At 34.7% G+C, this 72,089-nt stretch overlaps 1 protein-coding gene and 1 long non-coding RNA gene across 2 annotated transcripts; one reads left to right on the top strand and one right to left on the bottom strand.

The window, feature by feature from the left end:
• Positions 1–31,574: 31,574 nt before the first annotated feature.
• LOC133800742 (WEB family protein At2g38370-like) lies at positions 31,575–34,592 on the top strand. The gene is made up of 2 exons (XM_062238774.1): positions 31,575–32,288; positions 32,759–34,592. The coding sequence occupies exons 1-2, from the start codon at positions 31,998–32,000 to the stop codon at positions 34,268–34,270; spliced, it is 1,803 nt and encodes a 600-aa protein (XP_062094758.1). The 5' UTR covers positions 31,575–31,997; the 3' UTR covers positions 34,271–34,592.
• Positions 34,593–40,608: 6,016 nt separating this feature from the next.
• On the bottom strand, positions 40,609–53,812 carry LOC133802271 (uncharacterized). The gene is made up of 3 exons (XR_009877231.1): positions 53,637–53,812; positions 52,125–52,149; positions 40,609–41,021 (listed from the first exon to the last, which is right to left on the bottom strand). It is a non-coding gene; the product is annotated as an uncharacterized LOC133802271 (long non-coding RNA).
• Positions 53,813–72,089: the final 18,277 nt, after the last annotated feature.

Below are 72,089 nucleotides of genomic sequence, written 5' to 3'. Positions count from 1 at the left end.
TCTTATCTTGTGGACTATAAAACAGACCACCTCGAGTACCTTTAGGATAGCCAACAAAGAAGAAAACTTCATTTTGTGGCTCTAGATCTCCTTCATTTTTCCTAAGGACGTGAAGGGGACACCCCATATTCTATAATGACGCAAACTAGGTTCACGACCATTCCATAGTTCTAAATGTGTTTTGGAGATAGTTTTATATGGCATGAAAATTAAAATGTCACACGCGGTATGTATGACATGTCCCCAAAAACAGATTGGAAAGGTTGAATAATTAATCATGGACCAAACCATTTCCCTCAATGTGCGATTTCGACGCTCTGCAGCACCATTTTGTTGCAGAGTATTTAGGGTATGTTGATATAATATCCCAATTTCAGCTAAATGATCTTTGAACTGCATATCCATGTATTCTCCACGCCTATCAGATCGCAAGATCTTTAACATCTTACCTAACTAGTTTTGAGCCATTTCAAGGAATTCTTTAAGCTTCTCAAATGTCTTAGATTTCTTATGAATTAGGTAAAGACACGAGTATCTCGAGTAGTCGTCAATGAAAGTGAAAAAATTCTCATAACCACCCCTTGCTTGAACATTCAACGGTCCATAGACATTTGAATGAGCCATCCCTAATGGTTCTATGGCCATTTCTCCTTTTGCAGAGAATGGACGCTTGGTCATTTTATCCTTGAGACAAGATTCTCATACAAGTAGGTCACCCATTGTGAGTTCCCTCAAAGGCCCAACCTTTGTTAATCTTTTGATCTTATCATAGTTAATATGACCAAGTTGGAGATGTCAAAGATATGTCATGTTATTGTTATCGATCTTTTGTCATTTGGTGATCCTAGATTTAGCTACCTTAAATAACTCATTATTAAAAGCAGAGGGTTCAATAGGTCATAAAAGCTATAGCTTATTTTCCATACAACCAACATACAATTCACATCCATTTTATGAAATTGATATATTAAAACTTGTTAAAGTTACAACAAAATGTTGTTGATGTAATAAATAAACTGCAATTAAATTCTGACTAAAGTTTGGAATAAATAAACATTATTTAAAACTAAATATTTATTTTCCAAAAATTTAGACGAGCTTGTCCTCGTGCTTCAATGTTCACGAACGATCAATTTCCAGCTCTAAGCTTCAGCTCGCCTTTCTTTACTTGTGTCCAGTTGCTACATAGCTGCAGAGAAGTACATACATGGTTAATGGATCCAGAATCTATAATCCATACAAAATTAGCATCTTCCAAAACACATGCATCCAAGATAAAAGACTGAAAATTACCTTGGGTTCCTCTAGCTATGAGAGTATGGCAATCCTTTTTCGAATGCCCAGTCTCCTTACAGTGGAAACATGCTCATTTGGCTTTCTTAGCAGCGAGCTTTGCCCCAGCAGGTTTTGCAACACCTCCAACTGGTTTTGTAGTAGATGTGGTCTGCCCTTCTTGTTCTTTCTCTTATTCCTCTTGTTGCTCTTCAAAAATGAAGCTAAGTTAGCTTCTCCAGGAGTGGCCTCAGTAGCAGCAGTAGGCTTCTTATCATGTCCCTTACTCGGTCCACCATTGATACCTTCAAACATTTGAAGCTCGTTCACGAGTTGAGTCATTCCGTACTTCAATTTTTTTTAGTCAGTAGTTGGTGGTGAATGGAAGAAAACTGGGAACAAGACTATTCAAAATAAGCCCCACTTGAGTCTCTTATCTATTGTGGCTCCGTGAAATTCTTCCTCCTAAAAGTAGTTCGTCATCTTGATGAAGTGATCACGAACATGCATTCCTAGTGCCATCCTGGCATTAGCATACTTCTTTGTTGCCTCAAAACAATCTTGTCCATATTTGTGTTTGAACTTCTCCTGAAGCTGCTCCATGATGTCATAGGCAGTTTAGACATCCTCCAGCTTCATCCTCAGCGTGTATGACATGCTGGCTAGCATGTACGCATTGGCTTTGTTGTTGGCATCGAGTCAACGCTTGTTCTTCTCCCTTGATTCTTTTGAAGACAAATCACCAAGGACGTCAGGGAAAACTTCAGTCATAACAAACTTGCAGTTGTCGCCGATCAACACAATGTTGATGTTTGACTTCCATTTGGGGAAATCCCCTCCAATGAGAATTTCCTTGGAGAGAATGAAGATAATGAGATTCTTAATAGAGCTACAATTATCAATAAGTAGAAATCAATGTGTTATTTAACAAACATTTAATCACATAAACATTCAGAAATAGATCAAACATATAAAATATGCATGGATTTGTAAAATACTATAAAACACATATCTACTATTTCTAAGGTATTTTAACTAGCCATAAATACATGTATCTCAGTTGGCGATAATCACAAATTTACTTAGTTAAATAGAGAAAACATCACAATTAATATTAGTATAAGACTATTATTAATAACATTCCTATTCGATCAAAGTTATGAAATCCAATTGTTTCAAACTTTATGAGCTAAACCCACGATTTCGATTATTATAGACTTAGTTCTCATAGTCACTGTAAGGATGAGTCTACAAGGATTTGATCTATAACCATATATTTTAAGAAATTTAATCTTGTTAAAAGTCTAGTGAACACCATCCGTAGGGAGACGTATTCAAAGCACAATAAGGCCCCACTAAACTCAAATTGTTAAATTAACGGTGGACATCAAATTTCAAAATTAAAGCTCATTATTTTAATTTAGTATTTACCTTGTGAAATTTACAAAATTAGGTTTTTATATTATTTAAAATAATTGATAAACCTTAGTATAAAATTTGTTTAATTCTAAAATACTCATTTAAATCCAATTTAAATATTTAGAATTACTGTGTTACTAATCAATTAATTTTGGTTCAACTAGAATTAACCTAATACAATCAAGTCCAACTTAGGTATATGGGCCTTAACAATTTGGGCTTACATGGAGGAGAGCTGGGTCCAATATGTTATTTCCACTACAAGGCTCCCTAACTTCCATACATAACGCAAAAGACAGGAACTGAAACCTTCGTTTTATTGATCGTTGTTCAATTGATTAGGTTTAATCTAATAATGCAAAGCAAATGGATCTTCACAAGTGGAATCACCCACGAGAGATAAATTTAAACTTTGCATTTTTAATTGGGCCTAAATAAACTTATCAAGATTATGGCCGGTTTAATTTGACATTTTTCCCACTATCTAAAACAATGGGTCATCACTATAAGCCCATCATCTAAGCACAAATTTGCAAAAATGACAATTATAATGATGCATGACATGTTAATTAATTGGATGGGTCTAGCATATAATCTATATGACATGTTACTAATTTATGCATGTGCACATTTATTACCAAAATAAATGAATAGTAAAAAAATTAATCAATCAATTTCATGAAATTAATCAATTAATTAATCACAATTAATTTTAATTCAATCAATCTTCAAAATATTAATCAAATAAAAAATTAATTCAATTATTCCCATTTGAAAATATAATAATTTTTATTCTTTTTTTAGAAAAAAAAAGTCACAAAAAAAAGATATTTATTTGCACAAAAATATATCATTTATTAAGGAATTAAAGATACAAATCCAAAATAAATAATTTTTTATAATTGTCTCACATATATAAAAATATGTTAACTATGTATATCTCTTCTATATAATAAGTATGTAGATAACGAAAATTCTTGGTTTTATTAGTTTTTTTATTTTTTTCCGTTAACTTTAACGAAATATTCTTATATTTAATGATATATTGTAAACATTACTTAAAATTAAAGAAATAAATAATTAAACAAATTAAAATAGGATATTTTTGAGATATTTTGCAATGATAATTATTTAAAAATAATAAAACTATATCTTTTATAATTTAAATAAAATTTAATTAAACTTAAACTTAATATTATATTAAATATATAATATATAATCTTTTGTTGTCACTGCCAAATTCAAAAACTAGAACAAACATAGACTTAAACAAAAATAAAAAAATTAATTAATTGGAAAATGATATATTTAAGATATTTTATGATAATTTAAATAATTAAATCATATTTATTTAAAAATAATAAAGGCATACATCATTTTTTTATCTTATAAATTTGTGTGATGGTTTGTTTTTTATCAAGTGATTAGAGTTATTTTTCTTCATCAAATTCACCAAAGGACATTGCGAGATACATTAGAAACTAAAAATAGTTGATGCATGTATATTACTGTCTACGTACACTATGCATTTTTCTATTATTAATTTCTTTTTAAATATTATTGTATTTTATATATATATCATGTAGTCATGTAAATATATATATGCCAACGTTGTGTTTAGATGTCATATATGTAGAGATTATTGATATAAATATTTATATATACTATAGAATTATAATAAATTCTATTATATATATATGGGTGCACTCTTAATGGTTACTACCCATGGATAGTTACTTTAATATTAACCATTGGATTAAGATCAATGGTCCATATTTATAGTTGTTAATTAATATTTCTATAAATAAATTTTGATTTTTCAAATTTTTGGAAGGCTTACATGATGAAAAAAGTGTATTTATTATGAAAATATAATATTGTAAACTTTTCATTTTTCAAATACATGTCAATTTTTAAATATAGCTAGTGTCTCTCATTGATTGGACACAACATTAATTATGGCAAAAGAAAAATAACTAAATTCGAAATTAATGTAGAAAAAAAAATATTTACCTATTGGTGACTTGCTATACCAAGTCACTATGTTATCAAATCATCATAATTGTTAGTATCCATCTATGGGTAGTAACCATTGAGAAGTCTTCCATATATATATATATATATTTAAAAAAACAGTGAAACAGTTTTTATTAAAACTATAAACAATGTTTATAATTTTAAAACTAAATAAATGTACATTGCACATTACTTCTATCTAGTATATATATATATATATATTTCCCAAAAAAAAAATATGCCAAAAACATGCCGCCATAACGCATAGCCACTTTTTTTTTTACTTATACGTGAAAAGTATGCTTGCTCTATATATATAACTTAAGAAAAAATTAATAATAATACTTGAACATATATACATATATGGAAAACTTCTTAATGGTTATTACCATAAATGTTTACTATAAATCACAAATAAGTATTTTATGAAGAATGACTATAATGGTGATGAAAATAAATAAATAAAATATATAAAATCAATATTTTGAATTTTTTAGTTAATTAGACAATAAACATTAGTTGGAAAGATAATTGTCACATTAATTCCAAAAATGATTTTTTTTCTCATGGAATGGATTAAAGGAATGAATCAAGAATGACGAAAGAATGGAGAATGAACATTAAATAAGATTCTTTTTTTATTCTTTAATTAATAAATATGTGTCCGTCATGTCATCACGTAGTCCTTCCAAAAGTTTGAAAATATCAAAATTTATTTTTAGAAATATTAATTAACAATTATAAATATTGATCATTGATCTTAATCCAATGGTTAATATTAAAGTAATCATTCATGGGGTAGTAACCATTAAGAATGCCCCCATACATATATACATATTTTATAGGCTAAAAAATATTACCAAAATAAAAAATTATTTTTGTGCAATTTTCAAACTTTGATTTCATGTACTAAATTTATGAGTTTTATACAACAAAATAAAACTCACATAAACAATCATAAATATACAAAAATCATGAACAATATTCTTTTAGCATCATACATACATAAAACTTAAACATGCAAATAACAATTGTAACGTCCTGAATTTACTATTAAGGCTGAGTGCCTTGACTACTATGCCTGGAGGGCATAATGTTAGGAAAGTGTAATTTTCCTCAATGGAAATTGGTAAGAAAAATACAACTCTAGACAAAATATTACAAATAAATAATTATTAATTAAATAGTGTTACAACTCTATAACAAAATATACATATAAATATATAAAGAAGTAGAAGATAATAGAAATAGAAAATACAACTCTATGACAAAAAGATACAAATAAAAGAGTAAAAAAAGAATGATAGAAGAAGATGAAAAACAATACAATAAAAGAACAAGAACAGGAACAGGAACAGGAACAGAAACAGGAACAATGAACAAAAAACTCTCACTCACACAACCAAAGTGAAGAGTGTTGAGGATCACCAACTTGAACAAGGTTTGAAACCTTTGTCCAAAAGTTTATTTCCCCCTAACTCAAGCACTAAGGGATCTCTCACAGATTTTGGAAATGCTTTCTGGAATAATCAAGTCTCTAGGTGTTTTCTAGCCAAGTGCTCTAATGGATAGAAAATTTGTGTCTTACAAGTGAGCAATAGGCTCCTATTTATAGAGTTTAGAGATACCCTTTGAATTTCAAATTCCACCAACCCCATGGTTGTTACCAATGATTAATTGAATGCTTATGGAATTAAAAATGAGATTTAGGAGTTATTTGGGTTTTTGGAGTCGTTCAAAAAAGGTTGGAAAAAATTGAAAGAATTGGTCAGAAATTCACATGTGGCTGCGGCCAGGAACATCAATGGCCGTGGCCACTGCTCTCTATTCCCTAGGCCGCAGCACCAACATCCTGTGGCCGCGGCCACTGACCAATTTTAGCACACAAAAATGTGCTGTTTTTCCAAACGGTTCCAACACCCTCCCAATTGATTTTATAACCCCCAAAACACATTATTGGGGTTAAAATTATGTCTCTAACAACCATTTCACATATGGCTTTAAGAAATTCATCTCAATATTGTATAACAACAAATCTACACAATAATGGACAATATTTGGAAATTACAAATTTGTGACTGAATTTGTAACACCAAATATGTTACATATTTGGATATTTCACATATATCTAAATATTATAACTCTCTATTATATGTTACAATGTGTGACACTCTTTGTCACATTTATTTGATCTAAAACATTATGTTATAAAATAATATAACATTCCCCTATTAGATTAAATAGTTATCTATTGTAACACTTATTTAATCAATCACTATATTTTAAAATATAACATATCTCCCACTTGATTAAATAAAAACTCTCTCTTATAGGATTCACTGCATTGGTGCATAAAATAAAGTGTTTTTCAACTTGGACTTTACTATAGTGTAATTATCACAAAATTTGTCGAAAATTTGGTTGCACTAGGCATTGAACCAACTTTTCATGATAACAAATCGGTGATAACACACACACCTTTGTGATGTTCACTTGAGACCTCTATGTCTCGCTTTGCACCGTTAATGGTCATGTGCACTTTCCATTCATGGACGTTCTTGAGAATACTCCCAATTCTCATGAGAGGCGGCACCACCCCTAAGTCTATATAGGTAGAATTCTTACAGTATTTTGTTACAAAAAATACTTTTCTTCACAAGATTGAATTCTATTAAAAAAAACCACTTGGTTTTACCCCTCAACTTGGTAACTCACAAGTACTCAACATCTCAGATGCGACTTGTTTTGAGTACAACTAATATTCACTTAACTAACTTGTTGTTACCTATTGAACCTAACACTAGTTAAATAACTAGTGTTAAGATAGGTTACCATCAATCTTGAATCTCTTTAGGGAGTTTAAGTCCCATCCCTCGAGATGATGTAGCCACTAAATCCCTCGTTAATGGCTTAGTGAAAGGATCCGCCAGATTTTCACTTGTTCTCACATAGGATATTGAGATGACTCCACTTTGAATCAATTCTCTTACATGTCCATGTCTTAGACTGATGTGTCTAGACTTCCCATTATACACTATGTCGTATGATCTAGCCAATGTTGCTTGGCTATCACAATGTATCGATATAGTGGATACATTCTCTTTGATTAGGGGTATCTCATTTAATAGATCCCTTAAACATTTGGCCTCTTTGCTAGTAGCAGCTTGAGCTATAAACTCTGCTTCCATAGTGGAATGAAATATATAGGTTTGTTTCTTGGAACCCCAAGAAATTGCACCCCCACCAAGTGTAAATACTCAACCAGTTGTGGACAAGTTGTCCCCAAGATTGGATATACAACTTGCATCTGTATATCCTTCTAAGATTGAAGGAAATTTGGATTAGTGAAGGCTTAGCCCTTTGGTTTTCTTGAGATAACCTAGGACTCTTCCAATATCCTTCCAGTGATCCACACTTGGATTAGTTGTAAACCTACTAAGTTTACTCACCGCAAATGCTATATCAGCTCTAGTACATTGGGCAGTGTACATCAGACTCCCTATAGCACTTGCGTACTCCAATTGAGCCACCGCTCTTCCTTCATTCTTCTCTAGCTTTACACTATGATCGAATGGAGTATTGGCATTGTTAACCTTGAGATGGTTAAATTTGTTCAATACTTTCTCAACATAGTGGACTTGCCCTAATGCGAAACCCCCCACAATGTTTCTTTACTTTGATACCAAGTATGGTGTCAACTTCTCCAAGATCTTTCATCTTGAAGGTTGATAATGGAAACCTCTTCGTTTCTTCAATCCCTTTCATGCTATCACTTAGAATAAGCATGTCATCCACATATAAGCAAACAATGATTCCATATCCCTTACAAGTTTTGGAATACAAACACCTGTCTCCATTGTTATGTCTAAACCCATTAGACATGATGGTTTGATCAAATTTCTCATGCCATTGCTTAGGAGCTTGTTTCAATCCATATAAGGATTTTACAAGTCTACATACTTTATGTTCATATTTTGGTAGGACAAACACTTCGGGTTGTTCCATATAGACCTCCTCATTGAGGTCACCATTAAGGAATGTCATTTTTGACATCCATTTGATGAACATACAAGTTGTGTATAGAAGCTAAGGCGAACAAAATTCTTATAGAAGTTGTTCTTGCAACAGGCGCATAGGTATCGAAATAATCTATACCCTCTTTTTTCCTAAACCCTTTAGCTACTAATCTAGCTTTAAAGGTTTTGATAGTGCTGTCAGTGTGGTATTTTCTCCTAAATACCCACTTACACCCAATTGGCTTAGACCCTGGTGGGAGGTCTACCAATTCCCAAGTATTGTTGGAAAGAATGGAATCCATCTCATCATTGATGGCCTCTTTCCAAAATGAACTATCTCTTGATTGCATAGCTTCTTTATAAGTCTTAGGATCATCTTAAACTAGAAGTACAATATCAATTTTCCTAATGACTTCCTCTCTATTTCCTTCTACCATGTAGAATGAAATTCGTTGAGAATCTATCTCATCCACTACTAGAATTTTATCCTTTTTAAGCCTTTGAATTCTTCTAAGTTCAAAGGGTTGCTTTACATTCTTTCGAAAATTCTCCTCTTGAGAATCATTTTTAGATGTAGAAGCTTGAGAATTGTTCTCATATAACAAATTCTCCTTTAGAGATGTTGAAGCTTGAGAATTGTTGTCACATAACATGTTCTCAAAAAATTCAATTTCTCTAGATTAAATCACAATATTAGACTCTAAGTCTAATAGCCTATAAACTTTACTATTGTTGGCATAACCAACAAACGCACACTTTATGGCTCTTGAACCTAACTTTTTTCTATTAGGTTCATTTTTCTTACAATATGCAAGACACCCCCACACTTTGAAGTACCCTATGTTGGGTTTCCTTCCTTTCCATAACTAATATGGAGATATCTCATTTTTCTTCATCAGTATACGATTAAGAATGTGACAAGCAGTTAACAATGCTTCACCCCATAAGTTGAAGTTCAACTTAGAAAACACCAACATAGAATTTATCATCTCTAGATAAGTCCTATTTTTTCTTTCGGCAACATCATTGTGTTGTGGTGTATAAGGTGCGGTGCACTCATGATTTATACAATTTTCTTCACAAAATGTATTGAATTCATTAGAAAAGTACTCTCCTCCTCTATCACTTCTTAGCACCTTAATCTTTTTATTAAGTTGATTTTCAACTTCTAATTTATATACTTTAAAAGCATCAAAAGTTGCATCTTTATGCTTTAAAAGAAATACATAGGTATATCTACTAAAATCATCTATAAAAGTAAGAAAATATATTTTACCACCTCTAGTTAAAATACCATTTAATTCACAAAAATCACTGGATTAAATCTAGTAAATTAGATGATCTTTCAACACTAGGAAATGGTTTCTTAATCAATTTTTCCTTAACACATGTTTCATACTTACCATAGTTTTTAATATTGCATGCAATCATACCACATTTTACTACTCTTTTCATTGTTGAAAAACCTATGTGAGATAGTCTAAGATGCCACAAAAATAAAGAATCATACTCAACTATATAGGCGGATTCTGCATTTTTATTGATAACATTGAAAGTTACATCATTGGTGCACAACTTAACCAAACCTCACAAGAGTACCCATTTCCCAAAAATATATTTGATTTGGTAAGAATAAGTTTACCGGACTCAAAAACAGCTTTAATGACTGTAATGCCCCGGATTCCCTATTATGGTTAATGGCTGGATTAGTAGGCCGGGAGGGCCATAATTGTTTAATTACGCCATTAAATGTGTTTATGCATGTTTATGGGAATTATATTATAATATAATGTTAATTGTATGCATGTCGATGATATATGTTGAGACCACATTATGATGTGGGTTTGTTCGAGTTATTTGACATGAGACGATCGTAGAATATTGATTAGCGGTTTAGTCACAACAAGTTTAAGTGTCAGGATTTGGGTTGAGTCTCGGGGTGATTTTGATGATTAGAGCGTTACCGGGAGATAAAGGGTAACGGGATGTGAATTATTGGTATTTGAGAACATTGAGAATAGCGGGAATTGGAGAGCGTTAATTATGATTAACGAGTTAGGAGGGAAGTACCAAATATGCCCTTGGGAGTCTTTAGATACTATTAATTGACCTAGGGGTAAAATGGACATTTCACCCCTAGGATAGATATAACCTTTGACAACTGAAGAAAGTGGTGGAAAACAGAGTATGCAAAGGAGTTCTCTCGTACCTTCTTCTCTTCACTGTTCTTTGTGGTTTTTGAACCAATTTTGAGGATTCAAGCTTGGGAAGCAAGCCTTGGGAGTTTGGGAGTGTGTTCCACCATTGAAGACCATCATAAGCCGAGCCTTGGGTAAGTTTCTAACTATGGTTTTCTCTGGTTTTCCCTGTTCTGGTTTTATTTTGCAGTTGAGATTTCTAGGGTGAATTCATGGTTTTGTTGGGAGCTTTGGCTAGGGTTCCCATGCTTGTTATGTTTGGGGTGTGTTGGGAAGGTTTTTGGGTTCATTTGGCATCAATAATAGGATTTGGAAGCTTGGAAATCGAGTTAGAATCGAAAGAGTTGAAGAAGGTCGGTTCAGGGGAGATTGGGTCTGGAGGTAGCGCTACAGCGCCCACCTTAGGGCGCTATAGCGCTCCTCAGGAGGCTTTCTGGCACTTGGGTGGTTCTGAGTATAGCGCTGTGGCGCTAGGGGTTGAGCGCTGTAGTGCTACCCTGTTCCTTCTAAGTCCCGTTTTGAGTGTTTTTAAGGGTTTTTGACTTAGGGTTTCAATCCTTAAGGCCCGGGATCGAATCTACTCACCGTGTGGGCATGTTTCGAGGTCCCGAGGGTGGTGCTTAGGTTAAGAGCCTATTATTGTGGATTCTCATTAATTGAGGTTATAATTGGTTGTGATTAGGTAACCACTAAGGAACTAAAAGACTGATCATTCTCAGGGGTCGTCTTTATCGTATTTCTCACTCGAACCAGAGGTAAGAAAACAGTGTATGAATACAGTTGCACCCTGTACAGGTATATGACATGCATGGTTTGATATTGAAGCATGTTGGTTGATAAATGTGACGTGGATTGCATATTAAATGCTAATGAACGTTGATTACCCGTTTATGGCACTGACTAGTCAAGGACCGACTCTAAAGTCGATGATCACGCATTGAATGGTTCTATGGCATTAATGCGGGACCGAACCTAAGGTCGAAGAACTTATAAGCGCTTGCCTGGTCTATGACCAGATGCCTATAGCCAAGGTATATGACCCCGGTGACCGTTAGTCACGTGGCTAAGGGACGTTGTCCATAGCTTCGACTCTAGAGTCGAGAGGAAGGTTATGTTGGTGACTAATCACCATGCACCTGTCCTAATCAACTTATGAAAGAACCCCTTCTCAGTTAAGCCTTGGTGACCCTATCGTTGCTCATTATTGTGACTTTTGGCTATTGTCACCTATTTGTTGGACTGATAGTCCTGAATGGTTATTATGATCGTTATTGATATTATATCATGTCTTATTGTGTTTTCTTGCTGGGTCTTGGCTCATGGGTGCTATGTGGTGCAGGTAAAGGAAAGGAAAATCTTAATCAACCCTGAGTGGAGAGCTTGGGCGATGTGGTGTACATACTGGGCCGCTTGACCGCCACGGTCAAGGAGTTCTCAGAGGGACTAGGGGTTTACCCTATTTTTGTCGCTTAGGCCGGCGGGGATTGTAAATTTGGAACTGTAGCGACTCTTTTGTATTATGGACATCTTGTAAACATTTTAAAAAGGCTCATGAGCAGTTTGTTTACTTAATGAAATGTACCCTTTCCCTTTTACTGGCTTTTCACCTTAACCTGATATTAACATTTAGATCACGTTTTTAACCAAAGGACTCGGGTAGCGAGTCAAATTTCCGGTTCACCGTTCACCGTAACTGTTCTGGGGTAACCAGGACGTTACAATGACGGGCTTGCCAAGCAAATCACCACTTACCAAGTTTCTACTCATTTCGGGAACATAAAGTACATTCACTAATGTAACTTTCTTACCGGAGGTGAAAAATACTTCAATGATACATTTGCCAAGTACCTTGGATTTGCCATCATTGCCCATTTGAATCTCATGGTTGCCCTTTGACTCTTCAAAGGTCTTGAACAATGATTTGTCATAGGTGACATGGACGGTGGCACATGTATCATACCACCACCCTTTCACCTTGCCTTGGACCGCATTCACCTCACTAAGGGTAGCAACTATATTTTCCTCTTGAGTTGCGTTTACCTTAGGTCCTTATTGGTCTTTTCTATGCCTACACTCTCTAGCATAGTGACCATTTTTCCCACACACAAAGCAAGGACATTTCTTGCCCTTAAACTTGTTTGGGTTGGTTCTTGGACCCAAGGATGTCTCGTTACCCTTCTTACCTTTCCCTTTGTTTTTGGGATGTTTTGGTTGTGACGCCGCATTTGCTTTGGAAGTCTCTTCATTAGACCCCTCCACAAGTTTATCTCTACATATCGATTCCTCCTCAATTTGAATATGCTTTTGGATTTCCTCCAAAGAATAATCCTCATTTTTATGAAGGATTATTTTCCTGTAGCTCTTCCAAGTTGGTGGTAATTAGCCACTATAGCACCAACTTGAAAGGTCTCGGGAAGCTCAATCTTCAAAACTTTCAGTCTGTTAACAATTATTTGCAATTCATGTATTTGAGGAAGAATAGGTTTATCACCAAAAAACTTGAAATCAAAATATTGAGATATCAAAAACTTTTTGGTACCTTCCTCTTCCGCCTTGAATTTTGTCTCAAGTGCATCCCATATCTCCTTTGCTGATTTGGTCTCGATGTAGAGGTCATAGAGCCTATCGGAAAGGGCAATGAGGATATGATCCCGACAAAGGAAATTTTCCTCCTCCCTCTTCATTCTGTTCTCCACTTCCTCAGGAGTGTCCTTGTCGGATGCGTTGGGAAAGGTTCTAGAGTGGACTCTAGAATGTAGGCGATTTTGAGAGTGGTCAAAAGGAATCTCACCTTGTCTTGCCATCTAGTGAAATTGGACCCATCTAACCTCACTAGGTCTTGATTCATGATCTTGATAGTCTCACCTTCCTTTGAAACAAACAAAGGGTAAGCTTTTGAATGTTAGGAAAATGTAATTTGCCTCAATGGAAATTGGTAAGAAAAATACAACTCTAGACAAAATATTACAAATAAATAATTATTGATTAAATAGTGTTACAACTCTATAACAAAAGATACATGTAAACATATAAAGAAGTAGAAGAGAATATAAATAGAAAATACAACTCTATGACAAAAAGATACAAATAAATTAGAAGTAGTAGGATGAAAATTATATATGAGATTACAACTCTAAAACAAAATATACTAATAAAAGAGTAAATAGATAATAATAGAAGAAGATGAAAAGAAATAGAATAAAAGAACAGGAATAGGAACAGGAACATGAACAATGAACAAAGAACTCTCACTCACACAACCAAAGTGAAGAGTGTTGGGGATCACTAACTTGAACAAGGTTTGAAACCTTTGTCCAAAAGCTTATTTCCCCCTAACTCAAGCATTAAGGGATCTCTCACAGATTTTGGAAATGTTTTCTAGAATAATTAAGCATCTAGGTATTTTTCTAGCCAAGTGCTCTAATAGATAGAAAAGTTGTATCTTACAAGTGAGCAATAGGCTCCTATTTATAGAGTTTAGAGACACCCCTTGAATTTCAAATTCCACCAACCCCCATAGCTGTTACCAATGATTAATTGGATGTTTATGGAATTAAAAATGATATTTGGGAGTTATTTGGGCTTTTGGAGCCATTCAAAAAAGGTTGGAAAAAACTAAAAGAATTGGTCAGAAATTCACCTGTGGCCGCAGCCAGGAACACCAGTGGTCGCGGCCACTGCTCTCTGTTCCTCAGGCCGCGGCCACTGACTAATTTCAGCACATAAAAATGTAATGTTTTTCCAAACGGTTCCAACACCCTCCCAATTGATTTTGTAACCCCCAAAACACATTATTGGGGTTAAAATCATATCTATAACAGTCATTTCACATATGGATTTAAGAAATTCATCTCAATATTGTGTAACAAAAAATCTACACAATAATGGGCAATATTTAGAAGTTACAAATTTGTGAGTAAATTTGTAACACCAAATATGTTACATATTTGGATATTTCACATATATCTAAATATTATAACTCTCTATTATATGTTATAATATGTGACACTCTTTGTCACATTTATTTAATCTAAAACATTATATTATAAAATAATATAACACATAATTGGATTTATATATGTGTAATTAATCGAATAAATGTGTGACTACGTGACATACATGATTTATATGGTAATATGAATATATGTGCATGTTTATGTGTACTAAATATGCATGCGGGCCCGTTTTTATAAATTGGGGCATATTCGTAATATTTTACCTGTTGAGGATATATTTTTAATATATATGCATTATGAGTGGAACCACAGTATTGTGGGATATATTTGAGATGTAGGGTCCGAGGCGATCCTAGTGAGAGGATTAGCGGAATAGTCACAACGGGGTTAATACCCAGCTCGGGGTGAGCCTAGGGATATTTTGGGAAAACTAGTGAGTACTTAGGATATATCAGGTAACAGGTAGTTATTTGGTGATTACTTGGGTATGTCGAGATTGCTTGGGAATTTATAGTGTTATTTGAGGATTAGCGGGAAATGGGACACAAAGACGGTTTTGCCCTTAAGGGGCTTTGATGGGAGAGTTATAAGGCAGGGGTATAGTGGTCATTTGGCTAGGGGATAGACTTAATACCTTGGGAGCCTTTGGAAACCAAAACAAGAAAAAACACTCAGCTCAGCAAACACACTCACTCTCTCCCTCTCTCACGTTCCTCTCTTCCTCCCTTGGTGTGCCTTGGAGACCTTTAAAGTTTGGAAGCAAAAGCTTGGATTTGGTGAGCTTGGAAGGGATATAGAGCTGGGGATTGAATCAAGGGCCAGCCTAAAGTCATAATTTACTGTGGGGGTAAGTAAATTCCTCTGTTCTTATTGAATTTAAAGCTTGGTTTTGGTGTTCTTGTGTTTTGAACTTAAGGGTTGGATTTTAGGCTGTGATAATGTTTTGGCTTGACTTTTGAGGGTCCATATGTTGTCTATGATGTTTAAAAATGCTTGGGAGGTTCAATTCTGGCTTTAGTTTACTGTTGGGATGAATTTGGATGGGTTTAGCTTGGAAGAAATACAAGGGTAATGTTGGGAATTCTGGGTTTTGGGGCTCAAGTCGTGGCCCTATTCTTCAGGCGCCATGGCTCGTGTGCATAGAAGAGCTTGGCGGTTCTATGAAACCACCTAGGAGTCGCGACACAGGTTAAGGTGCGCCACGACCCATGTCCCCTAGGAGAGAGCCTCGGGGCTCTCTGACTTGTAGCGCGTCGTAGCCCTAGGGGGCTGGGTCGCGACTCAAATTAAATAAAATAGCCAAAACATGTTTTTAAGCTCGGGAACTCAAATCTAAAGGCTCGAGAAGGATTCTACTACCCGGTTAAGTAGAATTCAAGGTCCCGAAGGTTAGAATTACACCTTGAAACTTTTGAATAGTCTAAGTGATGGATGATTACCGTTATTGCTTGTGACTAGGTTATACCGCTAGGGCTCAAGGATAAGGATCGTGCTCGGGACTACCATACTCTAGCTGCTTGAGACTCGAGGTAAGAAAACTGCACCTGGGTTGTGAATGGGGCTTAGAGTCCTGTTAAGGAATATATTATGATTGTGAATATATCTGTATCTGAGAATATCTGGATAGGCATGCTTATATAGCTGCCTCTAATTGCTTGTTGTGCAATGTATATCTGTGATTATATTTGTTTTAAAGGTCGGCCTAAGGGCGCCGGGGACCGATAGTAAGCATGTGGAATGCAGCCTGGGCTAAGCGTGATGAGGTTAGCTATAAGACCAGAGGACTCGGCCTAAGGGCGCCGAGCCTGAACATTATACAATAAATAGAAGTGTTGTTTACACTTAACTAATTGTATTGGTTGATGAGCTTGGTTTATGTGTTTGATTGAGCTGAATATTACTGTTGAGCTTGTTGCGTATGTCATATTGTTGATTGGATTTATTGATTTAAGTGTACTGTTTATATACTGCTACTCAGTTGTGCATGTTAGTTTAAGTTTTCTTATTGAGCCTTGGCTCACGAGTGCTATATGGCACAGGTAAGGGAAAGGGAAAGTCGAACCAGCCATGAGTTGGAGAGCTTCAGGGGCGATGTGTACATATGCAGCCTACTCAACTGCCACAGCCGGGGTAGCCTAGGAGGAACTAGGGTTGAACCCTATTTTGCCGCTTAGGACGCCTAATTTGTATTCCCCTTGTCTGTTATTAGTCTATAACCGATTTTTGGGATCCCGTGTATAAACTTAATATTTTTAATGAAAAATAATCACTTTGTTGACCAAACTTTTTAACACCTAACCTTGACTTAGTCTTTATTTACACATTTAAGTCCAAATGACTCGTTTAGCGAGTTAAGCACTATTTTAAACACACAGAGTAACGGTCTTGGCTAACCAGGACATTTTTATTATGCTACCATCCAATTAACCTATCTAACATGTCAAAAAATCACATACATGTATATAAACATATAAACTAGCAACATGTCTCTAAAGCCAGTTGTAGGATCTCATTTATATAAGTCTATATGCATGCTCCCTATTGCATAAAATAACATACAATAGAAAACATAAATACATGTATAGAAGTGATTTTCATACAGATATTTGTAAATAGCACAATAGAGATTAGAGGACTTCCGAATACGCAGCAGAATAAGACTACACCATTTGGATTCCCTAACCTTTAATTTGTCTTTGTTGAATGCTATGTATTGCAAGAAATCCAAAACGCTTTGAAACAATACCACAATCTTCCAAGTCTTTCTCTAAAACAACCTAGTGTTTGTGTGGGAAAGTCTCAACGCATGAGAAGAGAATTTCTAGAGAGAAAACTAAGAGAAAGTGGGTGGCTAGATATAAAATATTAGGACTGAATATTTACCTTGTCAAATTTATTTGACGTAATGCATTCTATAACACTAGTATATATAGACAATTAGCTAGGACATAGAATATGTTCTAGTTTCTCATTTTATTTTAATTATTTAATAATTATAACTAATTAAATATTTGTCCAAAATAACCAATGATAATTTTAAAATTTATTTAATTCATTTTATTAATATTAATATCAATTTATCAATATTAACAAAATTGTCTCAATTGGCTATAATACTCTATTTTTTAGACTTTTCAATAAAATTCTCAAAGTTTCTTCTATTTTATCAATAAATAATTTAACATTATTTATTTTCATTACCTAGTCAATATAATATTATTATAATTAAATTAATTATTCAAGACTGCTAGGTTCATTTTGATAAGAGATGACATGGGGATCATAGATTCATGACACTACAATAAATTTGGCATTCACCTACCAACTATAAGGGTAGGTAAAAATAGCTTATTGGTAGGTAAATCCCTTTACCTACTAATTTCTACCAATAACGTATTGGTAGGTAAAGGTTAGTGGAGAGAGGTACCTTTACCTACGCTTGAGGTCTCAGTAGGTAAAATGAATGTTGACCCCACACAAATGACTTGGCACTGATGACTCATTGTGTGACATGGCATATGACGTGGACTGTGATTCGGCGAGCCACGTAGGATGACACAGGGCACATTCTTATTTGTCCACGTGGCAAGTATTGATTGGACCATATGTCACCCATTATTGTGCCACATGGCAAACAACTATTGGTTCATGTGGCACCCATCAAATTGACCACATGGCAAGCTATGGAACATGTTCATTGGGACACTGGGCTGCCATTGATTGTGCCACATGGCACACTCTAGTGTGACCACGTGGCATCCTTTGGTTGGGCCACATGGCACATGTTGAATGAGACATGTGGCGTTCGTTGATTATACCATTTGGCACCCATTAATTGGGCCAATGGCATTCACTTGTTAGGTCACATATCTTATGTTGATTGGGACACGTGGCACCCACTAATTGGGACACGTGCCCCATTGATTGGGACACATGGTGCCTGTTGATTGGGCCATATGGCACCCACTGGTTAGGCCACATATCGCCTATTGATTCATGAACTCAAGTTCCAATAAGTTACCGTGAGTTTATTTATAGCAAGTAATCTCACTACTTTATTAATTCCTCGTGACTCCACTATAGATTCGGAGTTACACTCTTGAATTCATAAAAAACACTTTACACCAAATGTAAGTACGTTATCCATTGTTATAACCATAATCGTCATTCAATTGTCTATAGATAATCTAATAATGAGACGGGTATAAATCACCATTTTACTCCTCAGTGGTATTTTATCCTTAACTCCCACTAATTTCCTTGTAAATGATATTTCTGTAAACTTAATTATAGAAATGAGTACTCTATCATTTAACATTTGAACCAAATTATAAGGATATCATTGTTTCACCTCTTAAACAGAAGCTATAGATTTCATGTCTATGATAAATACTCCCACTCAATTATACTACCAAATCTCCAATATGTAAGTATGAGCTAGCCCGTAGGGTAAGTGTAACGTCCTGGATAACCAAGACCGTTACACTGTGTATTTGAAATAGTGCAGGACTTGCTAATCAAGTCATTTGAGTAAAAATGTGATCCTAAAGTCAATATTCAAGTTAGGGTTAAAAGATTTTGATCGTAAACGGCTAATTTTCATCAAAATAGATGTTTGGTACATGGGATCCCAAAAACAGGGTTTTAAAGACAAATTTACAATTTTCAAAAGTTATATACAACCAGTGGCCACTCTAATGGCAAAATACAAGTTTCTAGCTTCTGTCCCTGTATTTCTCCTCGGTCGTGGCGGTCGAGCGACTGACTATGTACACTCCACCCCCAGAGCTCTCCAACTCATGGTTGATCCAATTTTCCTTTGCCTTTACCCGCACCATGTAGCACCCGTGAGCTAAGACCCAGCAAGAAAACCAAGAACATCAAACACATATAGCAATAAGAATATTTGATCATGTTTATCTCATTTAAACATAAAACAGGGTACGAATATTCAATTAATCAATGATAAGCACATAATCCCAAGTTCTCAAATAATCAGGGTTGGCACACTTAGGCCGAGCCCCTGCTGATCTAACTGGCCCCTGGCTCTCTTAGGTCGGGCCGCGCTCAATACGTTTACCGTTAACCCCGACTCCCTTAGGCCGGTCATTCTTGTATATCATATCAATTTTACAAACACATAGTACAAGCAATCAATAATTGGGAATCTCAGTCCCATACACAACCACACAAGGGTGCAGTTTTCTTACCTTGAATCCTAACTGAGAGACACAGAATGGTCCCAAGCATGATCCTCAGTCCTGAGCCTAGTCACAGTGGCCAATGGGCAATAATCAATTTCTAATCCAAATAAATACTTAGGAGACAAAAACTAGCCTCCGAGACCTCGATTTCTACTAAACGGGGTAGTAGATTTCGTCCAGAGCACTTAGGTTCGACCCCCCCCCCCCCCCCCCCGAGCCTTACCAATTCTAGAAACCAATCTAGGGCAAAAATCCCCTAGGCGAGTTGCGACCTGGCCCTAAGGGTCGCGACACGCCCCCAAGTCAGAGGCTAAACCTCCAAGCCTCAAGGGGAGGCGGACCGTGACTTGCCCCTAAGGGTTGCGACGCGCCTTTAAGTTAGAGAGCCCACCCAGGGTGTTCTAGGCTCGCGAGCCGCGGCGCGCCCCCTTGCACCCAGAATTTTTAGGCTTCCTCTACACTTTTCCCAGCCAAATTCCATAACTCAAAACTTAACAATTCTTCCAACTAAAACCAAGCTTATTTACGAGTTAAGGACCTTTAACCACATATTTTACACACCTAAACCTGAACAATTTTACTAAAGTCACTATCCCAATTCAGTAGACATTCACCACTCAACATCCAGCTTTATTCTACCATAACAACCAGAATCTCCCTAACATAACAAAAAAAAAAACCTTACCTCAATTGTTGTTGAATCCTCACAAGCTCCCTGCTTCTGCCAGCCTCAAGTTCCTAATTCTTAAGCTTCAAATTCAGCTTTTGCCCAGCTTAGCCTAACCCTTTCCCCTTCAATTCTTTCAGCTGCTCAAACTTTCATCACAAGAGAGAGAGTGGGGGAGAAATCGTGTAAGAGAAGATGGAGAGAGAGGGAGTGAATTTGGGGTCTTCCTAAGGTGTCTAGTGAATTCTGAGTATCCTAGGCCCTTAGCTGAATACATCCTTAACAAACACAATGACCAAAATGGCCCCTTGCATTTACTTAACCAATTAATTATTCTAAGGGTAAAATGGTCATTTCTCCTCAGTCCATGCTAATTCCTCAAGTGCTCCTAGTATTAATCAATTAATTCTGTCATCTCCAATTAATTACTAAATACTTATTCAATATCTACAAGTCCCAAAAATATTCTCTAAATTCCCAAAAATACCCTTATGCTCTCTCCGAGCCAGGTATTAAACCCCGTTGTGAATATTTCTCTCTTCCGCTCACTAGGACCGTCTCGAACCGTATACTACAAATGAATCCACATAATAATGTGGTCTCAACAATTTATCACGTATAATCACATTTATGCTCTCAATGGGCCAAAATTATAAATATGCCCTTATAAGCTATAAAGGGCCCATTGCATATCTAATACTCATAAATGCATATCACATACTAATATAATCATATTAATCATGCATGTCACATAATCATGCATTTAACCAATTAAACATACATATAAACCAATTATGCCATCACAGCACACTAATCAAGGCCCTAGGCCCTATTAGTAATTTTGGATCGTTACAGTAAGCTGGTAACGAACAAATCAAAATACTTGAATAATACAATTAACATAATATTAATCACTCAGAATTAAGATTGAATTGACATATGGTCAACGTTGTGATATGATTGGATTAGATCATTACGATACTTACCTATCTTATCAATAATCAATATCGGTCTAGTCTAATGTCAAAATACATTCGATCTTATTTATTTGGTCAATGTCCTAGATAGGACATCACACCAGATGTGTAAGTAGATCTTATCGTAGATTACTAAATTAGTAAAAGTTCAGTGTACTGATTTAATCTTAGGACAAAATATTTTTGAACATATAATTACAATTATAATCCACTCTGACCAAGTTACTATAATTATAATTATATACATATGTTCTAGATTTTATAAATATTTGTATTGATAATAATAAATTATGTAATAAAATATGTAAAGAACGTAATTTGATTGATTTTTACTATTTTATTAATAATGAATAAATTACATTAAAAAAAAGTGATTTTACAAGGGCATATAACGCTACTGATTTGTCATTGTAGCTTACCATAGAATTGTCCTAGATTTTGAATGTTTTACTATTGCATGAAGCTTGGATTTTTACTTTTTTTTTTTTTTAAAAAAAAAAAAGAGCAAATTGTGTTGTGTAATGTAATTAATATTTCATCTGGTGTGTCATCTGGATACCATTTATGACCTATCATCTCATACAACCCAACACATATACGACAATTAAAGCCATCAATTTCTTTTTGAGTAAAAAAATTCAAATTTATTAGAAAGTTGCACATGATATATAATTAATATGCACAGAAAATAGTCCACCCTCACGTCTCAACCTATTAACATCATCCAAACACAAGTATACATAATGCCAACATTTTACATTATATTGGTCTTGAAACCATAGTTTATTGACGTTTGTTTTGGTGAAGATGTCACAATCACTTATATATTGACTTAAATTACATATTAAACTTGTAATTTAATGCTCATTTAATTTATTGGTTTAGTTGTAGGGATAGTGCCCACATGCACATTAAAAACAGTGATAAAAAACTTAAAGAAGGTGGAAAAAAATACAAATATATAACACTTTTCTTTACATATAATTAATACATAAATATATATATATATATTTCCCATCTTTCGTTATCCCTTTATACAATCAACAATGACAACTTCGATTAATTTATTATTTTTTTTGTGAGATTTTAATGAAGATTTAGGTTCTTAATTTCTTGACAAATCGACGTGGATCAATAACCAAAGTTGCTTTTCTTATTAATTGTTTATAATATTAAATCAATTAATTAAATTTATGTTCATATATAGTTATAAATAAAGTGAATTAAATCCTAGAGATCTAACTTTTTATGTTTTTTTTCCTCATAATAAATAATTTTCCTACCAAGAAATGAAGATATGTTAGTGTGGCTTTCAAAAGGTAGTACACGCCAAAGAAACATGATGACTTATATTTTAATATTTATTATTTTTCAATTTTCAATTTTCTCATCATCTTTTTTTTTCTCTGTATATAAAAATTCAAAGAATTGGGTTTGTGTCATTTTCTTTCAACTTAATTGTGAGAAAGAAAGAAAGAAAAATCGAATAAGTGTAGGCCACAAGAATGAACATGTAATTGACACACATATTGTAATAATATGCATGGAAAACTTTAACGTAGAGTAGATGAGCAATTTCAATGGCCAAAATTTGGTTTGGAATCCAACTCTATTTTCTCTCTATATATATATACGTATAAGTTTCATTTTCATATCTCATTGTGTCTCAATAATGCGTATTATGCCTCCACCAGCCATGTGTTTGGTTGATGAAATTTCTTCGATGAAATGAGTTCATATTCTATTTGTTTTTGACACAAATCTAGCTAGTCTTAGAGTGATGGACTAAATTAATGCAACTTGGATCAAACATGTGATTAAATTTTAATGATGGAAGTGGAACCATGTTATATATGGCCCCTAGCTTCTTTTTCTTTTAATTTTGATATAAAAAAATTATTAATATTTCTCAATGGCTCCGCCCTTGCGTGTTCTAATGAGTGGGGTAAGAGTGAGCAAGAAAATCATCAATCTGATTAATTTTATATTACAAATAAGTAAAAAATGAAGAAAAAAAAATATTCTGTGAAGTGTAATCCATATGAAAATCTGAAATAGAACTACTGTTACTATGTTTTAATAGTTAGTTAAAAAGGTTGTTATATGTTAGTTGTTAGTTGAAGTCATAAGTTGGTTGGCTAAGTTTTGTAAAGCTATATAAGCTGTGCTATTAAGTCATTATAAATATGTATGTGAGATAGAGAAATATCTGAGACTAGAGATTGATAGAAAGATAGAGAGAAAAGCTGACCAAGATTCAAGAAGAAAGGTGCTACTTAACCATGGCATTCATGGTGGATTGACAAGCAAGAAGAAAGTCAGATTAGTGGTGTTCAGTTGTAACATTGCATAGCTTGAATTGGTGTTTGTAATCAATCTTTTGATAGTGGAGAAACTCCTTGAGGGAGAGCTGGATTAGGACTCACATTGAGATCCGAACCAGGATAAATTTCTTTGTCTTGTCTCTTTAATTTTTTCTCTGTTTTATAATTGATTTCATTTCTCGTTTAATCATATTGATTGTTTGAATTGCTGTGATATTGCTGTAGCAAAACTGAGTCTGTGTTGTAAGAAATCACAACAGTGGTACCAGAGCCAGGTTTCAGGGATTCAAGACTCAAGTTGCTACATAATCAAGAATCAAGAAAGGTTGTTCAATGGCCTCAACATCAACAAGATTTGATTTAGAGAGGTTTGATGGATCGGGGGATTTCAGTCTTTGGAGAGAAAAGATGATGGCAATCCTAATCTACCAAAAGTTAGATTGTGCATTAGAGGAAAAGATTGAAAAGACAGAAAAGGAACTTGATGCAACAAAGAAAAGTGAAACAGAAACAATCATGAAGCAAGCAAGATCAGCCATAATAATGAATCTTGCAGATAATGTATTGAGGCAAGTCATTGGAGAGAAAACAGCTTTGGGGATATGGAACAAGTTGCAGCAATTGTACATGGCTAAGTCGACAGCCACCAAAATATTCTTAAAAGGAAAATTCTATGGCTTCAAGATGAATGCCACCATCTCATTAGAGCAGAATTTGGATGACCTCAACAAGATTGTTTTATCTCTAACCAACATGGGAGAAACAATCAAAGAAGAAGACCAAGCTGTGATCATACTGAATGCTCTACCAGATCAGTTCAAAGAAATGAGAACTGTGATAATGTACAGCAGAGACACCCTCACCCTCGAAGATATCATGAGCACACTGAGATCAAGGGATGCAGAATTGAATTGGCAAAAGGCAGCAAGACAAGAAGCCAGAACTGAGGAGGCACTAACAATTCGAGGAAGACAACCAAGAAGAGGAAATTCAAGATTCAGAGACAACTCTAAACCAAGATACAATTCAAGAACAAGAGGGAATAGCAGATCAAAGTCTAGACCAAGAGAAACTCGAAAATGCCATCACTGTGGCAAAACAGGTCACCTAATTCGATACTGCTGGGAACTTAGAGACAAAAGAAAGCAGAATAAAGATGAGGAAGAAAAAGGAAGTGATTCTAATGCTGCAGTTGATGACAACTACAGCTCAGATGGTGATGTCTTTGTAGCCATAAAAGATCAGAAAGAATCTTCAGATCTTGGAGAGGCTTGTACCAGTTCAGATTACAAAGACAATGAGGAATGGATTTTGGATAGTGGTTGTACTTACCACATGAGTCCAAACAAAGACTGGTTTAGTGATTATACCAAGATTAATGGTGGAAAGGTCATGATGGGAAATGACCATAAATGTCAGGTCATTGGTATTGGTTCGATATCCATCAGAAGCTATGATGGCACCATTAAAACTCTTAGCAATGTTAGACACATTCCAGAGTTGAAAAGAAACTTAATATCACTTGGTACATTAGATGATGAAGGCTTAGAATACAGAACAGGAAAAGGCACAATGAGAGTCACTAAGGGATCACTACTGGTAATGAGGGGCATCAAAAGAAATGGGTTATATTTTCTAGATGGAAAAACCATAACTCCAGCACAAGCTGCAGCTGTTACTAAATGCAAAACAGACTCGAAAATGTGGCATGCAAGATTAGGCCACATAAGTGAGCAAGGACTGGTAGAGCTATCAAAACAAGGTTTGCTTCTAAACTATACACATGCTAACTTACCTTTCTGTGAGATCTGTGTGCAGGGAAAGCAACACAAGATTAAATTTTCCAGGAGCAACTATAGAGCTAAGCAAATTCTGGAATACCTACATGCTGACCTTTGGGGAGCTAGCAGGGTCAAAACTCCAGGTGGAAATCAATATTTTTTATCTGTTATAGATGACTATAGCAGAAAGGTATGGGTTTTCTTATTGAGACACAAAAATGAATGCCTTGAAAAGTTTAGAAACTGGAAAATATTTGTTGAAAACCAAACTGACAGAAAAGTTAAAACTTTAAGAACTGATAATGGGCTTGAGTTTGTTAATGAAGAATTCGACAAGCTGTGTATAGAAACAGGTATCAGGAGACATAGAACTGTTGCAAAGAATCCACAACAGAATGGAGTTGCAGAAAGAATGAATCGAACACTGCTTAACAAGGTTAGATGCATTTTACTAAATTCTGGTTTGCCAAAAAGATATTGGGGTGAAGCTTTGTATACTTCCTGTTATCTAATAAACAGAAGCCCAAGTAGAGTAATTGATCTTAAAACACCAGAAGAATTATGGAATAATAAACCTCCTTCATTAATGCATCTAAGGACATTTGGTTGTGCTGCATATGCTCATGTTGTAGGAGATAAATTAGACAAAAGATCTGTTAAGTGTGTCTTACTAGGATACCAAATTGGTGTCAAGGGATATAGACTGTTATCAACTGAAAATTACAAAGTAATAGTCAGTAGAGATGTTGTGTTTAATGAAAATGATTTCCCTTTTAAAAGAAATGAGAAAGGTATCTTGTCTGATGTTTCAGGTACAAATTCTCAAAGTGGAGTTCAGATTGAGGTGGAACCACTGCAGCATGCAAATTTAGATTCAAATGATCACACTGATGTAGATCAAGAAATTGAAGAAGAAGGTCAATCTGAGGACTTAGAAGGCTACCAGTTAGCAAGAGACAGAACAAGAAGGGAAATAAGACCTCCTGCCAGATATGGTGAAGCTGACATTATTGCTTATGCTTTTGCTATAGCAAAGGAATCAAAAGAAGCTGTGCCAAACAACTATCAGGAAGCTTTAAAATGCAGGCACTCAGTGAAGTGGAAATCAGCTATGAATGAAGAAATTGCCTCATTAAAGAAGAATGAAACATGGTCATTAGTCTTGAAACCAGAAAGGCAAAAGATTATTGGATGCAGATGGCTTTTCAGAGTTAAAGATGGTATAACAGAAGCTGAACCAAAAATTTACAAAGCCAGACTAGTTGCAAAGGGATTCAACCAAGTTGAAGGGGTGGACTACCAAGAAATATTCTCACCAGTTGTTAAAATGAAGACCATCAGAATGATGATTGCAATAGCTGTTCAATTGGATTGGGACATACAGCAAATGGATGTGAAAACAGCATTTTTGAATGGTAAACTTGAAGAAACAGTCTACATGGATCAGCCTGATGGATTCAAGGTGAAATCAAAGGAAGGAGAGCTGGTATGCCTATTGAAGAGATCTCTATATGGACTTAAACAGTCCCCAAGGCAATGGTATAAGAAAATCGATTCAGTAATCACTAAGTTTGGTTATGTCAGATCCAACTTTGACACTTGTCTATACTTCACAAATTTGAAGTCACAAGCTGCTACTTTCTTACTAATCTATGTCGATGATTTGTTAATCATGGGAAAGGATCAAAATCAGATAAACAAGCTCAAGCATGTTCTGAACAGTGAATTTGAAATGAAAGACATGGGGGCAGCAAGGAAAATACTTGGCATCGAAATTTTAAGAAACAGAAAAGAAAGAAGCCTGATGCTAACTCAGAGATCATACATTGAAAAGGTAATAAAGAAATTCAACATGCAAGGTGGAAAGGAAACTCAGATTCCCTTAGCTGGCCATTTTATTCTGTCTACAGAACAATCACCAAAGGATGATCAGTCAAAGAAGAAAATGGAAGAAATCCCTTATGCCAAAGCAATTGGCAGTGTTATGTATGCTATGATAAGCACCAGGCCAGACATTGCATATTCAGTAAGCATTCTGAGCAGGTTTATGTCAAACCCTGGTGAAGACCACTGGACAGGTTTAAAATGGCTATTGAGATATCTGAAGACAACTTCAGATTATGGTTTGAAATTCGAAAAGGGAGGAAATGATCTAAACTTAGAAGGATATGTAGATGCTGACTATGCCTCCAACAGAGACACCAGAAAGTCAATGACCAGTTACTGTTTTATGTTAAATTCATGTTGCATAAACTGGAAATCCCAGCAGCAACATGTTGTTGCTTTATCCACTACTGAAGCAGAATTCATGGCTATTACTGAAGCTTTCAAAGAAGCAACATGGATCAAGGGAATCTTACAAGAAATATGCATGCTGAAAGGAAGTGTTTGTGTTTTCTCAGATAGTCAGTCAGCAATTCATTTGAGTAAAAATCCTGTCTACCATGAAAGATCCAAACACATTGACATAAGGATGTTTTGGATTAGAGACAAGATAGAAGCTGGTGAAATCAATTTGGAAAAGGTGCCTACTGAAGAGAACCCTGCTGATGCAGGAACCAAAGTGCTGCCTGTGAGCAAGTTCAATCACTGTTTGGACTTGCTCAACCTTGGACCTGTTTGAGCAATCAGGTTCACTCCCTCAAGGACGAAGATACTTCTAATTTTCATGGATTAAGGTGGAATTTGTGAAGTGTAATCCATATGAAAATCTGAAATAGAACTACTGTTACTATGTTTTAATAGTTAGTTAAAAAGGTTGTTATATGTTAGTTGTTAGTTGAAGTCATAAGTTGGTTGGCTAAGTTTTGTAAAGCTATATAAGCTGTGCTATTAAGTCATTATAAATATGTATGTGAGATAGAGAAATATCTGAGACTAGAGATTGATAGAAAGATAGAGAGAAAAGCTGACCAAGATTCAAGAAGAAAGGTGCTACTTAACCATGGCATTCATGGTGGATTGACAAGCAAGAAGAAAGTCAGATTAGTGGTGTTCAGTTGTAACATTGCATAGCTTGAATTGGTGTTTGTAATCAATCTTTTGATAGTGGAGAAACTCCTTGAGGGAGAGCTGGATTAGGACTCACATTGAGATCCGAACCAGGATAAATTTCTTTGTCTTGTCTCTTTAATTTTTTCTCTGTTTTATAATTGATTTCATTTCTCGTTTAATCATATTGATTGTTTGAATTGCTGTGATATTGCTGTAGCAAAACTGAGTCTGTGTTGTAAGAAATCACAACATATTCAATTACTCAAACAACGTGAATTACTCTTTAAATGTAATTGTGATTGTAGTCAGGTTAGACAAATGATTTGGCTCGTCAATAAGACTTATTTTCAGTGAGATTTACTATTGATTAGTGAAAAGATTTTTATATATTAATGTTAAATATTTATTATAAAGTGAAAAGATATATAAGTGGGATTTGTTGAATTTCACAGGAAAAATAATTTTGAACCAAACTTTTTTATTCTTCTTCTTCTTCTCTTTTGCTATATATGTAGCGGTTGTTGGTTAGATAATTGAGTTTCCATTTGAGTTCAACTCTCCTAGTTAGTAGTGCTTGATTTATCCTAATCTTTTGTCTTGGTTGCATTTAATTTGGTGGGAGTAGCAACAAACAAATGTGCTTAGTTTAGTTGTTGCTCAAGTGATCGTTTTATCAAACCAGCAAAGTTAATAATCTTCAATGAGAAGTCTAATACTTTTAAAGTACTCAATTTAATTACGTCTCCATATTTTGTGATCTTACAATTTCGTGTGTATATATATTATTATATTGTTTTATATACATATTATGGTCTAAATAATTATTTTGTTACAGTTCTTTTCTGTTTTATTTTCATATTATGTGTTTTGCTTATTTATAGTTATATTAAGTTTATCTTACCTTTTACTTTTTATTTATAACTCAATGTATTTTATACAAGTATTATTCAAAACTTATTAATAACTTAGATATTGAATGAATTTATGCACACACAAAATAAATAAAAGTTAAATCAAATTACACTATAAATTGTATTGTATAATAATGTTTTGATTATTTGGGCATTTCATGAGATTTTAACAAAATTCTAAATTTTTATTTGTGATTTTTTTTGTTTTTTGGTTCACCTATAATTTTGTTCTAGAAAAAGCCAAGTGAGTTAACCAGACAAATTCATCTAATTTATTTTGTTTTATTGAAAAATATATGGACCAAAATAAAAATAAGAAGAAATTTATGAGTGAAAAGCTTATGATTCAATGCAAGCAAGCAATCAAAAGTGAGTAAGTGAGTGAGATTCAAATTAAATTTGATGGTTCGTTGCAACCTTACCGTACGTACTATTGTCTGCTCCATCAGAATAAACTTTCTTTTACAGCATAAGCAAAGCAAACAACGGTCATCTCATCTCAACTCAACTCATCATTTTTGGTTACATTTCAAGCCAAAAAAAAGAAACAAAAATGTATGACAACATATTATTCTTCTCTATTTTATTTTTATAGTAATTATTATTTATGTCATTGATGAAAAGAAGTCTTATTTGGGCCAATTGATTTGAAAAGAAACTTTTGCTTTATGGACAAGAGTCTTGTACTAAATAACACAAGTCTGATTAGGTTGGCCCAATGCTTATTATAAAATAATAAATAATAAAAATAAATAGTGAAAATTACGCTTAGTACCCAATTTAAGTTAATCTCTTTAACTTTTACCTATCTTTTAAAACTCTTTGATTAATACCCAAACTATTAATGACTCTACCTATTATACAGTAGTCTAGTGGAACTGACAGTGGAATATTATTTAAAGAGGGAAGTAAATGACACGACAAAGGCAAAGATTGAGATTTTTACATTGGACTTCTAGTAGTGTTTTAATGGTAACATGAGAAATGTGCTTAAAAAAGTGGGTAATATTCAACTAAATATTATTAGTAGCTATTTTTAGTTAACTAATCCTAAAACTGGGTATTTTTCAAATTATCCCTATAAAATGGGAAAATTAGATTCTATTAAGAAAGTTGGACCATTTTCCTTTTTTCTTATTTGGGTTTTGTATTTTTTGTGTGTTTTCATCACTATAACGGCCATACACAATCCATTTATTCTTAAGGACAATTTTAGTTTTAAATTAGTAAATAAAGAGAAGAAGAAGCTCCAAATCTCTTTTACTTTCATCATTGAGGACCCTCATTCATGAAAATATATGTTATCTTGTGCTTTGTGTAGTCCTATCTAGACAAGACAATACATGTCATTTTGGCTTAAAAACTAATTATTTTGACCTTAAAAAACCACCTCCCCTCTCTCTCTCATATGGTCCATTTTTTTTCTCTTAATGATCAATGAGTGACCAATCATGATTACTGAGTTTACCATTTATAAACATTAAAAATATGCATTTATTAGTACGAGAAGATTTCAAATCCAAAGCACAATAATAGTACAGTAACATAACACAGTAAAAACAAAAACAAATAAAAAATTGGCCATCTTCAAAGAGTAACTTTTTCGGTTTGTGTTAGGTTCCCAAGTCCCAACGGCCCAAACCCATGGACCACAACAGACTTTTTCATCATTACTCGGCCCTATAAGGCCCGTTGAAATGTTTCCGTTGAAACCCAAAAAAAACAAAATAATAAAATATACACGCGCGTAAATATATAAATATTAATTAATTATCATAAAATATATTGATTCTCCAAATCCAAAGTTCAAACTCTACACATATATAATACCATTTCATACTATGAGTCTATGATAGCTAAGCCAAACAGAGCCTTCTCTCTCTTTTTCATTTCCCCATTTTGGGCTCCGACTCAGTAGATAATTCTATAAATTTACCACTTTACCCTCCGCAAATTTCGACCGTTGATGAGGGTAGTTTCGGGAATTGGTGAAAATAAAGTATAAACCTCTCTCTCTCCATAGCCCAAACTCTGTTGAAAACCTGAAAAATGGGTTTGAGTGTACTCTGTTGTACGGTGTAGGAGTGTAGTGTATTACTCCATTTTAGCTTTGTGAATCGTTTATGGTGGTTTCGTTGGTGAAATTCTCCATTGTAGAGCACGGTAATTACGTGTGTTGTGTCTTGGTGTTTTGTTCTTTTTAGTTCGTGACTGTGTGAACGTGAAGCTCTTTTTTTTTTTTCCTTTTTTGATTTGGCTCCAATGGCGGAAACCCTAGATTCTGGATCTTGGGGGGTGTTGGGTGAAATAGTGGAAATGAATTCGAATGTAATGGAGCTCGATCAGAGGAATGGATTGCATGATTCGGGTTCGAAAATGAGCTTAGGCAGGAAGAGCAGTGCTGAGGCGGGTCAATGCGCGAATGTGGATAAGGGTTTGAGGAGGGCGGAGATCGATACTTCGGCTCCGTTTGAATCGGTCAAGGAGGCCGTAAGTCGTTTTGGCGGAATTGGTTACTGGAAACCCTCTCATTCTAAGCTCCCTCAACATCAGGTACCTTTCTCTCTCTCTCTCTCTCTCTCTCTCTCTCTCTCTCTCATGGAAGTAGTGGCCTTTAATGTGAAAAATATCAAATGGGGTTTGTATGTGTGAAGTTATTGCTATGTGTATTTATATAAATGTACATTTTAAACGTGTTTTTTTATCTTTCAAATTGAAAATTCTGAACTTGAATGTGAACTTCCTTTCTACCATTGATGAAAGTGGTTCCTATATTGAACACTGCAACATGGTATAGTGAGTAACATATTTGTCATGAGTTCCAAGGGTGTTCTATGTTTTTTGTTTCTGAGATGAACTAAGCATTAGACATTGTACACATGCTAATATTACTCTTCCTCTGACTCCATATTACACAAAAATATGTAGTTTTAAGTCAATACAGTTTGATAAAAAAAAAATTTGACTGAAACTATGTGTGCTCCTTAACATTACCTTACTTATATGTCTTCTGTTAATGGCAGCATGAGGTGGAAGAGCTTGATATAACTAAACTGGAGGAGCAGGCATTGCATTTGGAGAAAGATCTAATCATCAAAGAAAGGGAAACCTTGGATGTTTTAAAAGACCTGGAGAAGACTCGAATGAATATGGAAGAGTTGAAGCAAAAGCTACAGAAAGAAGCAGCTGAAGTCAATCTAGCCCTTCAGGCTAATGCTGTTGACAAGAATGTGAATCCAGATGTTAACGAAGCAGATAAGGAAAATCGTGGAAATGGGGGGAATATTTGCGCCTCTGTAGAAAGTGTAAACACCTGCCCTTCATCAGCCCCAGGTTTGATCTTAATGGAATTGAAACAGGCCAAGCTGAACCTTACCCGGACTACAACCGATCTTGCTGACATTCGATATTCTGTTGATACTTTTAACAAGAAGTTGGAGAAAGAAAGACTTGCACTTGAGAAAACACGTGAGAGGTTGACTCAGAATTCTTCGAAGATATCATCTCTTGAAGAAGAGCTAAACCAAACGAAAGTAAAGCTGCAATTGGTGAAGGATGCTGAAAATAGATGTGCTTCTGATAGCCCATCAGACATTTCAAAGGAGCTTCAACGCTTGAGTTTTGAAGTGGATCAGTTCAAACAAATGGGAGAAGCTGCGAGATCAGAGGTTTTGAGAGCTACTCAGGAGATTGAACAGACGAAAACTAAGATAAAAACAGCTGAAATTAGGTTGATTGCGGCCAGAAAAATGAAAGAGGCTGCTAGAGCGGCTGAGGCTGTTGCTCTTGCAGAGATTAAAGCTATGTCAAATCCTGATGGCTTGTCTGGAGATTTATCCCAAAATCAAGGAATTACCCTTACTTATGAAGAGTATTCGTCTCTAATCTGCAAAGCTCGAGATGCTGAAGAACTATCCAAAAAGAGAGTAGTAGAGGCCATGCATCAAGTTGATGATGCAAATATTTCGAAAATGGATATTTTGAAAAAGGTAGAGGAGGCAACTGAAGAAGTCAGAAGCAGTCAAAAGACACTAGAAGAAGCTCTGAGCAGAGTGGAGGCAGCAAACAGAGGGAAATTAGCAGTTGAAGAGGCTCTACGCAGATGGAGATCTGAACATGGGCACAGAAGACGCTCTTCAGTTCACAACTCTACCAAATTCAAGAACTCACATCCATCTCACCACCGAAGAGATTCACGTCTCCTCGATGTGAATGGACTACACATGGTTACTGATGGGTCAAAACCTGTTTTAAAGCCAACATTGTCAATTGGACAAATTCTAAGCAGGAAGCTGCTGCTGCCTGAAGAGCTTGAAATGTTGTCTGGAAAAGGTTCCGGAAAACCAAAGGTTTCATTGGGTCAAATGCTTGGTAAACAAAACGGTGATATACCCTTTTCTTTGAGACCTGAAAAGGAAAACTGTAACAAGCAGTTTTCTGGTAAGAGAAAGAAGTTTGGATTTGCTCGATTTTCACTACTCTTGACCAAACAAAGTAAGAAGAAGAAGATGTCTATGAACTTGAACTTGAGGTAATGCAGTGATGAATCCTTGTATCTACTACTCTTGACCAAACGAATCCTCTCTAAGATTGATCATATTATTCTCTATTCATTATAATCATAAGTTAATGTTGTTTTATTAATATCTGCTTACCGTTTTTCTATCCTGATTGTAAAAATGTTTGTGATATATATGTTATATATCTCATTTGCTTATAACATATTTAAAAGCTAATGTATTTTTTAAAATCTCTAAGCTTGTATTCGGAGTTGTTTCTTCTCTAAAGCTGATAAAATTTCTCAAGTTTGCGAGTACTGAGTGTAATGTGAATTAGTGGGATTTCTCATTATCTCAATTATACTCTTTTTATGCTAAACATTATGATGTCTCTCCACTCCATTATAATTAATGTTATCTTATGATTTAGTAACATTTCTCAATATCATAATGTTGTCGTGTGCCACTTTAAGTTAATTCTTTGAATATTACATGATCTTATTGACTTATTGACAATATTGATTATTTTTTACACATCGTAGTGCACAGTAAAATTCAAACATGTTCATTCAAAAACTAAGAATTTTGTGAAAGAAAAAAGCAATAAGTATTTAATTGCTACGGGCTTGATTGTTAAATGTTTTTTTTCCTCCTGGACTGAATTGCCAAGAAGCAAAAATTTGTGAGTATTTATGTTGAAATCCTATTAATAACTAAGAAATGCTCGCAATTCTGTTTTGTTTGGAAACCTGTTTTGCCCGAAATAGTAGTAGGTGTGGAGCCCAATTTTTGTAACTGGTGGTACTTTTTATAAAATGATGATTTAGCAAACAGCTTTGTCAAATGGATCACAGTGAGACATTCAAACTTGGTAGTCCGATCCTTATTTTTTGCGTAAGTCTACCAAACAGTGGTGTTTTGTTAGGATTAATTAAAATACAAAGTTTAAGTAAGTGGTCTTACACAAGCTAACATAGTGAATATATGAATTTCGACTTTTTTTTATAGGCATTTAAAAATTATTGTTTTTTGGTCCAGAGTGATACATTGAGGTATTAAGGATGCCCAAAAAGTTTATGAGCATTTGGAAGTGTTTAAAGTCACTTTTGAAAAGTTGAACCGCGTCGTCTCTTTGGAGGCGATACTAGCCTAAAACCTTAGGGTTTGGCAATTATAGAAGGTGACACATCGTCTGATGTGCCTGTGTAGACAGTGTTTTAAATTCCAAATTATGTATTCAAAAATTTTAATCTTATTGGTTGAACTTAATTACAGTGTCTATATTATAAAAGATTTCTCTTAGAGTTTTGATAGACTTGATTACTCTTTCAAATCTCTCTCTAGCTCTTAAGATCATAAGTTTTCTCCAAGAAATTCATAAAGAAAGTGTTTGTTGTGAATTTCAAGGCTTGTTCAATCCAATTTTCTCTCCTACTAGAGAAGGTCTCAAGCATCCATCAAAGACTAGGAAATAGATAATTTGAATGATGATACATCTCATGTATAAATCTTTGTTTTGATTCTTTCCATTAAAGGTTTCAAGTGGTGTTCTAATTAGGGTTTGAAGCTTGTAAGAAGAACAAGGAGTTTTGTTCTACAACTAGTGTAACACCCAACATTTTCATAATATATTTTTTTATATAAATCAGAGTTTTCTAGTTTACAAATTTAAGAAATAATAATGAAAAAATAGTGTTTAAAGCATGATTTTATGTTATTAACAAGATTAAAGAGAAAAAGAGACTTGAGTAGTCAAGTATTGGACCCTAATGGCACATAATTTTAATTGGGGATTTTTATAAAATTAAGAAAGTTTTGCCAAAGGGCTTATTTGAAAAGAATTTTAATATTTTGGGTCCAAATGTAATTTAAAAAAATGCATCAGCCTTATTTTACCTGTAGCTCTCTCTTTATCCTCAAAATTTTATTTTTCTTTCTCTCTCATTATCTTCCTCTCTCTTTCCTCTTTGGTGTGCTACTGTTGCCGATGACCATCAACCACTTTCCTGTTGCCACATGTCGACACGCGTCCGACCATAATGTGCATAATCCTCCGAACTATCGACCACGCGGGAATCTAGAACTCACTCACCGGTTAGGCAACTCAATCGGTCGATTTAAGTTCGGCCACCGCACGACTTCAAAGTTGCGATCCGGCCACCTCGAGCATCTGTTAGCTGATCTGTCACCACCATCGTGTTTATCGTGTTGTGGGCTTCAAAACCCAATAAATTTTTCACACATCTACTATATTTGGGTTGCGGGCCCACTACGAGTCACCGTGATCCACCGTAGACCGACAGTCAAAACTTAGTTTTAAGGTTCCAGAGTTCGTTTTGAGCTTCAGAAATCAACGTTTAACTCGTTTTGAAACCCCGAACATTGTAGTATAATTTCTTTAACCAATATATTGTAATTTAATTGTGATTGACTAGAGTAATTGTTATTATGTGGATCTATAATGTGTATATATATATACTTGATGCACTTAATATTTTTCTATAGTTATACTGATTATCTGGGATTATATGTATTTTTTATACAAATTTTGATTTTTGGGATTGTCCATTTTACAGCCATGTGCTGCCAAATTTTCTAGAAAACAATAGACATTTAATATATTGTAAAAAGAGATACTTTATTGATTTTATATAAATATGAAAATAATTATGAATAGTAAATTTTAATAATTTATTTTTATTATTTTGTTTGGTAAATCAAGAATATAATTTTTATATATGTAAAGTGTGATTTATGGTTAAACTATTATTTAACTGTTATTATTATGGTGTATTCATATTTCGGTTAATATTTTAATACTAAGATAATATAAAATATTGTTTTCATACAATTATTGATATTTGTAAGAACATTGAATTTTGTAGAAATTATATTTATTTTATCAATGTGAGATTTTATGGCTAATTAATAGTAATGCAAATATTTATATTATTATCATTACAATTTTATGTTAAAAATGTGATTTCTTTTAATAAAATGATTATTTGAAGAGTTTATATCTTTTTGGACCATGTGTTTTGTCCCATTCCCTGTTTGGACCTTGTGTTTTGACAAATTACTTTTTGGACCCTATGTTTTGTAAAATGGTTTAAATAGAACCCTAAACCCGATTTTGTTCAAAGTTTTCTCAACTGAAATTACAAATAATTTACCAAACTAACAATTCAGAACAAAAATAAAATCATTATTCTTAAAAATTGTATTGTTATATTCAATTTTTTCTTCATCAAAATTAAGTTTAGGGGTCTATTTGAACCTTTTACAAAATATAGGGTCCAAAAATGAATTTTATAAAACACAGGGTCCAAATAGGTAATCGAATAAAACACAAGGTCCAAAAAGGTATAAACCCTTATTTGAATATATTATTTTATGTTAAAAATACATACATTCAAATATATATAGTTATTGAGGTATTTTGTTATTATTGTTATAATAGATGTGATGTAGAAAAATTATTAGCATTATAATGATAATAATTATTATTATCAATTATGTGGTTTCTGGTATTGTTAATATATACTATCAATAGTGCATATTTACGATTTTGATAGAATTTAATAAATAATGTACCTTGAATATGATTTGTATGGATTGGATAGATTAACTCTTGGTGAGCAATTTTAAAATAAGCTAAGGATCTAAGGTAAGTAAATTTCACCTTTTATGCTTTAAGTGTGAGATGCCTGACTACATTAATTGTGTATGTCTGATGAGTTAAGTATGGGATGATGATGCATGTGATGAGTATGTGATGAATGGTTATATGAGTTATGTTAGGTATGAATATCATAATGGATTGTATGACATATAATAGATGAATTTCGTGATATGTGAAAGTTGTCTTAATTGGTTAAGTTTGTTATGAGTTATGTGCAAGTATATGTTCTCATGTTGATGAATATGTGGATTACCTTCTATGTTCATGATTTTGTTACCTGTTATGATATATGAAGCCTTTAAGATTTTAGACTGGAAACCTTAGATCTAAGTCATAGCTCTTCATTAAGGTATAACAACGCCACAAATCCAAAGCTCCATATATTACGACTAAAGATGTTTTGAGTTATATGAGATGTGATACAGTGCCTTGATTGAATACCATCAAACATGAATCATGAACATGAACATTGATATTTCAGCATCCACTACAAGAAAAAATAGTATTCATAACACTTAAAAACTGCTAACCAAGAGTATTGATAACGCTTCTGAAAACGCTAACATAGCACCTGTTATTAAAAGTCATGTGTTTTCTATAACAGTATTTGAATGTTATATTCGATGTTATCTTAAACTATTCAATAACACATTTTTAGTTGATATAATATTCAAATAATAACATTTAGTTAGAGTATTTGGTTATAAATTTGTCGTTTAATCTTATACTTTTTGCATTACACTTTTCAACTGTTACATTTGATTATTTTGATAGCATTTTTAATTAGTTATATTATATAATTCATAACAATTTGTTACGCTTATAATATGTTTCTAAATCATAACATATTAAGAGTCTAATAATAAAATTTTGTTATTTTAGTGTGGATAATATATTTTAAATTTTATTTTGATAAGTATACTTATAAGGTTTTTTTTTATTAAAAGATTTCCATTATTGTATTTTGATAAAAAAAAAATCAAAATTAATCATAAAATGTAATTCTCAATAGATTGATAAACCATAAGTATTACATTAAACAATAACTAATTCAAACCATGAATGTGTCTACTTCATGAGATCTTAGTTCTAACTTAAGTTTGAAAGCCTAACATAATAAAGTTTTATAATCTTGAACATTTTTTACTTAAAAAATGAAAAACAGAAACATTACAAGATACACAAAAGTAAACCATGCATAAAACTTGTTCCATCCTTCAATTCATCATCCTTTGTGCAATTGTCTTTGTTGTGAGTCCATTTGCTTAGCTACAATAAAATTTAAATAATTAATACTAACTAATCAACCTGCAAAATATTTACACTTAAACTTATCACAAGAAAATTTAAAAATATATACATATTTAAGGCAAGGAATACACAATTCATTTCAGGAAATGATAACACACAATATGATGTCTCTAAGTATCGGATAGTAATGGGTTGGTCACAAAATTACTGTCATCACGCTAATGGGATTTAGGGAAAGAAGAAAAAATAAAATAACTATTGTATTTATCTTTAATGACTAGGCAAACAAAGAAATTCTGTATATTCTGCCCAATGTGAAACTCTTAAAACGAAATGGTATCATGATAAAACACAACTAAATGATAAAACATAATGATAATAACAATTAACCACAACAATAATAAAATTTAGAAAGATTGTACCTTGGAGACAATCTTGAAAATAAAACAAAGTTCATGTCCAAGAAGCAATCTCTTCAGTAAAGCATTGGAAACTTCATGAACTGAATCAGATATCTTTTTGGAGCCCAAAAGTACAAACTGTCACACAATAACTCACAAAAACAAAGAGAGAAAGAAAACAAGAGATTATTACACAAATATCAAACAGATTCACAGATGCAACTAAATTTTTAAATATATATATAAATAGAGAAAAAATCTCTGGTTTTGTGTAAACTTTTGGTAATAATCTACATAAAATGAACAAAAAGACAGCAGGAAGTAATTGAGCCTAATAATCTTACAGTAAAACCAATTCAGGAAGAAAATCATTCCAACACTCTAATTTGGTGAAAAAATCATAGCATTTCAATTCCTATACTGATTCGATTTTGAGGCCATTCTCATGTACAAATGTCTCTTAAGTTTAAACATAGTTATCATTAAACAAATAAATAGAGAAAGCTTCTCTAGCTAGTAGCTACTAATCAACAATATCCAGATCAAAGGATATTATATTTACCAAGACTTTTATTTACTTAATTCAATAAAACTCATAAACGTTTGAAATCTGAATGTCTAAGAAAATAAGGGCATCAACCCAGTGAAAGAAAGAAAGCTTACTTTTGACATGCTCTACCAGGGCAGCTTGGTTCATGTTTTATGCGTTTCCCGGCTATGTTACTCCTATTCAATGCTCTGAGGAGCTGCATCAGCAGCTCGAACATTAGAATCTATACTTATAGTACTCCAGAAGGTATCTGTTAAGATTATAAATATAGATTATGCACAAGTATACATCATATAGATTATGCATTTTTAATACTAAGGAATTACATTAAGTTTTGTCTACAATGACGTTACAAATTAAAAGTGTGGTCTAAAGGAAAGCAAAAAGATGTCTACAATCACTTCCAAGATACCATAACCAGCACAAAACCAAACCAGAATTGGTACAAAACTAAGCCAACGTTACCACAAAACCCAGCCAAATCAATCATCAAAAATTAGATAAAGATATAAAATTTGACCTATAACTATAGTTAAACAACCCTTGTAGCACAAATGTATATACCTGCAAAATTAATAAACCCATTTAAGCTAAATCCATCACACAATAGCACAAATATTTTACTCATATGATTGTGAATAACTAGAACACTTGGAGAGCAAAAATAGCACAAAAAACAGAGCATCATAGATCAGATTTAAAACATACTCAAAAACTAAAAAAAAATATTAAGAATTTAAGCTTGTGCAAATTCACATACATGTGCTTGCCTTTGCCTTTGAGTGGCCAATCCTTGAGCAGAAGAGAGAGAATTGACCCTTTGAGCTTGGAGTGATGGTGATGCCCTGACATTTTGAATCAAATTTGGTTGCCAAATATTGAGAGATCCCTCCAATCCCACTACTGTGATAAGAAAAAAAAATACTATATTTAAAATATCATATGAAAAAAACTTATAAAAAAGGATGAGGGGGGAGGATTTCACAACTTAATCACCATGATTTATTTGTTGCACATTAGGGAATCGAATACTAACTTTATTTCATGGAAAAACAAAGCCATACTCATCAAATTCAAATATTAGATAGGACATTGCATAATAGAATAGTACCAATGAAAATGCACAAAGCATTCAGAAATATAATTAGATGCCAATTGTCTTAGGCTCCTAGTGTTTGGGAGATATCCCCTTTGTAGCTACCATTTTAGCTTTAGAGTTAAAAGACTTAAATAAAAAGAAATTTAGTAGTGCCATTTTTCAAAGGTTTAAAGCATTGTAAAATCCCGATTTTGAGGGATTTGTTTCTATTTTTAGTTTATTGGCATTTTTTTTTTTAGTCAAAATTAATATTGTATTTATTGATTAAATCCTGTTTATTGTGTAATATTCTCTGCTGTAATGTCTCTTTCCGTATATAGAATAAATCTGGAATTATCTTGGAAATTTTCTTGTCATTTATTCTTTTTGTCTCGGTTAGGAAAGTCTGGGTATTTTTGGTTCCAGCAGAATCCGGTTCTGTCTAAACAGGTGGATATTTACCCTATTTAGAATTATCTTGTGCATCAAGTAATCAATGGTGAATATTCATTATTTATGCTTTTGTTTCTCTATAAAAGCTTCTGACCTAGACGATTAGGTTATCACTTCAGAGATTGATTTCATATTTTGTTGAAGTGCCGTTTTCATGTGCAGAGAGCTTTTGTTCTAGAGCTCTTTGTGTTTTGTTTTCTGTTTTTCTTGCATATGTTTTGTTAACTGTTTTGCAGGTAAAACTCTCAAGGACACCTTGTTTAAGAGCTTCGGGAGAAGCTTGTAGTGTGAGTCACTCTTCGGGATGATTAGTGCACGGACCAGAAGTTGAAGGGAGTTCAAGTTTCTGAGTCATTTGGAAGTGTTATTAGGAAGTGTCAAATTGCTGGGATTGGGACAATTTAAAGAGGGAGTCTTTAAGATTGTATAAGTCAATTGGTGATTGTAATTTGAATAATTCTTATCTAATAAACTTCATTCTCTGGGCGTGGCCCCGTGGATTAGTAACAACCTGCAAAGGTTGTTGATACCACGTAAAAAGTCGTGCGTCCTTTATTTTTTCGTTTCTGATTAAGTAATTCTGTTTACACATATCATACATTTGTTTAAGCATTTCTGCAATCTGTTAAAACGTGTTTTTACATACATCCTTGGATTAATTTTTGAATTAACCAATTAATTTAATCCAAATAAGAGAATTTTAATTGGTATCAGAGCGGTTCACTAAACTCTTAGTGAGATCTTGTGGTTATTTTCCGTTTGATTTGATTTGTGTGAGATGTCTTTCTTTACAGAAGGTAGTTCGGTGTCTCGACCTCCATTGCTAAATGACTCAAACTATCCATATTGGAAAGTTAGGATGAGAGCCTTCATAAAAGCTCAAGATGAGAAAGCATGGAGAGTAATTTTGTCTGGATGGTCACCTCCTATTGAAAAAGGTGAAGATGGAAGCACAATTGTAAAGTCTGAACTTGTATGGGACACAGAAGAAGAAAAATTATCTAGCTATAATAATAAAGCTCTTCACGCCATATTCAATGGTGTTGGAGAAAGTTTTATAAAGCTTGTTTCCACTTGCACCTCTGCTAAAGAAGCCTGGACAATCCTTCAAACTCAATTTGAAGGAACAGCTGATGTCAAGAGATCTCGATTCATTATGCTTCAAACTAGGTTTGATGATCTCAGAATGTCTGATTCTGAGACTTTAACTGAATTCTATGAAAGACTTTCCGATATTGCTAATGAATATTTTTCCTTGGGTGAGAAACTTGATGATTCTGTTCTTGTTAGGAAAATTGTTAGAGTTCTACCTGACAGGTTTAATGTAAAGCTCACAGCAATGGAAGAGGCAAAAGATTTCAGCAACATGAAGGTGGAAGAGTTGATGGGATCACTACGAACTTTTGAGCTTAACCAAAAGATTCGTCAAAAGGACAAACCTAACCCATCAAAAGAAAAAGAAAAAATGATTGCTTTCAAAAGCACGGAGATGGAGACTCCTGATGAGGGAGATGGTGATAATGAAATGGCTTTGCTCTCAAAAAAATTTCAAAAATACATGAAAAAGATTGGGAATAGGCAAACCATTGGAAAGGCTCCTAGAGGTAATTTCTCTTACTCTAAACCCTCTTTCTCTAACAAAAAGGGTATTCAGTGCAGGGAATGTGAAGGCTTTGGGCACATCCAGGTTGAATGTGCAAACACTCTCAAAAAGAACAAGAAAGGTATGATCGTTACATGGAGTGACGAAGACTCGGATAACAGTGAAGAGGAAAAAGAGAACGTTGCATTCACAACCAGCGTTTCTGAGTCAACATTGAGAGAGGCCAAAATGGTGTGCCTAAACAATTGTACCAAAGGTGAAAGCTCGGATAATGATGAATTCGATCTAAATGATGAGTCTCTAGGAGAAGCATACAAAAAATTGTATGAATCATGGGAGAAATTGTGTTCTGAGAATCGATCATTGGTTAGTAAGAACAAAGAACTTTCTGCTGAGATTAAAATACTTGTTGATCAAAATGAATTGCTTGAAAATGATATTAATTCGAAAATTAATGAAATAAGCAAATTGACAAAAGATCTTGAGAATCTCAATAAGAATGTTAGAATGCTTAACCCTGGATCTACTGTTTTTGAGGAAATTCAGAATGCAGGTCAACAAGGGCACATAGGACTTGGAGCCTCAAGTTCTCAAAAAGTGCAAAAAACTGTGTTTGTTTCTGCAGAGTTATTGGCACCTGAAAGTTCTGCTCCCACAGGTATAGTGTCTGACTCAACAGAAAACAAACCTGTTGTTACAGAAAAAAGGTTCACTGGTCGTAAGAACAAAGGTAAGAATACTGTGTTTATTCCCACATGTCACTTCTGTGGGAGAAAGGGACATATTAGACCAAGATGTTTCACTCTCATGAATTTTGCTAAAAACAAATACTTTGAAAAATTGAATTATTTCAAAGAAAACATGAAAGTGAAAAGATCTAAATCAAAAAATGTTTGGATTGAAAAGACAAAATGTTTTGCTGGAATTTGTGATGATAGACTTCCTTCGTCTTACTTATGGTATTTTGACAGTGGTTGTTCTAGACATATGACAGGTAACAAGACAATTCTCACTGACATAAGACCTATGCATTGTGGATCAGTCACGTTTGGTAATGGTATTGAAGGTAATGTTCTTGGAATAGGTACTCTTGATTTTGATGGGTTACCTAGAATTAAAGGAATTTTACTTGTTGAAGGACTTAAGGCTAATCTCCTTAGCATTAGCCAAATTTGTGACCAAGGCTTCACGGTCAACTTTGATAAAGAAAATTGTGTTGTGGTAAATCAAGATGGTGAGGAAATTCTTGAAGGGTACAGGTCTAGAGACAATTGTTATACCATATTACCCTCTTTCATGTGTTATTCTGCCTTAGGTAACAATACTGATGTGTGGCATGCCAAACTTGGGCATATAAACTTTAAACTGTTGAAAAAGTTGTCTCATGCAGGGATTGTTCGTGGCTTACCTAGTTTGGGTAAGGAAACTGAAGGCAAGTGCAAAGAATGCCAACTTGGTAAGCAACTAAAAAGCACTCATAAAAGTGTCTCTGACATTAATACTTCGAAAGTGCTAGAGTTGCTTCACATGGATCTAATGGGTCCAATTCAAATTGAAAGCTTGAATGGTAAGAGGTATATATTTGTGTGTGTGGATGATTTTTCTAGATACACATGGGTTGAATTCTTAAGGGAAAAATCAGATACGTTTGATGCGTTTAAAACCTTGTGTACTAAGTTGCAGGTTGAAAAAGATTGCACAATTGGAAAAATTTTGCGCATACGTAGCGATCATGGGAAGGAGTTTGAGAACTCGGTCTATGATGAATTTTGTAAGGCTGCAGGTATAACTCATGAGTTCTCAGCTCCTAAAACGCCTCAACAGAATGGCGTAGTGGAAAGGAAGAATTGTACCCTGCAAGAAATGGCTAGGGTAATGTTGAATAGCAAGAAACTAACTAAGAGGCTATTGGCTGAAGCCATTAGTACTGCTTGCTATATCATAAATCGTGTCTTTCTTCGTCCAGGTACCTCTAAAACCTCATATGAAATTTGGAAAGGTAAAAAACCAAGTGTTGCTTATTTTCATGTGTTTGGATGTGCTTGTTACATTTTGAGGGATAGAGAACATCTGGGAAAATTTGATAACAAAAGTGATGAGGGTGTATTTCTTGGGTACTCCACTAATAGTAAGGCTTATCGTGTGTATAACATGAGAACCCAAACTGTTATGGAGTCAATTAATGTTGTTATTGATGATGTTCGAGATTTCTCTGAATTTTCTACAGAAGAAGAAATTGACAGGTTTGTGGACGAATCCGATGAGCAAGTTGACGGTGAACCTGTTCATGACCATGCTGTGGGAACCTCCGGAACATCTGTATCTACAGATCCTGAGTCTGATGACACAGATACTGAACAGACAGAAATAAGGTTTCCAGGTATTATATCTGATGAGATTCGAAAAGAACCTTCTAGCAGAGTCAAACTAAACCATCCATCAGATTTAATTCTGGGGGATCCTAAAGACAGCATGGTGACACGAAAGAGGTTTAGTAATGTTTCTCGTTTTGCTTGTTTTTTATCCAATTTTGAGCCTAAAAATGTGAAAGAGGCATTAACTGATGCTAATTGGATTGAGGCTATGCAGGAAGAATTGGAGCAATTTTTCAGAAATAAAGTGTGGAATCTTGTGCCCCGTCCACTTGACACAAATATTATTGGTACTAAATGGATCTTTAAAAATAAATTTGATGAATTTGGTACTATCATAAGAAATAAGGCAAGATTGGTGGCACAAGGATACACACAAGTGGAAGGGATAGATTTTGATGAAACATTTGCCCCAGTTGCAGACTGGAATCTATACGTTTGTTACTCTCTATTGCTTGTTTGATTGGTTTCAGGTTGTTTCAAATGGATGTGAAATTCGCATTCTTGAATGGTGTTTTAAATGAGGAGGTCTATGTTGAACAACCTAAAGGGTTTGAAGACCCTCATGCACCTGACCATGTCTACAAGCTAGACAAAGCTCTTTATGGGCTCAAGCAGGCACCAAGGGCATGGTATGAAAAACTTACAAATTTCTTGGTGTCACATGGGTACAAAAGGGGAGGAGTTGACAAAACATTGTTCATCAAGACTGTTAATTCACATATCATAATTGCTCAAATCTATGTGGATGACATTGTTTTTGGCTGTACCTCTGAGTCAGAAGTGAAAAAGTTTGTGGAACAAATGAAAGACGAGTTTGAAATGAGTATGGTGGGTGAACTAACGTTTTTTCTAGGTCTGCAGGTAAAGCAAATGGAGGAAGGCACTTTTGTGAGTCAAAGCAAATATGCAAAGAATTCGGTCAAGAAATTTGGTCTTGAAAGCTCAAAATTTGCAAAATCACCAATGAGCACCACAACTAAACTCACAAAAGATGAGAATGGTGTCAAAGTTGATCCTACACTTTATAGGAGTATGATTGGTAGTTTGCTTTATCTCACTGCTAGTAGACCTGACTTGTGTTATAGTGTTGGTGTGTGTGCCAGGTACCAAGGGAATCCAATGGAATCTCATGTGAAGGCTGTGAAAAGAATAATTAGATATGTTCATGGAACAACTGATTATGGGCTTTGGTACACCAAAGAAACTAATCCCACTCTTGTGTGTTTTAGTGATGCAGATTGGGCTGGCAACACCGATGATCGAAAGAGTACTAGTGGGGGATGTTTCTATCTAGGGAACAATTTGGTGTCATGGCACAGCAAAAAACAAAACTCGATCTCCCTCTCCACTGCTGAGGCAGAATACATTGCTGCTGGAAGTTGTTGTGCTCAACTCTTATGGATGAAACAAATGCTGAAAGACTATGGGTTTGATCTTGACACCTTAACTGTTTTTTGTGATAACACAAGTGCCATCAACATTTCAAAAAATCCGGTACAACACTCTAGGACTAAGCACATTGATATTTGACACCATTTCATAAGAGAATTAGTTGAGAATAAAACTCTTGTGCTTGAGTATATTGAAACTGAAAAACAACTTGCAGATATTTTCACCAAGGCCTTGGATTCAGTTAGGTTTGACTCCCTCAGAAAATCCTTGGGAGTTTGTCTTGTTTAAAGTATTGGTTCTTGGTTGTTGGCACGAGCTTAGAATCTGTTCAAACATTTTGAGAATCTGTGTGTATGACTTAGAATAAATTATCCTGTGTTGTATGAATTCCTGATTTGCATGCCTAGAGTAAAATCAAATAGCAATCCCTTCGTAGTATATTTTTGTGAATCAAGCATTGGTTTATGTGACAGTGGTGTTTAGTGTTTCACAATTTCAAGTTCCTATGAATGAATAGAGCTACCTTCCTAGTGTGTGAAAGCCATCTTTGAGTAAGTTGGAACTTTGTAATTCGGAGTTATGAAGAGGATACTCTACCATAGAAAAGGGCTACCACTAGGGTAAGTGTGAGAGCGTCTTCATAGGGTACAAATTTTTGAAAGAGACTTTCTGTCAAATTGGGCAATGTTCCCTTGCTACACTCTCACACGCATATGCTTGAAGTTGTGATTCACCGAATTTTAAAAAAAAAAGGAAAAATAAAAATTTATAATAAATGTTCACATAGTGTTTGATTCATTTTGAAATATGCTTAGTAACTGGATTGTACTTGATTTGTGTTCAGGTATTGCTCAAGACTTCATCTTCACAAGGTTTTTTATTTTAAGGTTCTCATACACACATGATTCTCTCATTGATTGTTCAGATTGTTTGTCACGTGCCCATAATTCAAGTTGTATTTGATTAGTTTTATTCTATTAAATTTTAAAAAAATAAAATAAAAAAAATAAAAAAATAAAAAAAGGAAAAGGAAATATGGAGGAATTGTCTTGACCGAATCTTGGTTTTATGAATATTGCTTTGATGAGTTTCTTTTCAATATACCAAGTTATTCAGGTTTTTTTTAAATTCTTGGCATCTCTCGTGAATTGATTGAGAATATTGTGTTGCTTAAAGTCTTTGATGTGGTTTTTTTTTTTTTTTTTGAAATCGTATGGCTAGGGTTTGATCTCTCTTATTGTGTCATGATCTTCACCATTAAATTCGGTTTCCTTTTATGTTCTTCTATTGTTGTATTTTTTGAAATAAAAAGGGAAAGAAAATTGTAAAGGAAGGGAGAAAGGAGATCGTGTGCCATGATGAAGATATTTGGTCTTAATGAGAAATTTTTTTGAAAAAGGAAACATCACTTCCATATGAGATTTGAGCAGTTATTTCAGAGAGATGTGACAGATTTTTGGGCAATTAACCGTCCATTTTGAGTAATGGAAAGGTCACGATCGGTTTGGTCCTTTATATAAAGGTTTCTTCCTCTTGTCTCTCTCACACGATTTCTCTAATTCTTCTTCATCTTCTTGGCTGTTATTTCTTGTCTTTTTTTTTTTTTTTCTTCTTGAGTTATAGATACCATGGTGAGGACCAGAGGAGCACACTCAAAGAAAACTCCAACCAATCTCTTGAAACCTCTGTCTGAAACACCTGACAGCACAGCCTTGTCGTCTGCCTCTGCTCTTCCCAAGTCCGTCTCGACGCCTAGTTCATCTGCGGGGACAAGACCCAAAATGAAGCCGCGTAAGCAGACAACTCTGGTTCCCACAGCGACTCCTCTGGTGTTCCCCGATGTTGCTGCTGCTGTCCCTGTGTCGTCACCACCACCTAAAGGGGTGGTGACCGAAAAGGAATCTGTTATTCCTTCTTCTCAGAGCGCTCCAACCAAAAAGACTAGGGCATCCGAAAAAGGGTCTGTCGAACCCTCTCCACCAAAGAAGTCGTCTCTCCCACCAAAGACATATGCCAAAGGTGTTTTGAAGAGGAAAACGCTCTCCGAATCGACTGTCTCTCCTCTATCCTCAGTCAAGAAACGTCTCAAGGACAACCCACCATCACCGTCCACTTCTGAGGCAGATGAAGAAGAAGAAACAGTGGCTGAAGAATCCACAGAAGATATCCCAGAGAAAGTGGCTTCTGACAAAGAGCTGTCTCAGGAACCAGAAGAATCAGCCACCGAATCTGAGCCAAGGGCAGAGGAAGATGTTGCGTCGTCTGATCCAGATGTGGACACAGTCCCAAGCCCTGTCGCCGCTGTTCCCAGTCTTGTGGTAACAAAACCCTCATCCAAGGGAAAAGGCAAGAAACCCATCTCTCGGTCTGGTACTCCTCTTACTAAGTCAGTGGTAAAATTTCAACCTCACTCTTATTCCTTCTGTTATAATGATAATGAACGAGATATGATGCTGTATGCCCATCGTAAGTTCCTTCCCGAGAGGAATTTTTTTCTTAGTGATCATAGGTCCTTCGGAGTTCTCATCTTGCTTCAAACCCGTGAGTGGGTTGGGTCCCTGGTAAAGCTTTCTGGCTATGTGGAGCGTGTTGTGAAGGAGTTTTATGCCAATCTTACCCATGATGTGCTTGCTCCAAAGTCCCCTCACTTCGAAAAGGTTTATGTCCGCGGACAATGGTACTCCTTCGCTCCTAAAGATATTGCAATCGCACTCCAAATTCCGATTGCAACTGTTGAAGACCAAGCTGCTGAAACACTTGATCGTGATGAAGTATTGTCCGAGCTCGTGGGACAACAAATGCAGTGGTCTCCCAACACTGTTCTGCTGGTCACCAACCTGACAAATATGTATGCTGTGCTCCACAAGTTCGCCACTTCCAACTGGAAGCCTACATCTCACACTAACACCATTTCTTTTGACCTGGCCGCATTCCTCTATAAAGTTGGCACAGGCATAGAAGTTGATCTGGCGAAACACATTTTTGATCAAATTGTTGGTTTCCGCAGAGGTAATCGTAAGTCTCTTAATTTGCCATTTCCCCATCTCATTTATAAGATTCTTAGCATGAAGAATGATGACATCAAACTGGAGACCGAAGACTTGGTCCTAGCTTCTACTGCCGTTTCATTCCGATCAGGTGGTTCTTCAATTGAGTCTGGCGAAGCACCAAGCGCCAAGAAAGTGAAGCCTCAGTCACTCAATTTCGCATCAGAGGACCTGCCCCCTGATTCTGTCCCAACAGATTCACTTGTTGTGGCTACTGAATTGGCGTTCCTTCATTCTAGTATGACTGATCTTCACACAAAGTTTGCCATCATCCAGCAGTCCATTCATGACCTACGGCTGCTTGTCACCCGTGCTTCAAATTTTTGACCACTGTTTTTATTTTGTTTGTTTATTTTGCCATACAACATTGGTCTATTGGGGTCTTTTATATTTTTCTTTGGTACTTTGACATACAAATAGGGGGAGAAGCACACTCCTGGTTTATGTTTTATTAAGTTTTTGTGAACATCAAACTCTGGACCCTCTACTTTTTGAGGGGGAGTTTTTTATGATTACTTGTTTTTGATTACTTATGCTTTTTCGCAGGGGGAGTTTTATTTGGTAATCACTAACTTGTTTTTCTTGCAGGAGTGTTATATTAATTTTGTCTTCCAAAGTGCCAAAGGGGGAGATTGTAAAATCCCGATTTTGAGGGATTTGTTTCTATTTTTAGTTTATTGGCATTTTTGTTTTTAGTCAAAATTAATATTGTATTTATTGATTAAATCCTGTTTATTGTGTAATATTCTCTGCTGTAATGTCTCTTTCCGTATATAGAATAAATCTGGAATTATCTTGGAAATTTTCTTGTCATTTATTCTTTTTGTCTCGGTTAGGAAAGTCTGGGTATTTTTGGTTCCAGCAGAATCCGGTTCTGTCTAAACAGGTGGATATTTACCCTATTTAGAATTATCTTGTGCATCAAGTAATCAATGGTGAATATTCATTATTTATGCTTTTGTTTCTCTATAAAAGCTTCTGACCTAGACGATTAGGTTCTCACTTCAGAGATTGATTTCATATTTTGTTGAAGTGCCGTTTTCATGTGCAGAGAGCTTTTGTTCTAGAGCTCTTTGTGTTTTGTTTTCTATTTTTCTTGCATATGTTTTGTTAACTGTTTTGCAGGTAAAACTCTCAAGGACACCTTGTTTAAGAGCTTCGGGAGAAGCTTGTAGTGTGAGTCACTCTTCGGGATGATTAGTGCACGGACCAGAAGTTGAAGGGAGTTCAAGTTTCTGAGTCATTTGGAAGTGTTATTAGGAAGTGTCAAATTGCTGGGATTGGGACAATTTAAAGAGGGAGTCTTTAAGATTGTATAAGTCAATTGGTGATTGTAATTTGAATAATTCTTATCTAATAAACTTCATTCTCTGGGCGTGGCCCCGTGGATTAGTAACAACCTGCAAAGGTTGTTGATACCACGTAAAAATTCGTGTGTCCTTTATTTTTTCGTTTCTGATTAAGTAATTCTGTTTACACAAATCATACATCTGTTTAAGCATTTCTGCAATCTGTTAAAACGTGTTTTTACATACATCCTTGGATTAATTTTTGAATTAACCAATTAATTTAATCCAAATAAGAGAATTTCAAGCATCAACACATGTGATCAATAATTCTATTTACACTCATAGTGATATTTAGAAAGATTAAAACAAAATCCCTTTTAATTGTACTATAGTCAATTGACTATATAAGATAACAAATATACTAATAATGTAGAAGAATACAAAACAGAAAACAAAACTAGTTGCAGAGCATAAAAGATACCACTAACAGGAGCCTAAAACAGAGATCATGATCTGCAGTGACAAATGTGAAAATCCCAATCTGCAGTGACAATATAAAAGTAACTAAAGAGAAGCTAGTACGAATCTTTAATGTATGACAGAAACAATCTCCACTACAGCTTCTAATCACAAACTACCAATTAAATCATTTTCCAAAATATGTCCCAAATGGAAGATACATTACATCAGTAAAAAGGAAAGAAAAAAAAAAAAAAAAGACAATTTGCAAGGCTGATTGTAAGGAGAGGACATGGTGAGCAATACTCACAGAATTCCAGACTGGTTTGTCTGTCCTGCATCAACAAAAAAAGAAAAGGGGAAAAATTAAACTCTACAACAAGCTTAAAAATTCTTAGACATTGAAAAACTTTATACTTTTATTGTTGCCATTGGGTTTACACAAGAATAGACCAATAATTATTAATATAACCAAAACCAGCAGAGCAACAACTAATCCATAAAAAAACCATTACCAAAACCAGATGTTTATGACACAAAACTCGTCCATTACCTGATCTATTCTTTTAAATTTGGTAATTTATTCCATTGTATGCACTACTAGGAAACAAGGTATATGTTAAAGTAATTTGACCTATGAAATTGTGGCATGATTAAATTACCAAATTTTAAAAAATAGATCAACAATAGCAGCAAAATAGACCAACAGTAGCAGTAAAAAAAATAACACAAACCAGTAACAAAATACACCAAAGCCAATAGCAAAATACATATTATGTGCCATTAAACCAGTAGCTTGTATGCCATTACACAAGTTCAAATTATAAGAATAAATAAAAGTGAGATCAAGAAAAAGCTCAATATGGAATATAATAATATTTTCTAGTTATAAATTAAAATAGATAAGCTGGTACAGACAAAGAACTAAATCTAAACATCTCACAAAGTGTACATTATACATGTTTTTAATAATTTCAAAAAGTAGAAGCAGCAACATAAACATGGTTCTTTGAGGTATTTTCACAAGCACATGGTTTACATTGTATCAGTTGAATGGAATAATTACATATGATCAACACTTAAATCTCATCAATAATGAATACATTAATATATAGCCAATAATAGAAAAGAACAAGAAATCAAATGCACAGAGTAAGATCTTGAGATCCTTTCAATCTATCTAATCCTCGTCTTCATATATTTCAATGATAAGAAAAAAAATTACAACTTTATACCCAACTTGTTTCCTTCTAATTTATCATTCAGAAATTATTATTTTATTCATTCTTTTATGTTTTTTACCTTATATTTTTTAATCCAATCCAATTTCACATTCCAAACATGACCTAAAAATACTGATGTTGTGCTTCTTGTAATGTTCGATTTGTCTCCAGATATGTTTATGCTTATTTTTATAAGAATTGCTCAAACCATATAGCAAATTAGATACTTCAAAAAAAATCATGAAAAAGATGGCCTACAGTTGTGTTGAACAAGTCTAATGGTCAACCAATTAAGCAAATAAAATTTCTTTAAGATTAATCATTCAAATCTATTTGAACAAACAGAGCATCTTTGTTGTTTATATTATAATCATGCTATGAAATCAGAATCATGCATTTCAATTTTTTACAACTCCCACTATCATCTTAGACAACTCTATTGTTCATAACTTAAGAAAACAATCGGTTTGGCTCTGGCAATGGAATACACTAATAGGCCAGAAAGAGCTTAGGCTAAAAACCTTTCAAAATGGCACATAAATTATGGTCACTTATATTTAACTTCTTATGTTTTGGGCAAAAGAACTACTTTCTGTTACCTTGGAGGTCAGCTCATCTAAAGCTGAATAAGCTTCAGCTTCCAATTCTCTTGTGCGAGCATCAAGACAACTACAAATAGCTTCTAGTGCAACTTCTAAGGCCCAGAATTCGAATGGAAACTCTGCATTGCATGACACAAGGTATCCAAAACCATCATAAATATTAAGCTCAAGCGATAATCTAAAATGATAACAAGAAAGCATACAAATAGCTTAATATAAAAAGAAAGCGTATTCTAACACTTGTTCTAGCAATGCCACATTCAAGGTTCAATGTAAGCACAAGAACCAGACAAGGAAACTAAGCATAAAACTATAATTTCATCATGCATTGGCATACCATTTTCTTCGCTGGTTTCAGTGTCATCTCGTACCCCTGAGGCTTTCTCTTCTTCTTCACCATGGCCTTTAGGAATGGATCTTGTTAAAGGTAAATGTCTTTGAAGTTCCTCTACAATGGGGATTACATTGTCATCGAATGGATCTCTAAGCAGCACCTATACCAAATGTTTTGTCTCTAAGTTCAGTATAGTTCATTTTACTAGAAAAGCACTCTAAATATGCAACACATAACTCAAAACTTTTTTTTCAACAATCACATAACTCAAACAAAATTAAACATATGAAGATTGAACTGTTCAATTGGAAAACAAACACTAAGAAGACCCACCTCAATAATTTTCTATATTAGTGTTCACAATGCCTACAACAATGCACACCCCTGTTAAAAGGAAAACTACACCAGCAAACCAGAAAACAACACCAGACAGCAGTGAGAATAACTCACGACCCCAATCCCAAAATCAAAATGTTAAGTTTCTCTGACACATAGGGATCGATTACAAGATTCAAACAATAAAAGAGGTAGACAAAGACAAGTGTTAAAAACGGTGAACTATCGAGCTAAACCATTGGAAGTCCTAACCATTGTTGGCCTAAGAGGAATAACGACACTCAGTATATATATTTATAAATATATGATATGCACAAAAATGAATTAAGAACAAGAAATTTTCAAACAGGTTCTTCAACACGCAGCAAGAACCAACATTTTCACAACATTTGTGCTCTCAAAAGTTTCTCTCTTAACACATAAAAGCTCTTTGCTCTTTCTTGTATTCAAATGCTTACAACCTCTAATTTTTCTCACTATATCCTCTCCCTTAGAAACAATTCCAACACAAACAAATATATGTATTGATATATTCAAATGTTTTCTTGATATTAAACTGAAATCTAAAAAAATAAAAGGAAAAGAAAACTCACAGAGAAGTACGGCTTCTTGAGCAGCTAGGTTGCTTGGGTTCTTGCTTTAGTAGGGACATCGTTAATTGTTTTGAGGAGTAAGAACCCATTGATGAGTATATATAGAGAGAGATAAGACAGAAATATAATATTACTGAGCAAAGCTCCTATCTGTCCATACGAAATGGGGCTGAAAATGCAACTTATTCATTTTCTTACTCCAAAGGTAACAATCTCATAACCAAATTCCATGATACCAGTTCACTAACATTTATTCTCTTCTCTTCATAGATTTTATTGGAAAAAACAGAACATTAAACTATCATGTAAAAACGACTTGTCTTGACTAGGGGTGGACAACAGAAAACTTACTAGAGTGAGGTTAGGATAATAAAGAGTACCTTTGATGTTTGCTAAGTCGAGTCGATGGGGTGGAGAGCGACTTCGTGAGGTCGGAGTAGACCGATCTGACCGCCGGTGGAGGAGAACGACGCCGTGAGGAAGAGGGTGGGTGGTTGTATCGTGAGAGAAGAAGAGGCTGTCGTGTGGTTTTGCTGAGATCCTTTTTCTGGTAACAGATTTGGTGGATCGTGAGAGAAGCTAGATGGTGAGAATGAGGGATTTAGGTGTTAGAGAAACCCATATTCAGCAAGAGGGTTTTTGTTTTACCTTTTTCGTTCAGCTTAGAGAGAACGAGAGTAGTGTAAAATAATAAAAAATAAAAAAAAAGTAACAGGCGGCATTTAGTATTTCACTTGGCGCCAAAAATTTCAGCCCTTTTATTTTTATAGCTATATCAATAATAACGCTTTAACAAATGTGTAATATCTTAATGTAATATATACTCAAAATTCTTGTAGTGATCATCATGTACGCATGGCATGTACAGTTATGTGATATAAGACCATGCATAAGAATGTGATAAAAGTTATGAAATGCTTTGAAAAGTCTTATGTAAAGTTAAACATTTTAATGACAACAAGGCTTAAGCAAAGTGATAATAAGATGTTAAAAAGGGTGCCACTGTTTCGATAAAGCAATTAAGTAAGTTCAGTAAAGAAGATGAAGGTCGACGGAGGTCTATAAGGCTTATAGTGGCAGCCCACTAGTGCGGGCTAGGTCAAAGTTGACCATTCATGTATGTTTGCCATGTTCACGTCTTTCTCCTCCATTTATATGTGTAATAAGTAGGATAGCTATAGAAACAATGAAATGAGTAATACGATGAGCCCAGCTGTGATGATGGCTAGCAGGAGGAGAACCCATGAGATTTTATATCATATGTGTAACAAGCCCTGCAGGCATTGGCTAACAATGTGCACAAAAGATAATGGGCTCATAAAAATGTGAAAGTAAAAGAAAAAGCATTAAAGTAAAGTTTGAAAGTGCATGAACAATAAATGAAATGCACAAGTATTATAAGTCCACACATGAGTATATGTGCACGTCAAAGTCATGACATTCATGTGTATGTGTATGCATGAGATTTACTTATTGAGCGTTAGCTCATTATGTTATTTTCCAACCTTTTTCCAAGTGTGGCTTTAGATGTTGGGAAACTTTTGGAGCATGGGCTCAGTAGCAATGCAATAGTGGTTTATGGTTTTTTTGTATTGCTATATTTAAATGTAAATTATTCATACATGTAATAGTTTCTATTAATAAGATTATAAAAAAGTTCTAATTTTTTTTGTATTTCATATTATTACTATATTTAATTCGTTTGGTCAAGTGATTAACATACTCGTAAACCTTGGTATTATGAGTATGTGGCAGACGTACCCTACTTTAGGGACGTAGGGACATCACAACTAGGGTTTGCATTTCTCTATCTCAATCTTTTATTGGACTCTATCAAGTGTTCTTATGTATATATTCTTGTGTTTGTGGTGGTGTAATCTCACTCTCTCCCATTGTTCTTTTCAAGCTTTATGCTTGAATCAAATAGTGCATTTGCCTCTTTGATATTGAAATGATGGAAAATTTTATTTTAATTTGATTTTTTTGGTATTATACGAAAGTGTTGTATTTTCATAAAAAAAAAAAAAAAAAAAGTGTTGGAGTCTGAACCCGAGCCAGAGCTAGAGCTGAAACTTCATGCGCGATTTTGACATTGTTGCAGCCATATTTTGGGAATTTTGGCAGAAATAACAGTTGTAGATATTTTTCTTAGCTTTCCATAACTTTTTGAATCGTCCAAATCTAGGTTATATCGAGAGTTGTGGCCAAAATACGATCAGTTGGTGTTGGAAAAATTAGTTTCTTGGCCAAAATACGATCAGGTGCAGCCATATTTTAAGAATTTTGACTTGCCTCGGTGGGGTTGCATGGTCTCCTTGGAGGCGTTGCCCAGCAGGCAACGTGTCACCTATAGACAGATGAAGTGTCGCCTAATGTGTCCGTACAGACACATAGTTTTAAAAAAAATATAATTCTATTGGTTTGACTTAATGACGGTGCCTACATTATAAAAGAGTTCTATTAGATGTTTGATAGATTTGATCACTCTCTCAAATCTCTCTCTAACATCCTTCTCTAGTTCTCAAAATCATAAGTTTTCTTAAAGAAATTCGTAAAGAAAGTGCTTGTCTTTATGAATTTCAAGGCTTGTGATCTATGAAAATTTACACGCAAGTATACATGGTCGAATCAAGTAATATATAATAAGTAGAGTGTCGATCCCACGAAGACTACTTTCCAAATACCACTAATTGATTTTCAAATTCTATTTGGTGATTTAAAATTTAGATGAATAATTAAAACTGAAATGAATACTCTAAACTACGAAGAGAATTTAAATAACTGAAAACAAAAGAGTGAATCAACTAATCAATAATAAAAAGCCTAGGAATTAATTTCATCAACTTTTCATTCTATTAATTTTACTAATCAATTCTAAATCTCTTCTTCCTATTCTAATAGCAGGTTAATATAATCGAATCCTATTCTTTTTCAAGATATAAGATCTGAGTCTATATGCAAGTTTTCTACATTTCTGTGATAAACTTGACATATAGAAGGCATTAAGCAAAGAAACCTATTTACTACATAAGTCATATAGGTACTTTCGTCCAATATGCAACCTATGTCTATATAATGATAGCATATTCAATTCTCATCTTTTGAATTTTGAATCAAAACCATTAAATCAAGTAAATAGTGATCAAATATTTACCAGCATTAAACAAATATCATATATATTAGAATATAGTAGAAGTATCAATAGAATATCATAATAAAATTAAATATAAATCCCAGTGACTACATTAATCCCTAGATAAATAAAATTAGTTCATAAATAACATGATGGAAATAAAATTCAAATAATTACTCATAGAAAATAATTTAAGGAATTTAGATGAAAAAAAATCTAGAAAATTAAAACCAAAAAAACAATCTAAAGCAGCAGTCTTTTCTAGATCTAGGATTTTACAAAATCAGAACTGCCTCTCAAAATCGCAAAATAATGTTGCTTAAATAGTCTTCCAAGATTCCAAAGTGAAAATACTGTTTTGCCTTTCAAAAAGTGGTTCAAAATCTAAAAAATGCGTTGACAGCGCTGTAGCGCTATGTATTGAGCGTTGCAGAGCTATAGTCAGAGCTAAAATACCCTAAAAATTATTTCACTGGCGCTATAGCGCCCTTGATGTAGTGTTGGGGTGCTACTTTGATGTTCTTGATAGCATTGTAGCGCTGGCTTTTTAGCGCTGGGGCGCTACTTACAGATTCAATCAGACTTCATCATCTCCTCCCTAGCGCTGTGGCACTACTTTGATAGCGTTGTAGCGCTATTGACAGTAACATAACTCGTACATATCGACCCCGAAAAACACGATTTTCTCCAAATTAACTATATTTTCTTCCACTTTCACTTCATTTCACTCTTTTCACCAACTTAGCATGGAAAACTTGAAACATGAACAAACAAGCATAATTTTGCAATAAAATAATCCTAAACTAACAAAATCCAACCTAAAAACTAGACCATAAACGAGCCTAAAACTCGTTTATCAACTTGTTCAATCTCAATTCTTTTTCCTACTAGAGAAAGCCTCAAGCATCCATCAAGGGCTAGGAAATTATTAATTTGGACAATGATACATCTCATATATAAGCCTGATGTTTGATTATATCCATCAAAGGTTAAAAGTGGTGTTCCATAATGGGTTTTGAAGCTTGCAAGAAGAATAAGAGTTTTGTTCTACAACTAGGTTTTGCACATCTCTATCTCAATCTTTTCTTAGGCTCTATAAAGTGTTATTGTGTGTAGATTCTTATTATTATGGTGGTGTAATCTCACTCTCTCCCAATATTTTACACCACATTGTGTAAACAACTTAACTATTATATTTAACCAATCTCAACATAAATTTTTTCTTGCTTCTACTTAGGGATTCGTTGTAAATGCACTCAAAAGTCCATGCTGGCAGGCCTATGGAAAGATCAGTGCTAGCAACAAATAAAATCCTTGCTTTATCTGAACGAATAGTGGACTTGTGACTAGAAGGTAGCCAGTTGATCAGGGCAATTTTTTGCAGCAAATTATAGAAAGAGGCGAGTGAAGTAGTTGAACTTAGACCCACCGAAGGCCATTTTGTGAGGACGACTAGTGATCTCATCAGCAACGAGGTTCGAGTCTAAAGTTGATTCAGCTATGAATTGAGGATCACGATCTAAGAGTAGAAGCAATAGTTGTCTAATCACTGAAGGAGAAAAAAAAACCCATTTTCCTTACAAAAAACCTCAAACTTATGTGAATTCTTAGGGTCAACAATAGATTTATCAAGATTTACATAGAATTTTCGGACAAGATTTTGATAAGTCATTATCATGTAACTCATAGTGTCTAGACTTAGAAATTTAAACATGTTTAAATGACCAAAATCCTCCTGGAGGCATTTTATCACCAACATTAAGAGGGTGATAAGAAACTCAAGTTTGAAAGAATTTATACTTGGAGGCATTTATGAAAAAAAAAATGCAATTTGGAAGCAAAAGGTGTAGTTGATTGCTTACCTTAACTCTTGGAACATTTGGACGAGGATTTAGCAGAGGGTTTTGATTTTTTGGATGATTATTGATAAGATGTTTTAAGTTTCTTCTTTTTTGGAACAAAGGATGAAGATTAGTTAAATAAGGACTCATACATTATAGTAGACTTATCAATGAACCATGCCTTGACACCAATTTGAAAATGGTTTTATTACTTAACTAATTTTCTTATACTAAAATGGACAGAACTCAATAATTGACATATTTTTATATGGCTCAATTTTATCCTAATCTATAGGACATTGTCTGTAACGTCCCACATTACCTAATAAGGCTTAGGACCTTGATTAGGGGGTCAGGATAGCAAATTATGGAAAATTATGTGTTTATGTGATATATATATATATATAAGTGTACCAGTATATGATTATGTGAGTTATATTATAATATGACTTGATATGCATAGTTAGGTGTATTATATATGCATGTGGGCCAGATTCTGATTAAAAGGGAAATTTTCGTAATTTGGCCCGTTATGGGTATATTTGGCATATATGTGATATATGTGTGAGACCACATTATTATGTAGATATATTTGGGTTACTCGGCACGAGGTGATCCTAGGGAGCAAGCTAGCTACAAATATACTAGGGATTTTTGGTTGGGATTTTTGAGGAAACTAGGGAATTTCGGAAGCTAAAGCTAAGGGAATTCAATGCTTGACTTTGGGATTGGATTACTTGTCGCTAGGAGGATACAAACCACAGTTGAGGCAAACTCTAATCCTTGTTTTGATTCATTTCTATTTTTGGTTTAGGTGTTCTTGAACTTGGGCTTTGATGGTGTTAATGTGGTGATAATGTTTGGGGGCTTGAATTATGATTTTGGGATTCATTTGGGTTGGATTTTGAGTGAAATTGGCTGAGGAAAACAAGGGAAATTCTGGGTTCGTAGGGTCGTGCCGCGACCCTGTTCTTGGGGTGCTGCGACCCGTGTGAACTCAGGGCACAGGGCTCTATTTAGAGTAGGCGCGCCACAACCCTCAGGGTCAAGCCATGGCGCGTGTCCCTGGGCAGAGGCAGGGGGAGGCCTCGGATTGGAGGCGCGTCGTGCCCCTCAGGGTCAAGTCGCAGCCCGCATTGGCAGTTTTTGACTCAAACCTAAGGGCTCGGGATCAATTCTACTACCCGATTTAGTAGAATTCGACCTCTCGGAGGCTAGGACTCGGTCCGGAAGCCTTTATTCGTTCATTATTGATGGGATTCTATAATTGGTTGTGACTAGGTTATCGCTAGGGGCTCGGAACTAGGACGAGGGTCGTTCATTCTTAACTTGTGCTTGGACTAAAGGTAAGAAAACTGCACCCAGTATGTGATGTACGTGATTAGGGCTTGGCCTGAATGTTGAATATAGATTTGATAAGAGCTTGGGCCTCTGAGAATGTGCATGATTATGATTATGTTTGTGATCGTTGATTAACCATGTTGAATGCTCTGTATCTGGATATTTGATATATGAAATATGCTTGTCTGCATTATCTGATTGAGAAAAGCATTGACTTATAAGTCAAGGGCGGCAATAGCGCGCAGAGTGCTGGTCGATATGGTTAGCCTAATCAGGAGCGCATCATACGCTTGACCGATCGATACACTGGGTCATCTCCACGATTGGTTATACAGAGGATAGGGTAATGGGCCCCGGGGTGACTTATTAGTCCCATATCCTAGGGTTGGGCCCCTGACTTGACTTATGAGTCAATGATGGCATTAGCACGTTGAGCGCTGGTTGAAAGCATTGACTTATAAGTCAAGGACGACAATAGTGCTCGAAGTGCTGGTCGATATGGTTAGACCTAACCAGGAGCGCATCATACGCTTGTCCGACCTAATGGTCACGGAAAACTCTCTGGTTATGCAGAGGATAGGGAAAAGGGCATCAGGGTGAATTATTAGTCCCATATCCTAGGGCGTTGAGCCCCAATATGATTCATTAATCCTGTATTTTGGGCAACGGGCCCCAGTATGATTCATTAATCATGTGTTTTGGGCAACGGGCCCCAGTTTGATTCATTAATAATTTAATTAGGGCAGTTGGACACATATGACGTTGTAGTCATCTATATGAATGATATGCATGCATGAGTAGGGTTATTACTGTTAGGCATGCTTATTATGATTTGGTAACATGTTATTAACTGCTTATGAGCATGTTTAAGTTTTCTTGCCGAGTCTTGGCTCACGGGTGCTACGTGGTACAGGCAAGGGGAAAAGAAAGCTAGATCATCCCTGAGTTGGAGAGGTTCGGTGATGATATGTACATATGCGGCTGTTCGACCACCACGGTCGAGGTTTTCTTAGAGGAACTATAGTCAAACCCTATTTTGCCGCTTAGGTCGACTAGTTGTAACTTTTTAACTGTAATTAACCTTTTTAAATGTTAGTTTGGTACCCCATGTATGGAAGTAAACTTAGTGAAACGGTTATACCTTTTGACCAAAAATTTTAACCCTAAACCATTAATCACGTTTAGTTACACGGTTATGGCCAAATGACTCGTTTAGTGAGTCTAACACTATTTAAAATACACAGTGTAACAGTCCTTGATTAAGAGGGCGTTACATTATCTAATAGAGAAAAATCCACTAAGAACAAAATCAAAGTTTACAGGAATCAATGCAAAAACTTTCCAAGAACAAATACAAAAAGTAAAGATTACACAAATTGGATCCTTGATTCTTTCTTTAGTCTTTTCCCATTGAGCATCCCACTCAATACTCCACTTTGAAATCTCTCATATTGCCTAAAATCCTTTCAATTAAATAGTTTTCAAACCCCCTTAACTCGCACCAATTACACCATTGTTATTAGCTCAATACCGAGCTTTCATCAATCTGAGCTTCAAGTCTTCAACTTGAAAAACAGTGGGAAAAAAACACACGCAATAAAAAGATTAATGTTTGAAAAAAAAACATAGTTTCGATTAGTATGAGACTATTTATAAGGTAAGTGGTGTCAACAACTAGTTATGTGGCTGTTAAAACAAAGTAACAGAAATTCAAATCAAGTCTTCACAAGGAACAGACTCAACTACTTGTTCAGAATTTGCTAAAACTTGTCACCAAACAAACTACCACTTATAGTTATGATAACTTCATATCAATCTTGCTTCATTGTACCTGGCGTTGCGACATAATATTAAAACATCTTTGAACATTAATATTAATTTTGTCATTTCTCTGTTTGTTATGTTGTTGGAGTTCTCCACTTTCAAAGCATAATAGTTCATTATATTTGTATAAAGAGTCGGAACGAGCTATTTCAACTTCTTATTATTTTTCAAAATAATATTAATTTAGTAAAAATTCATTACAAAATAAAAAATTGTTGTTCTTTTTCCTATTATATATAAACTTGTTAACTTGTATTGTTATATTATTTTAAATAAAATAATATAACATTAGATTAAATAATGTGACAAATTGTAATTTTTCACACAAATGTGATTTGTCATGTCTTGTAATATATTATTGAGAGTTACAAAATTGGACACATGTGTGTGCCCAAATGTAATATATTTTGGAGTTACAAATTTATAACTCCTAAATATTACCTAATAATGTGTAGATTATATGCTATACATTTGAGTATGAATTTCACAAAGTCATAAGTGATATGGCTGTTGAATATGTGATTTTAACTCCCATAATGTGTTTGGAGGTTATAAAATCATGTGGGAAGAGTATTGAGGCGTTTTGGAAAAATGCAAAGTTGGAATTGCTGAAAAAGCCTGGTGGTCGCGGCCAGGAGTACTCCAGGTTGTGGCTTGGGGTCCGAGACTAGCAGCCAGGAACATCCCTAGTCACGGCCTCGGACGCTGATAACTAATTCCAACTTCAAATTTTCCAATTCGAACGGTTCTAATACCTCAAGGAACTCTCAAAACTCATGTTTAATTCCATAAACATCCAATTAAATATTGGTAACAACCATGTGGATGGGTGAAATTTGAAATTCAAAGGGTGTCTCAAAACTCTATAAATAGGAGCATATTGCTCACTTGTTAGACACACCATTTTCCATCCACAAAAGTACTTGCTTGGAAAATACACCATAGAGACTTGATAATTATAGAGAGTTATTTCCTTTAGAGATCCCTTAGTGCTTAGAGAATAGAGGAAAATAAGCTTTTGGACAAATGTATCTTGTTCAAGTTGGTGATCCCCACTACTCTACACTTTGGTTGTGTGAGTGTACGAGTTTATCTATTTTTCTTTTTATTATTTTGTTTATTAACCTCTTTTACTTTTTGCTTCTATCTTATATATTTATTTGTATTGTTATACTTTTAGATGTATTATGATACAACCTTGTATCAAGAATTGCCAAAACTTAGAGTGTTTGGATTGCTCCACAAAATTAAGAAGAAGATAGAAGAGAATAGGAAGAGGCAGAGAGAGAATGGAAGGTACAGAGAGAGACTAGAGAGGGATATAAGCAATTCTGATATTTCATGTAGAATATCCCACACAATATAAGCAAGGATATTAATTAGTATAGACTATTGGATCACACTATATAATTCTCCAGATATTAATTGGTACTATGTTTGAATACAATGTAGGGTGTATCACTCCCCACCGCTGGAAAACCACCTTGTCCTCAAGGTGGGAACATATAAGATCAGCACGACATTATGACTGTTTTGGTGGCTAAAACAGCAAGCATGGCTGCAAACTCAACAAGATAACAGTTACCAATAGAAAACACACTAGTATAGAGTTTAGTTATCCATGAGACTGTTGCAAACCAATGCCACAACTCAACCCATGCCCACCGACGTTGAATGAGTAAGACGATGGTCCCGATCAACCCATTGTGCAAGAAGTAACCTCATGGTAGACAATAAAACAAGAGCCATAGTGTGACTAGATATAAGATCTCTCTTAAATGTTCCATTGAAGATGACCCAAGCTGATTTCACATGATCACGTTGAAGAAATTCAACTACCAATAATTGAAAGAACATCAATGTTATGTGCAACATACCATCAAATAATATATGGGCAATCACTTGTGGCCCATAAATCATGGAGATGATACTCAAAATACTAAAATTACTAGCAACAGCTCCAAATTGCAGGGACAGATCATCAAGCGCATTTACCACACAAACATTAAGTGATCTCTTGTGTTTTTTAATGGAAGCATATATTCTCTGACCCATTTTAAGATCAGTCAATGTTGAATAAGTAGAACTAACCGCTACTAGTGTGAGAAAACTGAGCCTCACCCCAACGTTCTCCATTTGTGCAAATTCATTGTTGAGTGAAACATCACCAAGGTCCCCTAAACTCATGGAGCTAGAGCCGAAAAAAGAGAAAATTTGATAGTTTCCAAGGCACGAACAAAAGCCACGTGAGAAGAAAATAATAGCTCACTGTTATTATGAGTTGGAATCTTATCAATCGTGTGGAGTGGAAGCACATATTTGAAGTTCTAGAAAACACTCCCCAATCGAACACGGTCGAAAAACCAGTCCAAAAGAGATGATTGGCCATTTACTCTCATGCTGCAAAGATAGGCAAGAAGCACCACGACAAATGATGGCAATGGAAAAGGTTGGAAGGCAAACACAGTATTTGTAAATCCTATAATTGGCATTTTTATAGAAATATCTTTTTTATAAAAAGAGAGAAAATGGTTGATTGAATTGTTTCCTTTTATTATAATTTTCGGAAATATTTGTTTTCCTTTTATTATAATTTTCGGAAACATTTTGTTTTTCCTTTCTTATATTTTTCGGATTTAATTGGAAAATATTTGGTTTCCTTTATTTTAATTTTCGGAATCTCTCTTTCTTTTGTGTAATGGTTGGTCAATTATATGCTTCCTTATTTAGCATATATTGTCTCTTTTTGGTTATAAAGGAAACAAAGGTTATTGCAAATATTCTGTACTTACCCAAAGTTATTATTGGATTATTTGCTGATGTATTTTCGTGCAGCTCAAGGATTACAATCAGGAAACTGGTTTTTAATATCATTAATTATTGTTTCCTTTTTGAGCTTGTTTTGATCCGACACAGGTCTGAGCTGTCCCCTCCGATATCGCATCTGTCGGATCAGAATCTTCTAAATAAGGCAACTCTTTGACAATCAAGAATATCTTCTGCGATTCTTGCCTTTATTAGAAGAATTCTTTTTCTGCCTTTGTGAGCACGAAAAAGACTCTATAAATAGGGCTCTAAAGGCAGTGAGAAAGGTGAACTCTTTGGTGCATCATTCGTGAGCTTTATTGTAATATTTGAGAGTTCTTATTTATATTCAAGATCATAAGTTTTCAAGTGATCTTGTTGAATTATGTGTGTTTAGTTATAAGTGGTGAGCTTATACCATGTTCATGAGTGAATACACATTGTAATTTGAGCACAGCGTTTGTAGTCTTCGGGAGAAGATCTTTTACAAGCCTTGCGTCGGGAGGATGCAAGCACTCGCTGACCATTGAAGGGAGTTCAAGTGGTTGAGTGTTTCAATCAAAATCAGATTAGTGAAGAGAAGTACAACAAATTGCGGCAAATCTCAAGAGGGAGTCTTGTTTTGTTTAAGTCAATGTTTTTGTACTTGTGATTCTTTATTAATTGGTTTTATTCTCTGGGTGTGGCCCCAAGGATTAGGTTATCCGAAAGGATTTCTGAACCTTGTAAAAATTCGTTGTGTTCTTTATTGTTTTGCACTGTCTTTTTATTGTGTTCAGTTTCTGTCGTGACAAGTTTGGTTTCTGTCCCGACAGAACTGTAATCTGTGTAAACAGTTAATTACCATTCCGCACTTTAATTAATTTACTTGGTTTAATTAATTTGGTAATTACTAAAAACGGAATTTCAATTGGTATCAGAGAGGGTCACTCATATCTGAGTGTGATCTTGGTTTATTCCGTTTGTTGTTCTTGTTCTTGCAATGTCTTTTTTCACAGAAGGAGGTTCCATAACTCGCCCCCCTTTACTCAACGATTCAAACTATCCATATTGGAAAGTTCGAATGAGAGCCGTTATTAAATCTCAAGATGAAAAGGCTTGGAGAGCTGTTTTAAGTGGTTGGACTCCTCCAGCAGAAAGCGATGATATAACTAAGGTAAAATCTGAACTTGAATGGACTGATGCTGAAGATAAACTGTCCAGTTACAACAATAAAGCATTACATGCCATTTTTAATGGTGTTGGTGAAGGTTACATTAAATTGATTTCTTCATGTGTTTCGGTCAAAGATGCTTGGCAAATTCTTCAAACTCAATTTGAAGGAACTGCTGATGTCAAGCGTTCTAGGCTTGTAATGCTCACAACAAAATTTGAAAATTTGAAAATGAATGAAAATGAAACCCTCACTGAATTTTATGAGAAATTGTCAGATATTGCTAACGAATTTTTTGCTCTTGGTGAAAAACTTGAAGAAAATGTTTTGGTTCGAAAAATTGTTAGAGTTCTCCCTGACAGGTTTCAGACAAAGCTAAATGCAATTGAAGAAGCAAAAGATCTGGACAAAATGAAAGTAGAGGAACTGATAGGTTCACTTCGAACTTTTGAGCTAAACCAAAAAATTAGACAAAAAGGTAAGACAGAGGAAATCAAGGAAAAATCAATTGCCTTGAAATCCTCTAAAGAAAAGAAGGAAAGTTCGGATGATGAGGATGATGAGATGGCTCTGTTGACAAAAAATTTCCAAAAATACATAAAGAAATTGGGAAACAAAAAGGCCATATCCAAAAACCCAAAAGGTAATTTTTCTAAACCCTTTGAGACTAATAAAAAGGGTATTCAGTGCAGGGAATGTGAAGGATTTGGACATATTCAATCTGAGTGTGCAAATACCTTAAAGAAAAAGAAAGTCATGACAGCCACATGGAGTGATCAAGACTCTGAACAGAGTGATGAGGAGGAAAATAGTGTTGCCTTAACCTCTGTTCACAAAGGTATTGTTTTCAATTACAAGGATGCATTATGCCTTAATAATTCTGTTCAGAACAATGAGAATTCAGATAGTGATTCTAATGATTCTGATTTAGATGAGGAGTCATTTCAAGAGTCTTATAAAATAATGTATGATCAATGGCTGAAAGTTTGTTCTGAGAATCGTATAATGGCTGGCAATAATAAAAATTTTGTTAAAAAAATTGAAAATCTTGAGATGATTATTGCCTCCAAAAATGATGAAATTGTTTCTTTGAATAAAGAAATTGAGTTTTTGCAAAAAGGTGTCAAAATGCTTAATCCTAGATCTGGAATTTTGGATGATATTCTTTCTGTAGGAAAAAAGGTTGGTGACTACAGTGGATTAGGATCTAATGGATCTGAGTCCTCAAGAAAAACGGTTTTCGTAAAATCTATGAATTATCCGTCTGTTGGGTCAACTAACCGTGTTGCAGGATCAAGTCACGATGCTGAGAGGACAGAGTTGTCATCTGTTGCAACAGATCTTCAACTGAAGAAAATTTCTCCAAAAAGAAACATTGAACATTTTGTTCCAGTTTGTCATTTTTGTGGGATGAAAGGTCACATAAGACCTAAGTGTTTCTCTCTATTAAACTTGTTCAAAAAGAATTTTGAAAAACACTTTGGTGGTATGAATCAATTCTTGACCAAAAGAAATTCAAAATCAAAAACAGTATGGGTCAAGAAAGTTAACTCTGTTTGCTTGGCTACTTTTACCTGTCACAAAATGCATGCATCTAGTTCATGGTACTTTGATAGCGGTTGTTCGAGACATATGACAGGTAATGCCAACATACTTACCAACTTCAAATCCTTGAAGTGTGGAGTAGTAACTTTTGGGGATGGAATGACAGGAAATATTCTGGGTAAAGGTACTCTAAACATTGAAGGGTTACCGAAACTGAAAAATGTGCTTCTTGTTGATGGGCTGAAAGCCAACTTAATTAGCATAAGTCAAATTTGTGACCAAGGTTTTTGTGTTAGTTTTTCACATGATGAGTGTAATGTTTTAAATCAAAATGGTGATATTATTCTCAAAGGCTCTCGTTCTTTGGATAATTGCTACACTCTCACTCAAAAATTCACATGTCATGCATCTTCATCAAGCGTTAATACTACTGACTTGTGGCATGAAAAACTTGGTCATATAAATTTCAAAAACCTGAAAAAGATTGCTAATGCAGGTCTCATCCGTGGTATACCCAAGTTGGGTAAAGAATCACTTGGTAAGTGTGAATCATGCCAATTGGGAAAACAGTTAAAAATTTCCCATAAACCATTGTCTGATGTTAATACTTCAAATGTGTTAGAATTATTGCATATGGATCTCATGGGTCCTATTCAAGTTGAAAGTATTAATGGCAAGAGATACATTTTTGTTTGTGTGGATGATTTTTCTAGATTTACTTGGGTAGATTTTTTAAGAGAGAAATCAGATACTTTTGAAGCCTTTCAAACTCTATGTACAAGATTGAGAGTTGAAAAAAATTGTAACATTGGAAAAATTGTTCGAATAAGGAGTGATCATGGTAAGGAGTTCGAAAATTCTGTTTATGATGATTATTGTAAAACATTTGGAATTTTGCATGAATTTTCTGCTTCCAAAACCCCTGAACAAAATGGGGTAGTGGAACGGAAGAATCGTACCTTGCAGGAAATGGCCAGAGTTATGCTTAACAGCAAAAAACTCACAAAGAAATTGTGGGCAGAAGCTATTAATACAGCTTGTTACACAATTAATCGTGTTTTTCTGCGCCCAGGTACAAACAAAAGTCCTTATGAAATCTGGAAAGGTAGAAAACCCAATGTTAACTACTTTCATGTTTTTGGGTGTCTATGCTATATTCTTAGAGATCGTGAGAATCTAGGCAAATTTGATGCTAAGAGTGATATGGGAGTTTTTCTTGGTTATTCCACTAATAGTAGGGCGTATTGTGTCTATAATATGAGAACCCAAACTATTATGGAATCAGCTAATGTGGTTGTAGATGATTTTAAAGATTTTTCTGAGTACTCCCATGAGGAGGAAATTGACAGGTTCATAGGTGTGGCGGATCCGACAGCACAGCTTTCGGAGGGGACAACTGCCACTGCTGACGTATCAAATGACAAGTCTGTCGAAACAACAACTGGGCAAACAGAGAAGGAAAATCCAGTTACTTCCTCTGACTCCATTCAAAAAGAACCATCAACCAGAGTAAAAAAGAATCACCCTTCTGACCTTATTCTGGGAAATCTTGAGGAGAGTATGGTCACTCGAAAGAGGTATGTAAATTTGGTTCAATTTGTTTGTTTTACCTCCACTTTGGAACCTAAAAATGTGAAGGAGGCCTTAAATGATGAATCATGGATCAATGCTATGCAAGAAGAGTTAGATCAATTCACAAGGAATGAGGTATGGATTCTTGTCCCTAGACCGAGTCATACCAATGTTATAGGTACAAAGTGGATATTTAAAAACAAAACTGATGAATTTGGGACCATAATAAGAAATAAAGCTAGATTAGTTGCACAGGGGTATACTCAAGTTGAAGGAATTGATTTTGATGAGACATTTGCCCCTGTTGCAAAACTTGAATCCATAAGATTATTACTAGGTATTTCTTGTGTTCTTGGTTTTAAATTGTTCCAAATGGATGTAAAATCCGCATTTCTAAATGGTCTTTTGAATGAGGAAGCTTATGTGGAACAGCCCAAAGGGTTTGAGGATCCTTACAATCCTAATCATGTTTTTAAATTGCAAAAAGCTTTGTATGGGCTGAAACAAGCTCCACGGGCTTGGTATGAGAGACTAACTCAGTTTTTGGTCTCAAAGGGATACAAGAGAGGGGGAGTAGACAAAACACTGTTTATCAAAAATGTTGATGAAAATATTATGATAGCTCAAATCTATGTTGATGATATAGTGTTTGGTTCTACTAATGATTCTCTAGTGTAGGAATTTGTGAAACAAATGCAGGAAGAGTTCGAGATGAGCATGGTAGGAGAACTCAATTTCTTCCTAGGACTTCAAGTGAAGCAGTCTGATGAAGGAATTTTCATTTCACAAAGCAAGTATGCAAGAAGTCTTGTGAAAAGATTTGGACTCGATGCATCTAAACCTGCTAAAACTTCCATGGGTACCACGGTCAAATTGTCTAAAGATGAAAATGGGAAGAAAGTTGATCCAACTCTTTACAGGAGTATGATTGGGAGTCTCCTTTACTTAACTGCAAGTCGCCCTGACATAAGTTACAGTGTTGGAGTGTGTGCTCGTTTCCAAGGGAACCCCATGGAGTCTCATGTGACTGCTGTAAAAAGAATTATTCGTTACATCAATAATACTCTTGATTTAGGCATTTGGTACTCCAAAGAAACAAATTCTAACCTTGTGTGTTATAGTGATGCAGATTGGGCAGGAAACACTGATGATCGAAAAAGCACAAGTGGTGGTTGTTTTTACTTAGGAAACAATTTGGTCTCCTGGCATAGTAAAAAACAAAACTCCATCTCCTTGTCAACAGCCGAAGCTGAGTACATTGCTGCTGGAAGCTGTTGTACTCAACTTTTGTGGATGAAACAAATGTTGGCAGACTATGGGTTTGATGTTAAAACATTAACCATTTTTTGTGATAATACAAGTGCTATTAATATCTCCAAAAAATCCTGTTCAACACTCTCGCACCAAACATATTGACATTCGTCATCATTTTATTAGGGAACTTGTTGAAAACAAAACATTAGAATATGTTGAGACTAACAAACAAATTGCAGATATCTTTACTAAAGTCTTAGACACGGTCAGATTTGATTCCCTCAGGAAGTCCTTGGGGGTTTGTTTTATTTGAAATTGCCAATAAATTGATTATCTTGCCTTGCATATGTGTTTTTGTAAATCTCTTGTCCTGATTGGAAGAAATTTGATGAGCATATTTTTTATTTTAGAGAATGATCGTTATAAGTCCTATACTTTGTTGGAATACAAAACCATATTTGAAAAATTATAGATCATCCAATTTATATTTGATCGAATCATTATTTTTGTATGAGCATTCCTAATCCAGTTTCTTTTCAGGCTCCATTTTGGAAAAGAGCTACCTATACTGATGTGTGAAAGCCGACACTGAGTAAGTTGGTACCAGGTAATTAGCAATTACATTGGAGGATACTCTACCAGCGTAAAGGGCTACCATCAGTATAAGAGTTATAGCCTCCATTATGGTTACAATTGGAAAAAGGCTAAAAATCGCCAAA

This window comes from Humulus lupulus, chromosome 9, assembly GCF_963169125.1.
Source record: "Humulus lupulus chromosome 9, drHumLupu1.1, whole genome shotgun sequence".
Lineage (NCBI taxonomy): Eukaryota > Viridiplantae > Streptophyta > Magnoliopsida > Rosales > Cannabaceae > Humulus > Humulus lupulus.
The sequence above is the reverse complement of the archived record's forward strand: the minus strand, read 5'-3'. Positions and strand labels throughout refer to the sequence as shown.

What these genes read in the sequence shown, in the direction of transcription:
- LOC133800742 (XM_062238774.1), top strand. Translation starts at nt 31,998, where the DNA reads ATGGCGGAAACCCTAGATTCTGGATCTTGGGGGGTGTTGGGTGAAATA. An exon ending in CTAAGCTCCCTCAACATCAG is followed by an intron (nt 32,289 to 32,758) that starts GTACCTTTCTCT and finishes TGTTAATGGCAG; the next exon opens with CATGAGGTGGAAGAGCTTGA.